Source organism: Cupressus sempervirens, chromosome 5 (genome assembly GCF_028749045.1).
Source record: "Cupressus sempervirens isolate cs-2001-9-10 chromosome 5, ASM2874904v1, whole genome shotgun sequence".
Lineage (NCBI taxonomy): Eukaryota > Viridiplantae > Streptophyta > Pinopsida > Cupressales > Cupressaceae > Cupressus > Cupressus sempervirens.
The window spans coordinates 54,537,120-54,609,208 of NC_143122.1; the positions used below are offsets into that span (position 1 = coordinate 54,537,120).

At 35.8% G+C, this 72,089-nt stretch overlaps 1 protein-coding gene and 1 long non-coding RNA gene across 5 annotated transcripts; one reads left to right on the plus strand and one right to left on the minus strand.

Annotated features, from left to right (window-relative positions):
• Window positions 1-17,547: 17,547 nt before the first annotated feature.
• Window positions 17,548-20,934, minus strand: LOC149554517 (uncharacterized). 4 transcript variants are annotated; one of them, XM_089828562.1, is made up of 2 exons: window positions 20,228-20,934; window positions 17,548-20,049 (listed from the first exon to the last, which is right to left on the minus strand). In XM_089828562.1, exon 2 carries the CDS (start codon window positions 19,969-19,971, stop codon window positions 18,022-18,024), a length of 1,950 nt encoding a protein of 649 aa, XP_089684688.1. In that variant the 5' UTR covers window positions 19,972-20,049; window positions 20,228-20,934; the 3' UTR covers window positions 17,548-18,021. The 4 variants fall into 4 exon arrangements, with proteins under 4 accessions (XP_089684688.1, XP_089684691.1, XP_089684692.1 ...); XM_089828565.1 differs by having other exon boundaries at window positions 17,548-20,095; window positions 20,228-20,911; XM_089828566.1 differs by having other exon boundaries at window positions 17,548-20,133; window positions 20,228-20,850.
• A 2,003-nt stretch (window positions 20,935-22,937) lies between these two features.
• On the plus strand, window positions 22,938-31,248 carry LOC149554518 (uncharacterized). The gene is made up of 2 exons (XR_016364381.1): window positions 22,938-23,146; window positions 30,958-31,248. It is a non-coding gene; the product is annotated as an uncharacterized LOC149554518 (long non-coding RNA).
• The last annotated feature ends 40,841 nt before the right edge of the window (window positions 31,249-72,089 follow it).

Here is a 72,089-nt window from a genome sequence, read left to right on the forward strand (position 1 = left end):
GTTTGCATAAGAAATGAAGAAAGAAATTGAAATGAGTATGATAAGAGAGATGAAATATTTCCTAGGATTGCAGATTGTACAAAATAAAGAAAGAATCTTTATTTCTCAGACTAAGTACTTGAAGGATTTACTAAAAATGTTTGGTTTGGAAACATGTAAACCCATTGGAACACCTATGGTAACTGGACACAAGTTATCTACTAAGGATGAGACACCTACTATTGAGTAGAAGAAGTACATATATATGATTGGAGGATTGTAATATCTAACTCACACAAGGCCAAATATAGCAAATGCATTTGGAATTGTTGCAAGATTATAGGTTGATCCCAGAGAAGCACACTATGCAATAGTGAAAAGGATATTTAGATATTTGAAGGTAACATTTAAGTTTGGATTATGGTATGACAGGTCTAATGATTTTACTCTAAGTGCTTATACTAATGCCAATTGGGCAGGCAGTATGGATGACAAAAAGAACACTAGTGGAAGAGTTTTCTTTCTTAGAGGAAGATTGGTTTCTTGGTTAAGCAAGAAGTAGGATTGTACATCTCAAAGTACAGTAGAAGCAGAGTATGTTGCAGCAGCAAATAATTGCAATCAAGTCATTTGGATGAAGTAGATGTTGAAAGATATAAGGATAGAAATTAGTGAACCTGTTGTTATACATTGTGACAACACAAACACGGTAAATATGTCTAAGAATCTAGTGTTGCATTTGAGAACTAAGCACATTACTATTAAGTATCATATGTTGAGAGAAAAAGTTGCAGAAAAGGAAAATAGATTGGAGTATGTGAGCATTAAAGAGAAGATTACAGATATATTCACCAAGCCTCTTCCCAAAGAGACTTTTGAGTATTTGCGAGGTATGCTTGGGGTTATGCCCCTTCCTACATCAGAGTAGAAGATGCAAGAGTGCATCAGTCCAAGTTAATAGAGCACCACTGTTTGTCTGGACTGGATGCTGATGATTCCTGTATGGGGGAGTATCTATGATGGACAAAGTCATCTAGGACTCTTATTGATGTTATTTTAAGCAGTGCCTTTTGACACTTGAGCTAATAGGTTGTTGCAGAATTTGATGCAGAGATGTTGGTTGCAAACACCTTTGACATTGATGTCAATGGGGGAGAAGTATTGCATGAAAAACATTATACTAAGTGGAGAAGTATGTTGAAGGAAAAGTTTGGCATGAATTTGTAATATCAGTTTGGTATAGAGCACATTGAGGTATATCAATGGAGGAGTATGATTGATAAAGAGGATTTGAAGACTGATAGTCTTTTGTTGGTATTCTTGGAACTAGATGTTTTTCATCTATGTTGTCATCAATGCCAAAGGGGGAGATTGTTGGAAGATTGGTTGGAAGCATGAATGCTGATGATGTGATGATATGTTACATTCATGAGTGAGTTTGTCATTGATGTCAACATAGCATGTTTGATGTCTTCTGTGGTATCTGACAGAAGAATAACAGAGAGATTAAGTTGGTACGGACGGCTAGTTGAGCATGATAACCACCCAAGGTTATGGGAGATACTTCTGTGTATTTGGTATATGTAATTAACTTCGAAAGCATAAAGGATAAGTCTAGAAGAAGTTATGTAAGTTTTAGTGATGTCTATTCTGAGATAGAGTTTACATAGGCATGTTCTGGTAAACTTGTTATATCTCTTAGCAGAGTTGATATCTTGAGGATCGAGGTTGAAGACATGGAGAAGACATGTTGAGGATGACGTGGCTAAGCTCGCTCATCATAATATTGTGTACATGGAAAGTTATTCAAGTTGCAAGGCAGAAGATTAAGGTTACTGTTAAGTGTAACATGTTCTTAATATGGTCCTATAATAATTAATTGAGAAGGACTAACAACTGACTTAGGGAATTGTTTTATGGACTCAATATAAAGGACATTTTCCTTCATCGTGGTAATTTGAAGACATATGTTGAAATGAGTGAATGTTCGGAAAGTAGCAGAGAGTGCGAAATGCGAAGTTGAATAGAGTAGTTCGGAAGTGAAGGAAACTTCATTATCGAGGTTTTGCTGAGTGATCTGACGTTTGGTATTTGGATTCAAGGTTCGTGACCTGGTCTACAAGGTCTGATAGTGAATGGTCTGGTTGACAAGACAGAGGAAAGAAGAAAATAATAGTAAATTACTTGTTGAGTAGTGAGCTCTTCTTGTAGTTGAAATTGCATGTTTAGGCAGTGGGCTCTTCTTGCATACATTATACCACAACTCCTAACAAGGTTGGAATCTCCTAACATGGATTCAAAGTCTCTTAACAAGGACTCATTGTACTAAATGTTGTAATAGACTCTTAACAGGGTCCATCCTCCAACAAGGAATATTTATATTAGTACATCATCTTGTGGGCATCATTCTCACCAAGGTTTTTCCTTTGATCAAGGGTTTCCCTAGTCAACATATCTAGTGTAATTGTCTATGTGCATCTTTTTATGGTTGTTGTTTACTTTGGTTGAATGGTTAAGTTTGTTTAAAGAAGATAAATGTTTTAATTGTTGGATAACTAATTCACCCCCCTCCCTGACACCCCCCTAGTTATCTTGGTGGACTATTGTTTCTAAGAAGACTTCTATAGAGTCATTAAATAGTCTTTTCATGAATTCAAGGATGTTTATCTCAAGCTCAAGGCTCTGGAGAGAAAAGTTGAAATTCAGGAGGTGACTACCACTGTCAAGGAGATGGTGGGTGAGGTAAACTCAAATGAGGGGGACAATACAAATGTGATTGGGAAAGAGAAGGGTTTTGTGGGTATCAAAGCCTTGGAGGACGGGGTGTTGGTGTTGGAAGGTAAGGTTAATAGCATTGATTATACCGCTAAAAGCATTTATGAGCACAATTATAAGATCATGAAGGCCTCAAATGATCATATTGAGATCCTCTTGAGCATGATAGAGAATACCAATATGGATAGGGCCATGATTCAAGTGGTTGATGATAAATACTCTCCACAAATTATTGGGTTGGGATTAGTAGAAGAACTAGAACAAATACTAAGAAGAAAGACTCCCACTCACTCAATGAAGTCAAAGAGTTAAAGATGGTTGTTGGGGAAATGGAGAAGTTGGAGCTCAAGGTGACAAAGCTACTAAAGCGCTTGGGTAGGTGTGTTGTGCATTGTCATTTTCTATCTTGGTTGGTTTTGGGGTGTTGGTTGTCTTCTTCTTGTCCCTATGTTTGGTTAGCTTTTGTTCGATGTCATGCTTGTTTTTTGTTTGTTATTGTTTTGTTTCTAGGCTTTAAAGGTTTCCATATGTTGTACTAAGTTGCAATGGGTTTTAGGGCCCCTTCAAAACTTGTTTTCACTTCACCAAAAACTATACTACTTCAACATAAAAAGAAATCTAATCCAAGTGAAAGATTGAGGAAACATGCAATACTTCAAAGGAATATTAAGTAATTCACCATAAAGAACCAATAGTGAATTTTTCTTTACTTCAAAAGCATCATAGCAACAATTTGATCAAGTCTCTCCCTTGGCTACCCTACTCTACTTCTACTACTAGATCTTCTAACTTCTACTTCCTCCACTACTCTAATGAATTACAAATGAGCTTTATATGTCCAAATACAACCATCCTAGCCTTAGTCAAAGAGTTGTTTAAAATGAAAGGGTCGGGAAACTCAAACTTATGGTCAAAAATGCCCAAAATAGGTTGGATTTTGACTTGCTTTGGACAATTCTAGCCCAACACGAAAATTTTTAAGTCCTCAAGCCCCTCTAAACTTTCATTCTACAAGTTGTTTTCTCACCAAATTGGCCAAGACTAAGGCAGGTTTCAAAAGGTATTAGAGTTTGAGCTAAAATAAGGGGTCGGAGATTTCATGATCTTGAGCATTAATGCTCAATGAAGGTTGGATTCTAACCTATTTTGGGCAATCTTAGTAAAAAAACTCAATCAAATCCACCCAAAAATTTCATTCCTTAAAGGCATTTTCTCTCCAAATTTACAAAGATTTCACAATTTAAAGCATGAAATCCAAGATTGGAGCTAAATAGAGTTAGAAATTTAGGAACTTTGGACAAAAATGTTAGATTCCAAAAAATTCACTCTCCACGCCACATTTCCATCAAATTTTGCCCAATTTCAAACACATTTTAAATGTACCAAAGTTTTGAGTTAAATAGCACGACATAAATCATCTAAGTTTGGGCAAAAATGCCCAAAGAGGATCGGATTCCAGCCAAACTCTCTACAAACTATGTCGGCAATTGCAACATTTATGGAGTTGATCCAAACAAGGAGGAAGGTCCATGTATGAATACATAATCTAAACACGTTACTAACCAGAAGGATCAGTCCTTATCGAGAGATGATCCATTAACACATGTATCATGTGAGTAGTTTGCAAACTCTGTTACTACTCTACAAGTTGCCAAGTACTCTATTTTTGTTTTGTTGGGTGAGTCTTCACAAGTTAAACTCGCATTTTTGTAGACGCAAATAAACATGGGTGAATATATTGACACATGTAAAACGCTGGTTAAAAATGTATTTTTTGCATGAATTTGCAATAAAACCATGTGTTTTCCCTGTTGAGATGTCAATCTTTGATTTAATGCATTTGTAATTGAATTTTACAAAAAATAATGTCTCTTTAAGAGATTTTAAATTTTAGTACTTTCTAAGTTGTCGAGTTTTTGCTGAATTTTTTGTGCTTGCTTAGTTCTCTCTTAGTCTGAGTTTGAAAACTATGGAAAATGTGATTGAAATTAGATGTTTTATGCATAGTTGAAAAACTCGATTCGGTAATATCTAAGCTAGCTGAAAAATTTTGAAAATCTTAGAATTGCCAAAAACTTGGCAAAACTTTTGACAATAGATCAACACTTTTATCGAGCATTTGAAAATATATAATTTCTATTAATACATATTTAATATGAAATTGTAAAAGAACACTCTAAATTAATATATTCGTTCTCAATATGAAAAAAATTATAATTTATAAACACTGCATAAAATTATAAATACTGTTAATAAACAATGCATATGCATATTAGCATTAAGAATAAAATCTACAATATTATAATTTATTGTATATACAATTATTAATTTATACTAATTTATAACTCAGTATAAATTTATTAATATACAATATTATATTACTTTAGTACTAATATACAGTATCATACATCTGTATTATACAGTTTTATAAATTTACAATACCATTTCTGAATAAATTAAAATCTGTATATTATAAACTCATCTATAAACTCACGATCATCTATTCATAACTTATAATTCTATAGATTCACAACATACAGCTCTATAAAGTTATACATAGTCACGTTGATGTGTATACAAGAGCATAACATATATGAAACAACATTAATCCTTGCTTGGGACATGGGAAGATTTGACTACTATGCGCTCACTTTCCCAGTGATTAATTGGGATGAAATTTGGCATACGCAGACAAATTTACATTAAATTTTCTAAAACGTTTTTTTACGATCTGTTGAAGAGCAAAATGGTTATGTGTGTATCCCACAATCAGCACTCCATGTAATGGCATCTTTGAGGCATATTGTCAAAATACCTCGTGTCTACATCTGTGCTTCTACGTTTTGTAATACACATTGATCATGGTGGTTAAAACAATAACTTCATCCATACATTGAAGGACATCCATACCCAATTCATTTGTGCAGTTCCCCACAGAGGCCACGGCATCGGTATAGACACATAAACTATGAACTTTACGGTTACAGTTTCTGAAGGATGAAGAATGGCGCAGCTGAATGATTCTGACTTCTAATTTTCCTCAGCAGCCATCACAGCCCTTTTCTTAGCCATCACAGCCCGCAAGAAAATGAAAAAACTCTAAACATTTTTTCTAAGTACTTTATTGTTTTTTAAGCTGACTTTAACCAGCGGTTTTTTGACCCAAATATCCTAAGAAACTGTGATTTTTTTATCCCAAATATGGTGCAATTTTTTCAAAATATAGTTGGTGATTTATTTGGCGATTATATTGCCTGGCAGTTCTGCTCATGATATCTCGTGATATTAGCAGTATATCGCCACTATTTTCAACTATGACTACCAACTTTCATGCATAGAAAGCTGAGATGAACCTTTATGTTAACACGTGCAGTTTGGGGTCCAGTGACTGTAATTGGATAAATTGAAAGGCTCAAGTCCAAATGGCTAGAGGAAACCTGCCAAAACAGACAGAGATAAAGAACATAAAAAAAGAATTTGATGACGCAGGATTGCAACTGAGTTAGAGCTGCTCCTACATCAGACACCTCCGGTAAGAAAAGAGCAAACCCCTAATCACAACACCTCGGTGAATTCTTCAATCTTATAGCCATTGCAGCACATGTAGGCTGGAATTAGCCATGTTGTCTACTTAGTGCTTCTTCCTTCCAATTTTAAAAGATATTCCATATGATCCTTATCATCAGTTTTCTCAGAGACTTTCATCCATAATATCTGTTCAATCTGCAGCTCAGACCACAAACAATGGATCTTCAATACCTTCTGTTCCCTTATGATACTCATGAAGATCCAGAGTGTTGAAAATGGGAGAGATACCCGAGTCATGTGATAATTCTAACACAAACACGAGGGTAAATCTTCTTCAGTATTTTGCAGGGCCCAATCTTCTTCAAATAGAGTTTGTTGTAGGTGCCTTTGGAAAATCCTTCCCTTTCAAGATGAGCAAGAATCAGATTACCAACTATACCTACTCATTCCTTTTTTTCTTATCAGCATGTACTTCGGTATTTATCTACCATAAGTCAAGAATTACCTAACTTCTTTGTGGAAATATTATATATATGCAAAGAACTCTAGTGCAGCAGTGCTCTGTTTTGGTTCCCTCTGTGATCTTTCAGTTCCACCATCATTGGGGAATTGCAGCCATATACCACTTGGAATGGAGTTTTTCTGATATTCAAAAAGCTGGTAAACTAATCAATTATACAAAAATTCTACCTGCACCACAACCAAGTCACACTGCTTAAGCTTGTCTCCCTAAACATTTCATCAAGTTGCCCATGTCAGTATAATTGCGTGTGTCTCTACATTGGTCAGGAGTGATAGGCACAGCTGAAAACTAGCTAAGGTCCCATTCTCTTTCACAAGGTCCATAAAAAATGAGCAATAGACGTTTTGTATCCTGGTCAGACACTATGCTATGGGGCAAACATGCAATCTGAGTACTTCGGACAAGTAAAGATTTACCACGAGTTGCATCTCTGTCCTCCAATATGGAATGAAATGTGTCATTTTGGACTCCCAGTCTACTACCACAAACACAAAATCCTGTTCATGATGAGCTGGGAGCTATCCAGAACAAAATTCACATTGATGTCTTCTTAGGTCTGCTGCAGTACCAGTAAGGTTCAGTATAATATTGTTTTCTGACTACCAACCTTAGCGATTCAACATACCAAAAATTTATGAACAAAAGTATGAACCTCAGTTCCCATGTGTTGTCAATAGAGCTTCCTTTAAGCAGTGTCATAGTCTTCAGAGCCAAAATGGCCTGCCGATACACCACTACGTTTTCTCCTGACCAATTGTTTTGTTTCCTAAACAACTACCCATTCTAAATGATGTAGTCCACCACCATATCCTATCACCTTATGTAGGATTTTGGCAAGTTCCCCTTGATTCACCAAAATTTCCATCCTCTAGATATAAATCTTTCCAGAAACTTCTAGTCTCATCTCAATGACTGTACTTCACCCACATAAGGCATCTGCAATGCACTTGGATAACTAACTTCTATGCTTTGGCACAAAGGGCTAACAAGAAAATCAACAAATTTGAATAGCCTCTAATTAAAATTATCCTGGTTGTCAATGAACTGAAGTCTTGATGGTCAATAAACAGTACAAATTCCTTCAGCAATAAATAGTGTTGCCACTTTTTCCATAAAATCTTGATCATACGTTGAATAATGCACTTTGAAGATTATTGTCTCAAAACACAAAAGGTGGTACCATTGGCATCATAATCCACTTGAGAGACTTTTCAGAAACCTCGTAGAGATAACACTAGTTGTTCCATTATGTCGTGCTTAAGTAGTTCACAAGTTTTTGTGCTGGTAGACAACCATTTCATCTTCTTATCCCTTTGCATTGTCTCAAGGATCGGCATACAATGTCACTGAAGTTGCAAATGAATTTCTGGTAGAAGCTTGCCAACCTATAAAAGTTTTGCGCCCAAACAAATTTGACTATCTTGACCAATCTACAATTGTCTTCACCTTTGTTAGGTTCACCATTAACCCATCTTTGGAGATTACAAATCCCAAGTACACCAACTCTTACATAACTTCACTTTTTCAAGTTTATGAGAAAATTTTCTTCCCCTAGTCTTTGCAGCAAAGACAAGTTCATCCTTTTGTTTTGCTAAATATGAGTAGATCATCTAAACACGCTATCATGAAGTTGCCAATAAAGGGCTTTAGCATTTCATTCGTGAGACACGATACACAAAGGTGCTTAGCGCTCTGGTCAAGCCAAATGGCATAACTTACAACTCATACAAACCTCCAACTCATTCAAAGTAAGGTGTAAGTTGGAGGAATTTATTTTCTTATCCAACTTCCTCATCTTCCCCCCCACCGTTTCAGTTATTCCACATGATTCTTTGTGTCCTATCCATCCCAATCTCCATTACCGATGTTGTATGGAGTAAAATATGGATAGGGTTTATTGGGCTATCCAAAATACATAGACCTACTAGAGCATGACTAGAACAAGAACTAGGACAAGAACCTATTATGTGGTATTCCATTCATCTCCTTCTTAGATGCATTGGTGATATTTTCTCTTTTAATCTATATTTCATGAAATACCAAATCCCATGTTGGCCATCCATCAAACCATCCATTGTAATAATGTAAAAAAGACACTTAATGGTGATCTTATTAAAAGCTCTGGAGTTTGTACACAACACCCATCACTATCCTCCTTGGGTATGAAGATGGCCAGTATTGCACAAGGACTAACACTTCATTGATTACCCATCTTTTCAAAAGTTTCTAATCTTTCAAATCATTTTCTCATGGACTTAATCGATATGCAGCATTATAATTTAAGCTAGCTTTTGGAATTAGGTCCACATGATGATTATTTTGCGTTGGCACCACAATTCTTCAAGCATATCACTAGGTACAATATCATAGTATTATTGATACAAACTTGATTTCTCCTAACAATTCTTGCACTATTACACTTTTGTCAATGGCTTCAGCAATCAAGATGTATCATATATTCCAGCTGAAATCCCCTTTGTATTTCATAGCAAGTTTAGAGTAGATCATAATCTGTGTTTTTACAAGCCTATAAGTATGCATTATAGCAAATAGGACATGACAAACATCCATGATCATGCCATTGGATGACACTCCATTCTGGTACCTAGCACTTTAATATAGTGTCCCTCTACTGCCATCTAGGTTCCTTGTACAAGTAAGACACCTTATATGAGTTGATGAATCCTCCTCAATTCCAACCTCCTCTACAATCTTAAAGCCTAGCTTCTCCATATAAAAAATATCAATAATAAACTTTCAACATTTTCTTTAGCTTTAGACATAATCCAAAATATACTTTTTCCTTAACCAATTATTAAGTGCCTTGAGGCAATTTAAGTAAAACCCTTCTCATCATAAGTGCTTCACCTTTTGTCTTAGATGATAGACAAAACCAAGATATTTACATCTTCTACCATAGTTCCTAAAATCAAACACTCAACAACTTGATGTCATTTTGCACCACTTAGAACAAAAAAACTCCTTAAATCCCTTTTAATGACTTGTGTTGAATAAGCACTTCCAATCTTATAGACAAGCAACTGAGGAGATCCAATTCCATTCTCTCCTTGAACCCACCACGTTCTTGGCATGCTAGCCCTATTTAGCTTCTCCTTAGTCTTTAACATATTGGTATGCTTCCCTAATGGTGTTGATCTACAACATACCCACTTCCTCTCGAATGGCAAGTCACAAGCCCTTGACATATTGTACCACCTTTTCTTGATTTGAATCATGATACCAAGATGTGATGGTTAACTTGTAGAGCACCATGGTGTGTTCTTTTACACTACCATAGGCTCTACAATTTCTTAATCAAATCCAATTACTATTCCCTAGGCAATAACTTACCCTTTAGGTTGAAGACCATTTCATCCCTAAAAACCTAATGGGTGATGATCTCCTTCCTACTATTCAATTTTTGAGATTGCATCCTCTTCCATCACGAGGTGTGCCCTTACAATTTATATTACACAATTCTAACACTTTGTGAATAATATGTATCCTCAAATTCAAAAAAATGTCTTTATGATCCAATTGACCAATCCTACTAGATTCGAGGATCTAATGAAACTCAGATTCTATCTATATTTTGTAGCCAATCCTCAATGTGTCATCTCTCTTTTCAAAATTAGTATCATGGAAAAACCCAACTTATCCCTATTTCCCACAGGTTAAAAGCAAAACAATAGAAATGACAATATTGATATTTTAGGTTGGGCTCGATATTCTATATTTAAAAAGGGCACCTTATGATAATATTATTATAATATTTTTAAACACTTAATGATTAAAAAATAGTTTAAATACTTTAGGAAAATTTGAATTCATAAGCTTAAATTGAGAAAAGCTATATAAATGGGGTGTTTGGATCCAAAGAGGAAATTAATCATTGTGTCTATCTTTCTGATGAAGGATGCTACCCTTAATACCTCAAACACACAAAGAGATAGAGATACCCTTGATACCTCAAACACACAAAGAGATAGAGAACCAAAATATCTTATTATCGCCGCAAATGCAAATTTATAGAATTACATTATGCAAACCTACATGGGTGCCTTCCTTAAAACAGTCTGCAAGACAAAGCTGCAACTATCACCTAGAACTCCCTTGACAACCTACGGGCCTTCCTTATATAGGCATTTTTCACTGCCCATAAAGGTTCTAGACACTAAGCCCTAACCCTTAAGACCGACCAACCTCATATTATATTATTTTATTACATAGAATCGGCTCAAGACAATTTACAAATTACATTTTCGAATGGCCCACTTCTGTAGACCATAACTAACCAACCGCTGACCCAATGGGCTATTATAACCCCATTCTGGAATCCTCGGCTAAAGTTTTACAGCAATGGATCACGCAAGTGTCAATCAGCCAAGGTTTGACCTTGTTTCGGAGCCATTTAGGCCTTCATCACTGGACCTAAAGTTTGGATAGCTAAAATTCATACCAAAAATCTGCAATAACTGCACTAATACATATGATATGGCAATGAAACTCATCTAACATGCCGATATGTCTCAGATGAACCTCCACATATGAGATTAGAACAATCTGAACACATAAGACCAACTTACTAAATTTAGCAAACTTCCACAAATAGCAACTCTGCACATGAATAGCCCTTATTGAAAACATAAAATTGGAAATAGAAATATTTTTGGGTGATGCAAGATTGCCCTTACACTCAAGATGCTCTTGTATCGCTTTCACATCTAAAGATGAAATGCCTTGGGACTTTGAAGATCATGGAAATCTAAAACACTTATCACTGAATTCAAGATGAAATCCTTCATCTCCTTTTAGGTGATTTTTGTTGAACAAATTTAGCTGCAAGATATATCTTTTGCCTAAGGTTCAACTTCTTCTTACCTTCTTCCCAGTTTATTATATCATGTTGGGTGTTGCTGTTATTTCTTTTGTGTTCTGCCCGTCAAGTTCTCCACTATCATATGTTTACTCTTCAGCATGTAAGTGTGTTGTGATTGCATGTGTTGCTGTGAAAGCCTGTCCTGTTCTGACAACATTCTTATCATCTAGTGTAGTATCACACTTTATGTCATTTGCAGCTCCTGACTCATTGTGGCACCGTCACTCGTTATGTGGCATTATCAATGGTTTGGCTCATTGTCTCTGCCATGGCATCCAACTAGGATCATCGTGTGCACTTGATCCTTGCTGACAGATATTAATGGTGATATGTGAGCTTTAATAACAACCGCACACTTCTAACTGTTGGTTCTTTCTCTCCCTGCGTAAAGTCTCCTTGGCTGTCAAGTTTGATCAGTTTTTGTGTAATCATTCTTAACAAAGAATGACAGTGATATTGTGAGCATTGTGATGAATGGAAAAACTGTATCGTGTGCTAGCAAAGACTATCATGTTCAATTTGTTATTTTGCAGAGAAATGAGTTCACATTAATTTGAGAAGACTTTGTTCTTAGCGGCCAAGATATTCAATCTACAGAAGTTGATCATAACATGTGTTTGAAATCATCGCTTTGTGCTTCTCTGATAACGCTGGAATATCTATCTTGTGATTGTAACTTGATGCGTGATGGTTTATGCATTAGTTTATTCTTGCATAGATTTCTAAGAATGTGTAGTTATCATATTTGTTACATTGTGAACTACTTAGAAATTCTTTATTTGAGAAGTTATCTGCAGATGCTTATTACTGTTTTGTTCAATACTGATACATGTTCATGTATCCTGGAGAATAGAAAGTGATATAAGCAGAAGTCTTATAATTTTTTATTTGAAGAAATTAATAAAGATCTAAATATTAGCAGGCCGGGTTGTTTCTCTCATTGAGGAGGGTCTTTCCTGTTGAAGTTGATGAACGATCAATCCCACAGCTCCCAAGAATCACATGCATGCAAACCCCTGTCACAGAAAAGAGAGGCAAAAAAGCTATGGAGGCAGGAATTGCCAAATCCATAGGCGAGACATTCTTGATGAGCAAAGAAGTAGATTGCTATAATCAAAAGTGAATTATCTCAAGTGAATGTTTACAATGAGAGATCATCCTTATAAAGGAGATCGAAACCTTAAAAAAGGTCTAACCTAGGTTGCATCAAAATAATTAATAAAAGAATTAATTATTAGATGCCTAAAGTTTAGCTTAAGCAACTAGAGTTAATTAGGAAATATCTAATTACTCTAACATTTCCCAGCATATCTCTTGTGTGTCTTGCATTATTCTCTCAAGCTCTTTTGTCTTCTGGTTCAAATTTCAACAATTTCATACAAGAATTGCATTCAAACTAATAATATAATAGCAATCATCCTTTGAGCTTCAGAAATGGAGTAATTAGTATTTACGGGAAAATCATTGATATTGCAAGATTTCCATATTTATCTACATATTTTGCTATTGTGTAGCAACATTTAAACTGTTCTCATTGTCATCTTGGAGCAATTGCATTTGGGAGGAATTATTGTTGCTACTCAACATCGTTTCCGTCACTTTCCAGCTGTCTCCCTTGTTGAACATGACCATACAGTTGCAAACATACCAGCCAGTCATATAACTGTTTCACTTGTGAGACAACCATCAGATAGCATTTATTATCATTTCCAATTATGCAAGTACTCAATAAATCAGACCAACTGTTTTGATACCCTGTGAGTGGAAATTTGTCATTAGTATTTGTGAAAGTGTGTTTCAGGCATATAATTTTATACACAGTTGTAATTTATATACCAACTTGATGTGAATAAAAATCAGTTATGGATGGTTTTCTAAAAGATGCTTTGATTTAAATGTTGCTGTGATTATCATTCCAAGTTCAAATTCAGATCTGAGCACATTTGACAACCTTCGGTTTTATATCCATTGTTCATGTGTAATCTATTACGATAATAAATAATCGTCTATTATTAGTTAATGGTAATCTATTGTAAATATCTAGTTAGCTTTAGCTTTTTTAGCTTTCTCTGCTAGAATAGAATGTTTCTATTCTTTACAATCGTCCTAAGGAAATATCATTTTATTTTTTTGTATATATTGACCTTTCAGTCTTTGATAATAACAAGCAAATATTTACCAATTACTTCATAATATAATCAGCCATAAATCAGCAATCATATTTAATATATTCTGATACATACTATTTAAATCAGTGATATATTCCAGTAGTACAAGTGTTCAATATGCAAATTCCGGTCACTTGTTGTGACCAGCGTTAAGTACAGTTCATTATATCAGTTTATCTTTGTTTCAAAACTTTAAAAAATCACAAAATTTTCATATTTTCTGTATCAATCCCAACTAGGGATATTACACAATAATGACTATGTTGACCAGAATTTGAAATGAGCTGTTCGCAATAACCACCTCAACATGCTCTTACACGCCCTTGCTGCCTCACTACTCTGGGTCACTATGGACATCTTCTTAGATGAATCCATCTGTCTCATACACTTCCATTGCCTCATTTTTTGTTGCATCCTCCTCCTTAATAATTCAATGATTTCATCTAACCTCCCTACAACATTGGTAACCCCAAGTTGGAACATATCAACTATTTGAAAGGGTATTATCTAAATATTATTATAACACCAATTCCTATAGGTGTGGATACAAGGGTCGCTACACATAGATCAGGTTCACTCAGATCTTATGAGAAAAATTTCATTACTTGGAGTGCACCTTGCCCCAATACCACCTCAGAGAGAGCAAGGTCTCAAAGGCCAATGAAAGACTGCCAAACCAAGCAGCTCAACTCAAATACACATACATAGAAGACAAAATGGAAATTAATATTGAGGATGATACATATAGATCCTAATATATGACTTATGATACAAATTGTAATTAAAAAATAGGGACTTCAATAGTAAATTGAATCCAAAAGAAGTGAATTTGAAACCCATAAAGAAGATAAAATAGGTAGGTCAAAAGATGGTACAAACAGGCAGCACTCCAGCCATAGTAGTGTCCATTTGATTATGGAAACAAAAATTTGAAATAAACAGAAGTTGTTTTGACGTCCAGAACCCACAGTAATTCTTCTAAAGCTCAGGGGAATGCTTCAGCATCAGTGGGCGTTGGGAGGTGTTTATGACACGTAACAATGAACAAAGATGGATTGAGTTAAGATTCTATTGTTCAGGTCTTTTGGAAGGGATGAAATAATAGAAATGGCTATTAAAGGATTGATGGACACCTTGCATCCCAAGTAATCTGTTATACTTGGAAATATAATAGTGTTCCTTTGACTATGTTGACCAGAATTTGAAATGAGCTGATGTCATTTTGACTTCCCACATCCCTGTATAAATAGAGGTGTTGTGAGGTGCTTGTGAAACATAGGACGATAAAGAATGTTGTATTGAGAAAAGGAAGGAAACTTTGACTGTTGATAGTGTTTTAGCAAGACTAAGACAATAGAAATTGCCATTGAAGGAGCATGGGGCAGTTAGCATCCCAAGTAATCTGCTGTAGTTATTGCTATATATTAACATAGGTAATAAAATGCTGGTTTTCCCTTTCCAGGGGGATTTCCAAGATAAAAACTTGAGTTCTTAGGAGAAACCATTTTGTTGCAGAAGATTTTCTTCTTAACCTGATCTTTAACGCTATCATTTGAATTTACAAATAGCATAGTATGTTAGCACAAATTTGGATTTTTATATTTTACTAATTTAGAGAGTTTACAGATAAAATAATCCCAATAATGATGCTTTATAGGCAGATTCATTACAACTTGGAGTACAGGCCTATTCCTGGAACAAAGGCCTACAACTTCATGCAAGGACAAATATCATAAATTGAAGACCTTTACAAACTATGTCAAAAAATACAGCTTCTTCAGAAAGATTGATAATCCAAACAAGAAGGCCAACCTGTTACCAGCCACAAGGATTGGCCCTTATCAGGAGTTAGTCTATTGCCACTAGGATCCAAGAGGAAGTGCCCCAGTTAGATATTTTGAACATTGAAAGGTGAGAAGAACCTTAGCATCAATGCATGTGCTATCCTAGGCCGAGTGAATGAAACTGGAGAAAGCAGAGGGCTCTTAGTCCAAATGGCCAGGTGGAAATCTGCCAAAACAACAATACATTAAAAAACAAAAATATTTCGGTATAATGTAGGATTGTCAGTGAACTAAGAATGCTCTTGTATCGGAAGTTAGAACACTGTCTATTAACCATATTATAATCCATGTTATTAGTAAATGATAATCTATGACAAATGCCCAAATTACAGATGTTGACTAGCTCTAACTACAACATCAGGCATATCTAACATTGAGGGCATACATAATCATCAGAAGAAAGCTAAGTGCCTTTAAATGATTGTACTGTTAAAACTCCGCCTGTCATGGACTTCGATTTCCATTTTATGTCAAATTGAAATGACTTCAATTACATGCATCCATCATCTTCAAGCTAGAGTAGTGTCTGAACAAATGACGGGCATAAATTTGTATTCATGAGCGAGATTCTAATAAATATAATTTTTCAAATCTAAAAGGAACAAGAAGTGTTCGACAGTTGTACCTATCCCACACATAAAAACTGTAAACAGTGGCACTATAAATTCTTCCAAACAACATGAGCAACAATTTGCATGAATAGGGAACAGGAGACAACCTTTTGCACCACAAATAAGAAATATTAAGAATGATAATACATGATGTGAAGGTCCATTCACTATTCAAGCATTGCTCAATTATAGAATAATACTTGTGTGCGGTATTGTAATTGAATTTCATGTGCCAGCAACACATATCATATTGTTAACAAAGTCCATGGTCCCAGTTTCATCTGAAGAGCTAAATTTGAGACACAAATTTGGAATCCGGCATTGGCAGTGTCAGACGTGAATACTACAACATCCATTCTAAAGTGAAATACAGCTCACGCAGCATTAAGAGTAAAATGTGAAAATGAGTTCCACTTGGGAACTGAAACCAGCTGGATCATACACATTGTAAATGGTTATCGATATAATCAAATGCCATTATGGTATATACCTGACAGATTTGTAATATCATAGGATTTGTAAATGATAATTGTCAATTTATGATAAATGCACCAGTTAAAAAATGGGATTAATTGTAACTGCAATAACAGACAAATCATCTATCAAGAACACATACTTGTCAAAAGAGAATCACTACCTTTATATCATTAGTATTTCACCATCACATGATCTCGAGTATCTCTCTCTGTCAACCTCAAAATAACCCGAAGGGAAACAAATGGAAGATAAATGCGTCTCATGAACATCCAATTATCACTTAAAATAGGAATGTAGATTACAACATCCATCCTCATTAGTTTGAAGTGACCACCGTAGAAGTTATCATTATGTGTGAAATTCTGATGAGTTAGTATTTAAGACAAGAAAGAACAAGAAGGATATCTGCAAGGCTACCTATTCTGCACCTACTGAGAGTATCTGGCAAAATCTACTCTCCCGAACAACAGGAAGAAGAATCGCATCAAATGGAAAGCCTGTCACTCAAATCACAAATACAACTGTTCAAAGCTTTCATCCATATAGAAATAAGGAGAATGATGAGATAGATATGGATGCACAGACAGGTAGACATTTGCTTTTAAACTTAAACTCATTGGTTCTAGGGCAATGATTAAGCATGCAACTGTTATTGAATTTCACATATCAGCAACAGTTACCACCAAGTCTTCAAAAAAACTGTGTAAATGGTTCTTGATCCTCTTTTATATCTCAAAAACAAAAGGGAGACGCAAGTCTGGAGTTTGACGTTAACAGCATTGAATGTGAATAAAATAACATCCATTCTAAAGTGAAACACAACTCATCCAACAACTTCATGTAGAATGTGAGCCCAGTATACAATCATTACTTTGCTCAGTTGAGAATAATTCATGGAGTAAATTCTACGACCATCAAGTTCTGTCAAAAAGGGTGATTTTGTAGCTATATCAATTATACGTAGAAATTTCCTCTTCCATTGCAAGGTGAATTGTGAAAACCACATTCCTAACAAAATAGAATCCTCCATAAATATTGCCAACATACAAATCCACATCTAACAAGTGAAAAACAAAAAAGGCAGCCCCATGCAGCAATAAACACAATAGAAAAAGGAACTTCTACAAGGTTGATTTACACCTTATTAGTGCATACAGAAAAAAAAGACCCCCTATAGTGCAACTTGTAATCAGGCCAAAATGGTTCCTGGTACGAGTCCAATAAAACCATCGTGATGCTATGAGTTTAACTCTAACATGTCAACTCCAAGCAGTGCATCGCTTCGTTTGTGAGATCTTGAACGAACCACACCAGTAGCATTGGATTTTGTAGTTGCTGGATTTATTGGCCGTTCATTCAAGTAAGGAAATACTTGTCTGCCCATTCCCTCCACACGTGTTGGGCCTAAATTCCCATTCATGCTCAGACCTAAAAAGTTTTGCATTCCAGAAAAATTTTGCATTGGCACTTGGCTTTGCATGCCCAGAAATGAAGGCACACTAGAAGTATTCAGGTTGTTCGACACAGTGGTTTGCATGCCCATTGGAATTTGCATTCCTGGAGTAGTATTAGCAGCATGCATTACTGTTGAATTCAGCATTCCTATATTGTTTTCATAGGCTGTGCTGGTATGAACCAAACCTCGGTATGCACCCAAAGTTCCATTTCCAAGCTTGGTGTGGGTATCATAGTTGAAGCCATGAACTGATGAATCAGAAATATTCTGGTTGAGCCCTCTTGGTGTCTGTCCAACATTGTTCCACATCATACTCAGAGCAACTGGGTTCTGCAAATTCTGGTTCTGCATTCCGATTAAATCGGGAGTCCTCTCTTCATCTGAAATATGTGCAGAATTAACCTTGAGGTTTCCTGCCGAGTTTGCTGAAGTACTTGACCTCCCCATAACTGTTGAGCTCCCATTTTTTATCATTCCCCCACCTCGTCTCCCATCCTGAATTCCAGTGCCATTCTCACTATTTTGTCCTCCAAATACCATTCTAGTTTCTCTAACCGTCTGATTTGCATAACTCATCCCTCCTGAACCACTTTGCTGTGTTGCCCCAAATGTCATTTCACTTGGTGCCGAATGCTGATTCCTAAAACTGAGAATGCCATCGCCAGCACTATTTTGCCTTTCAAAACCCATTACTTGCACTGACCCATTATGCAAGCTCATACCAACTCCTCCTCCGTGACCCCTACTTTGCATTCCAAAATTCATTCCTCCATTCCCATCAGTATTGTCCCTCACTCCAAACACCATATCTGCCTGTCTACCGTTCTTCTGATTATGGCCTCCAAACCGCATACCTGTTCCATCTGAACACTCGTTCAACCTTCCCAAGCTGTCTTCCCTTCCACTTACCCCGTTTTGAGTACCATAGTTTGAATCTCCACCATTCTGGACATTGTAACCAATTCCACCCCCTCCAACAGCGGGGCTGCTGGTATGCCCTGTGAAAAACTCAGTTCCACCACTCCCACTACCTTGAGCTCCAAAATCCATTCCGGTGCTTCCATTGCCCAAAGGAGTGGTGCCACTAATACCATTGTGCTCAGAGCCCTGCTGCTCTTCACATTCCATTTCACCCCGAACCGGTCCCCCTCCTCCTAGGCTTATCCTCCTGCCACCACTGGATCCCTCGTTGAAAAGACTCTGCATTTCGTGTCTCAACCAGATTAGCATATCCTCTCTGGCTTTCTTCAACTCCAGCATTATTGACTGCATACGAAGCCTCGTACCATTCGTGGTCAGAGGTTCATCCTCCGTTATCCTTTCATCCTCATCCCGTCTTCCGTTTGCCACATCTCCTACAATTTGCGCATTCATCTTGCTCTCCTTAATTGCTTCATGAGGCATCTTGGGCTTAGACTCTTGGATCTCCATGACCCCTTCTTTGTGTTCATCAAGCCCAGCCTGACCCATGATCCCATTGTCTAGCTCAATTCCTGTTGCATCAAAAATCTCCCTTCCCACAAGCTGAAGATCATCACTATCTCCCACCTCTTCGCTCCCATCAGCCCTCCAATCTGATTGAGATATAGCCTTCTTCACCTTGGGCGCAGTTGTGGAGCTGGATTCCCATTCATCATTGGGCATATCATTACTATCATTTTCAATTGGATCATGGTTTTTTCTCTTCTTCAATTCCCACTCCTTGTGACCTAATTCCAAGGCTTCAGGCATGCTTTCCCGAGCGGGGGCTATTTGAATTTCACAAATAGACGTGTGTCAAAATTTTATCAATATTCGAATCGTCCCAACCTGGAATTAACCATCCAGTGAATGCAGTGGTCTAAAATTAGTTGTTCTGCAACAAAACATGCGTTTCGTAATCATAAAATCCACCTATTGCACAACCCAAAACCCTGTTCTTGTTATTATAAAATGCCGAAATGGGATTTATCCATCCAAAAGACAAATGGTGAGGATAGACAAGTACCTTATCTTTTGCATGTCCAAGAGGATTGGTCGTCTCTTTTCATCTCAGTTTCGAGATATCATTCCCTCTGAACACCTTAACGGGCAATTGCAGAATTTTGGCAGACTGTTTCTGAAACTCACAAAGGCAACTGCACTGCCTAAAAACTAAGCCTACCCACATCGAGACTGGCAGAAGCACTACATCAAAAGGGATTATAGTCCACCTTAATAAAACTATAGATTATGAGTCAAATACATGAATTTGTCAGAAAAACTCAATGCCCACAAGAACAACACACTGCCCAAAACTAAATTGCTTTCAACCCCTCTAAAAACAAAAATTGAAGCATCCTCCCTGCCCACTCCATTCCCCATCCCCACAGCACCGATAAAGGTACTGATGCCCCTCTGGATTTTTAATGCACACCCATCTCCCCAGAAAGAAAATATCAAAATGCAAACACGCCACCCACAACCACCATCAGAAAAAAGAACCAAAAAATAATGGCAGTGATGAAAGAAATGTTAGACAAGGATAAAGTAGGGGGCAATAAAATTATGAGGTCATCAGAAAGCTACTGTATTATTGTCCTCGATCCCTTCCATGGACAACAATACAACGAACTCAATGTTTGAGTGTGTTTGTTTTTTCAAATACTTTGTTGTTGTTTACCTGTTTTTGGGCCTGCCTTGAAGGGCCCCTAAAAACAGGGGACTTAATGCTATAGTCCGTATTGTTTTTAAGACATTTTAATTTTAGTAGGGCAGGCAGCCAAGTGGTCCATGTTCCTTTGGATCTGCTACAGTTGAATTCAATATTTTGGAAGATTTTTAAATGACATATCACATGAATATGGTGTAGGATTTTATGGTCAAATAATTGTTGTGCATATGCAGTTTGTTCACCTAAAGCTTTATTGCTATGCTTGAAATCTTTCATGTTCGAATGATTCTGATATGGTTTTTGGGTGGGTACTCCACATCAATTTGTTGGGTTTTTATTTGTTTTTTCTGCTTTTACATTGGTACTCACACCAATTGGTGGTGCTTTGCACACAGAGCTTCCTGTCTCCAAATGTGTTTTAATAAATTGACATATATTCCAAGGACAAGATTTTGCCAATATTAAATAGTAAAGGATGTGTTGGAAATGACATGGATGATCACTATTAAATGAATGTTGGGAACTTGACATTGACTATACGGCAAACTTCAGCAATCTTCATGCTTTAAATGTTTATTGGTTGCATTATTTTGCTTTTTATTCAAATTTTTTCCCCTAAATACAAGCACAATACTGTCCATGATTGTCCATGATCCAAGCCAAGTATTTCTAGTGCTAAATAAATGAGATGTCTCAAATGATATGGATGTCCACTATTACATGAAGCATGTGAAGTGGCATTCACTATAACAATGCAACCTTCATCATATGATGTCCACTCCGCAATGAAGGATGGCAAGTGGCATTGACTATAGCAAAACAACCTTGGTGGATTCTTGGGGTTTATTTAAAATCTAAGATTTTAGATGTGAAAGTATATTATTATTAGTTTCTTTAGTTTTGTTAATTCATTTTTATTTTTATGTTTATAACGTGTATTTTTATCTAAGAGTTAATATTTGTCTTAAATTTGAATTAAATTTGAATTAAATTTGAATCTTTGCTCTTTAGTGATATTGTCTTTACTTTCAATTTTCTTATTCCAATACTTTTGAGGCGGTTTTAAATCTAGTTTAGGATTGTGATTGCAACCTTGACTACATATAACAAAGCTTGGATTTGGTTATAGGTTGAAGTTGATTTGATTTAAAGTAGTTGATACTTACCAACTCACACATAAAATATTCAAATGAGAATGCTAAAATGTTTGATTTAAGGATAAAACCCTAGTTCATTTCCACAATCATCATTCATTGATATAGTTATCATTGCATGCAAACATACCAAGATCAAGCATAAAACAAACATTTGTCACGTCTTGCCCTAGAATCATTTTCTTTTCTTGCTTATGTGGCAAATGTTGACTTGATAAAAAAGGATTAATTTTAATTTAAGATAATGAAAGTTAATATCTTAGAATATTATTAAAAATTAAAAGCATTATACATGATTTGTTATGTTAGGATGACGTTGCCATAAGATGTACTCTTAAATGTCGTGATTTAATAGCAATGTGATTATGTTAATGTTTTATTTCTTAATGATGATGTAATTAAGATGTGATGTTTTGATTATGATAGATACTAACTCGTTTTTGGTTGCAAGTGTCTGAGTGGATGTAGGGATCGTCACGACAAGAGTGTGGTTGAGGTAGAGAGGGCTAGCCTCTCAGAAGGGGATGTGTTAGATGTTGTGCTGCCACACACACATCACATAGAAGTTATGTTGTTTGTGGTGTTCTTCTATTTCATTACATATACTAAAAGTTTATTTTGAAAGTTGAAATGAAATTGATTTATAGATGATATATTTGAAGATGAGTTGATAGAATGTGAATATATAGAAACCCTAATGGATTAGCCTTTGATGTTTTTGAATTTGATATATATATATATATATATATATATATATATATATATATATATATATATATATATAAAGTTCTATTTTGTTGGAATAAGCGCTTAGAAGCTTTATTTTGTTACGTGTGTGTGTGTGTTTGTTTAAAAATGTTTTATTTTCCTTAAAACTTCCAAACAACAAAAATAAAAACCATGACATAACTATTTCAAAACGGAGGAGGCCATTGTGGAAGGACAATAGATTTAGGTCAGTTATTTGGATGTGGTTTTAAAAGAAGGGGGTTTCAGGAATCAAGGAAAGAGGGGAGCGACAAACTAAGATAGCGAAGGTTTGTGGAAGAGTCTTGCTCGACCTACGATTGGTATTCGATGCTCTCTCTTTCTTTCTCAAGGGTTCTTACCACCAACAGAGGTAGGTGTCATCCTTCCTATTAAGGCATATGCAATTAAAATTCTATGCTATCCTACAATATAATTAGGAAAAAGAGAGCAAGTCTGTAACCTCCATTAATACTATTTTTGTACATTTGCAAAAGCGTGTTTTCCTTTGAATCTGGCTAAAAATGTATTTTATTTCCTTATCCATGCCTGTTCTATTTTGAGATTGTGAGTTGTTCATCCTAACACTTCAATCGGAGAACCATTTTAAAGAACCGAAGTGTATTGGGAGGTAGACGGATTAAATTTGCTCGATTGGGTTTCACAAGCATCTTCTTGTTAAGTTTTTGTTGTGTTTGGGGGTTACTCTTTGTTTCAAAAAGAGATAAAATCATACCGTTGCTAGTTAATATAGAATCCAACATCGTTGAGAATGGAATAGAATTTTATCAAATTAGTGGTCTCCCAAGATTAGTCAAAATGTCTTGTTGGCTTGGTTTGACTGTAAAAATTGTGACCCTAGGCTCTAAAAGGGCTCATAGCTAGAAAGTGTTTAATGATAGCTTAAAATTGAAGTCTATGAAACTGATTCTCCAATTTCTTTTCTTGATTACCTACAACAATGAGCAGATCTCTATTTAATTCTAGATCCCACTGTACAAAGATGCACAAAAACCTGAATCTTCCTTTACATGTTGATTTGGTTACTACCGAAAGGTTGAACTGTTCAATGCTCTAGCTGTTTAGTATGTTGGTTGGTGTTATTATTTAATTTCTTAGGCTGTATGATGAGCTATTCTCCTAAAAACCATTTTAAGAAAAAGGTTTCCTTGCATATCAAAACTTTTCTTTTAATATAGAGAAAACTTAGTTCATTCATGATATTATAAAAAATGTTCTTAGATCTCCTTGAGGACATATGATAGGATTTTAGAGCACTACTAAGGTTGCAATAACCAGTAACCAGCAATGATGAATTACCATTAGCAAACTGAAGTCAATTTAGATGTACTTTTGAGATATTTGTTGACTATTTCCAAATAAATTCCAAATTTTAGTATGTACTACTGCCAGAGTTTCAGAGTACTTTATGGTTAATAAATTATGGTTCTATTCATTGATTTTCTTTCACTCTTAGAGTAATTAGATTGTTGTTAGTTGTAGAACATTATATGCAGCAATGAGGAGTTGGTTGTTTCTTAAGAACAAAATCATCATGAATATGTTTAAATCAATTGCAAAGTATTCATATCAGCATTTAAGTGTATGACTATACTGTAGGAATAGTACAAACCTATATGTATTAAAAATTAGTTGCATGAGTCCTCAATCAACATTTAAGTACTTTACTATACGTGTTAATTCAGTTTCAAAAGTATTCAAATAGCCTTGATATGATGACTGTACCCTACGGAAGGAATAATCATAAGTGTTCTCTTTAATAAAAATTAGATTTTGTTAAACATCTTGTTGTAAAGCAGCATTAATATGTGTATTTTCCTTCATGGCTGGGTGTAATGTAGAAATTATGGGAAAGATAGATGGATACTTTAGATTTAGTTTCTTCTATTTGTCAGTTCTGTAGAATGGATACATGATGTTCTTGTTTCTTCTACTGTTAAATCTAGCTTTATAAAGTGCTTGGCCAAGCCATTTGATTTTCCAGATAATGCATATGTGTGTATGTGGTTATGCTTATTTGGTTTTACTACATATGTGTAGATGTGTAATTTATTTTATTCCTTGCTACATTCTGTGATTAGGCTACTAGGCACATGGTTGCAATGTAGTGTGTTTCAAGGTCGCACTGGATCCATCCGATCCATCTTGCTCCTAGAAGCTAGGCTTCTCGTGTTAGGGTCGGGGTGTTCTTTGTGTCAGGAAGAATCTCGAGGGAGTAATCACTCTGTGGTTAGCGAGGTAAAAGCACCTAGGCCACACTCCTATCTTAGATTATAGGTGGACGATGTCCTGTGGCTTTGGAGACAGGTTATGCCGAAGAACACAATGAGAAAGGTTATCTTAGTTTTGATTGTAATTGTTCATCATTGAGATGTACTGATATATGTAATTGTAATTTGAGAGTTATGTAAATTCTAGAAAATATTTAAAATGTATATATCACTGCAATTGTTGTATGTTGGATCAGCAATTTGGTTATATGATATTAGTTACCGACAAAACATGAGATGTGTTAAGTTATTACCATTATGGATGTAATTTTAGATTAAGGTAGAAATAGGTTTTGAAGGGTACCTGAAACCCTTAATAGAAAAGCAAAAGATAAAATAAAAAGCACAACTAGGTTTTACAAGGATCTGAAACCTAGTTTTTAAACAAAATGAACAAAAACCAGATAAAAAACCTAGACCGAAGACCAATTACTGGGACCACCACCATAATAGAGACTAGTTACTAGGGACACCATTGGCTGCTACTGCAGCTCTTTGATCGTTTTCACCACCTCTTTGCCTGCCTCTGTAGTGCTTTGGATGGTATCAGCAACAAATCCCCTAGTTACCTTAGTCACCTTCTTGCTTGAACTATGTCTTGTTCTTTTACTTGGACCACCAGGAGACATGATTTCTTCATTATTTCTCTTCCCTAAGCTTGTAGCAACTGCACAAATGTTGGATGTAATTTTTGAACATCATTTTTTTTTTTAAAACATGTTAAAGATGTGATATTGCAAATCAACCTCTTGATGTTATGCCATGCTAATTAACTAGTTGTTAATGGTTAATTAGTTTGACTTTTCCACTATATTTTGATTGGTTCTCTTCCACTTTTTCTGCAATTGATGATGTGGAAAAATTTAAGTAGGACATGGATCTTACATATGGTATCATAGCATGATTTAAAACCTAGGCCCTTGGGCTACTCTACTAATTGTGCCTATGTTTAATAGGTGTTTGAATTATCACCATGGCCACAAGATCTAAACGAAAAGTGAGTCCAGTAGTGGTGCACAGGCTAAGGAACCTAATGAGAGGTTAGATTAGATAATGGCACTGCTAACTCAATAGGGGGCTTTGTTATAGCAACACGACCAGAGGATGGATAACCTAGAGCAAGGGGCTCAAGGTAGACATGTTGAAGAAGAGGCAAGGAAGCGTGATGGAGAGCAATGCTTTGAAGCCCTATACAAACAGGAAGAAGAATTGAGAAAGGAATGTAAGGATGAGTAGTTAGCTGAGGCTCTTAGGAGATTTGAGATGGAGCAGAAGGCACAAGTTGACCGTTGGAGTGCTCTCCTTAATTTTGATAGGATTCAAATAGTAGTTGACTTGAGCAAAGATCTCAAGAAGGTGACTCCACCCATGTTTCATGGTAGAGCTTCTAGGGAAGATGTTGAGGCATGGATCACTAGTATGGAGAAGTACTTCCTAGTTCAAAACTATATGGGGAAATCTAGAGTAGTTTGGGTCACCTGTCAGCTAATGGGTGAGGCAACTACTTGGTGGGAAAATGTCATGGCCGAAAAGAAGATCCAACATGGGGAGGTAACCTAGGAAGAATTCTTGCAACTTTTTTCGCAAACGATGGTTACCTCAGTTGTACTATGACAAGAAAACAACAAACTTATACAAACTAGTTCAAGGGAACATGAATGTTACATAATATCATGAGTGATTTTGTCATTTGGTGAAGTATGTTCCTTAGTATCAGCATGATGATCTATTTAGAACTCGAAAGTTTGTAATGGGCTTGTGACCAAAGATCTATAGTGAAGTTGAGATGCAGGAGCCTGAAACCATGGCCTTTGCACTGCATAAGGCCCTTAAGCAGGAACAGAGGTTGAAGGATGCTTCTTCATATAAATCCTCCAACAAAAACTATAAAAGGAAGTTCCAGGATAATAGGTCATATTAGGATAACAAGGGTTATCATGATGATAGGCCAAAGGGGAATGGAAAGAAGCAACAAATCATAAACATGAAGAATAAAAGATAAGAAAATTTTGACAGGAACAAGGAAAACTGGAACAACAACAAAAACCAAAATCCTAGAAATGGAAGTGGAAGGAATGGAAACAACCGAGGTGATCATAATAGGAACGAGGATAGAAGAGGACCTAGAGTGGGTTGTTATGTATGTGGTGGTCATCATTTTGCTGTTAAATGCCCACAACGAGCCGATAAGAGGGACTTTCCTCTACAACACCTCATTCATGCTATAGTTGATCATAGACAGGCAGATTATTAGGCCACTCATATACAAATGACTGGTACACTTTTTGGTCACCCTATTTCTATCCTTATAGATATTGATGCTACTGAATGTTTTGTAGATCCTAAGATTGTAGCCAAGATACTTGTTAGGGTTGGTTTTATGGTTGAACCTTGGTCTATAGAGTATGGTAATAGGGCTAAATGCAGGGCAGAGTAATGCTTATTTTGCAGTGAGTTGGAACTCCCTAGCTTCCGAATAGAGGTCAACTTGTATGTAGCCCCTTTGGGCTCATATGATGTCATCCTAGGCATCAATTCATCAAGTGAGCATAAGGCTTTGGTAGACTATCAGGATAAGGTGATTAAATGTCTCGATGACATAGGGTATTTAGTGACACTAAATGGTGTCAAATGACCTTTGAAGTTGAGGCAAATTTCAGCAATGAAGTTAAAGAAAACCAAGAGGAAAGGATGTCAGTTATACATTGCCCATGTTAAGAGTCTGGAAGAGACTACACCTCAATTGGAGGATCATCCCATTTTACAAAAAAATAGAGATGTGTTTCTATATGATTTTCTTGAACTACCCCCTAAGAGGGAGTTCAATTTCTCCATAGATCTCGTGCCTAGAGTAGAACCTCATTCAAAGGTTCCCTACCATATGACTTCTATAGAAATGTATGAGTTGAATATTCAGCTATAGGAACTCTTGGATAAATGTTTCATTCGACCTAGTGTGTCACCATGGGGAGCTCCTATAATCTTTGTCAAGAAGAACGATGGTACCTTAAGGCTATGCATTGATTATTGCATGTTGAATAAGGTGACCATAAAGAATTGGTATCCTCTCCCAAGGATTGAGGAACTTTTCGATCAAATGAAGGGAGCAACTGTATTCTCAAAAATTGATTTGAGATCAGGATGCCAGTAACTTCAGATTTAGGAGGAAGACATATCTAAGACAACATTCAAAACAAGATATGGCCATTATGAGTTTGCAGTCTTGCCTTTTGGACTGACAAACACACTTGTCGATTTCATGAACCTGATGAACAGTGTTTTTAGAGATTGTCTTGATAAATTCATGGAGATATTCATAGATGATATACTAATATACTCCAAGAATTTAGAAGAGCATGAAGAACATTTGTGTATAATGTTGCAGCATCTAAGAGATAGGAAACTATATGGAAAACTTTCTAAGTGCTCCTTTTATCAGATGGAGATCCACTACTTGGGACACATTTTGTCAGCAAAAGTCATAACAGTGGACCCCGCAAAGATCAAAGCGATCCTTGAATGGCCAAGTCTATAGAATGTAAGCAAAGTTAGGAGTTTCATGGGTCTTGATGGGTATTATAGAAAATTCATTGAGGGATTTTCCTGCATAGTAGCACTGGTTACATCTCTTCAGTGCAAGGGTAAAAGATTTGAGTGGATAGAAGCATGTGAGAAAGATTTCCAGTTACTTAAGAAAAAGCTTACTACAACTCCTAATTGATTATACCAGACCCAAATGGACATTTTGTTGTCACCACAGATGCATTCGAAGATGGGCTTGGGGGTGTATTGATGCATGATGGTAGGGTTGTTGCCTACGAGTCTAGGAAACTCAAATCACATGAAGTAAATTATGCTCCTCATGATTTAGAGTTGGTTGTGATAGTACATGCCTTGCAAATATGGCATCATTACTTATTAGGGAAGCCATTTGAACTCAAGATTGATCATATGGAGTTGAAGTACATTTTCACTCAACCTAATTTGAATGCCCGATAGAGATGGTGGCTCGAATTTCTCAGTGAATATGATTTCAACATAGAGTATATTAAAGGAAAAGAAAATAGAGTAGTAGATGCACTTAGTTGCAAGATACACATTGCTACTATCTCTTCATCTCGAACTTGTATGAGGGAGTATATCCTTCAGTACCTTCCTGGAGATGCCATTATGAATGGGTGAAGTCAGTATTGGATACTGATCTTCTAACTCATGGTTTGATGATTATTCTTTTTATGAGGATGGTCTGCTTAAATACCAAAATAGGATTTATGTTCCCAACCGTAAAGGATTGTGGAAAGTTTTACTTGAGGTAAACAAAATGATGGCTGATTTGAGGCCTTTATACTTTTGGCCAAGACTCAAGTGAGATGTGACAGATAATGTAGCCCAGTGTTTGTAATGTTAGCGTGTTAAGGCTAAGCATGCCCATTCGATAGGTCTTTTGTACCCCCATGAGATTTCACAATATAAATGGCAGGTTATCAGCATGGATTTTGTATAGGGTTTACCCATGACTCGACATAGGCATGATATCATCTTGGTCATAGTCGACAAGTTACCAAAGCTACCCATTTCATTCCTGGTAGTCTAAAGGACAGATCTCCAATGTTAGCAAGAAAGTTTGTTCATGAGATTTTTTGACTTCATGGTATTCTAGAGACCATTATTTTCGACAGGGCCACCTGAATGACTTCAAGGTTTTGGACAACCTTGAACTCCACTTTGGGCACACACCTGAATTTTAGTACAATATACCACCCTAAGAATGATGGACAGATAGAGAGGGTGAATCAGGTGCTAGAAGATTTGTTATGCATGTACTGCATGGATCAACAATACAAATGGGAGGAGTATCTTCCATTTGTAGAGTTTTCTTATAATAAATCCTACCATTCTTCCTTTGGTATGGCTCCATTTGAGGCTCTCTAAGGATGGAAATGTCAAACTGGACAAAGTTATTATGGGCCCTAAAATGCTAAGAGTGATGGAAGAGCAGGTGATCTTAATCCATAGTCAACTGAAAGAGGCATCAGATCAACATAAGAGTTATGCGGATAAGAAACATACTTTTCGCCAGTTCCAAGCTAGGGATAAAGTGTTTCTGAGGGTTTGGCTACAAATGAGTTCAATCTCATTCGGCAAGAGTTCAAAGCTTGCTCTGAGATTTATTGGTTCATTCAAGGTCTTAGAAGTTATCAACCCAGTTGCTTATCGGCTTGCTCTGTCGCCTACTTTAGCTCGCATTCATAATGTCTTCCATATGTCTTGCTTAAGCCTTATCATCTTGAGATATCACATGTTCTTGACTGGCGTGCATTGCAGGTACAAGATCTAGAGGTGATGGAAATTTAACCCACCCGAATCATTGAGCAGTGTACCCTTAGGGTATGAGATAGGGATGTTCTCCAGTATAAGGTCCAATGGGACCAATTTGGCATGGATAGTGCCATGTGGGAAGATGTGGAGGATTTACAGAAATATTTTCCCCATCTTTTTGTATAGTTGTTTTATTTCAGATTGGATAACAATTTTGGTATGTGTATACTAAATTTTGTTGTGAAAGACATCAAGACGATGCCTTTTCCTGGTGGGGAAGGATGTCACGTCTTGCCCTAGAATCATTTTCTTTTCTTGCTCATGTGGCAAATGTTGACTTGGTCAAAATGGATTCATTTTAATTTAAGATAATGAAAGTTAATATCTTAGAATATTATAAAAAATTAAATGCATTATTTATGATGAAATAAATGATTTGTTATGTTAGGATGATGTTACCATAAGATTTATTCTTAAATTTCACGATTTAAAAGTAATGTGATTATGTTAATGTTTTATTTCTTAATGATGGATATTGACTCATTCTTGGTTGCGAGTGTTTGAGTGGATGCAGGGATCGTCACGACGAGAGTGTGGTTGAGGTAGAGAGGGCTAGCCTCTTAGAAGGGGATGTGTTGGATGTCGTGCTACCACACACACACATCATGTAGAAGTTATGTTGTTTGTGATGTTCTATTTTTTTACATAAACTAAAAGTTTAATTAGAAAGTTGAAATGAAATTGATTTATAGATGATATATTTGAAGATGAGTTGATAGAACGTGAATATATTGAAACCCTAATGGATTAGCTTTGATGTTTTTGAATATATATATATATATAGAAGTTCTATTTTTTTGGAAAAGGCACTTAGAAGTTTTATTTTGTTACATATATATATGTGTGTGTTTATTTAAAAATATTTTATTTTCCTTAAAACTTCCAAACAACGAAAATAAAAACCAAGAGATAACTATTTCAAAATGGAGGAGGCCATCGTGGAAGGAAAAAAAATTAGATCATTTATTTGGATGTGGTTTTAAAAGAAGGGGGTTTCGAGAATCAAGGAAAGAGGGGAGCGGCGAATTGAGACAACGAAGGTTTGTGGAAGAGTCTTGCTCGACCTATGATTGGTATTTGGTGCTCTCTCTTTCTTTCTCAAGGGTTCTTACCACCAATAGAGGTAGGTGTTGTCCTTCCTATTAAGGCATATGCAATTAAAATTTTGTGCTATCTTGCAATATAATAAGGAAAAAGAGAGCAAGTCTATAACCTCCATTAATATTGTTTCTGCACATTTGCAAAAGCTTGTTTTCCTTTGAATCAGGCTAAAAATGTATTTTATTTCCTTATCCATGCTTGCTTTGTTTTGAGATTGTGAGTTGTTCATCATCATACTTCAACCTGAGAACCATTTTTAAGAACCAAAATGTATTCGGAGATAGACGGAATAAATTTGCCATATTGGGTTTCACAAACATCTTCTTGTTAAGTTTTTGCTATGTTTGGGGGTTACTCTTTGTTTCAAAAAGAGATAAAATCATACTGTTGCTACTTAATATAGAATCCAACATCAATGAGAATGGAACAAAATTTTATCAAATTAGAGGTCTCCCAAGATTAGTCAAAATGTCTTGTCGACTTGATTTGACTGTAAAACTATGACCCTAGGCTCTAAAAGGGCTCACAACTAGAAAGTGTTTGATGATAACTTAAAATTAAAGTCTATGAAGCTAATTCTCCAATTTCTTTTCTTGATTACCGACAATAATGAGCAGATCTCTATTTAATTCTAGATCCAAGTGTACAAAGACGCACAAAAACTTGAATCATTCCTTTATGTTGATTTGGTTACTACCTAAAGGTTGAACTATTCAATGCTCTGGTTGTTTAGTATGCTGGTTGGTATTATTATTTAATTTCTTAGGCTGTATGATGAGCTATTCTCCTAAAAACCATTTTAAGACAAATGTTTCCTTGCATATCAAAACTTTTCTTTTAATATAGAGTAAACTTAGTTCATTTAGGATATTATAAACAATGTTCTTAGATCTCCTTGAGGAAATATGACAGGATTTTAGAGCATTAGTAAGGTTTCAATAACCAGTAACTAGCAATGACGAATTATTATTAGCAAATTGAAGTCACTTTAGATGTACTTCTAAGATATCTGTTGACTATTTCTGAATAAATTCCAAACTTTAGTATGTGTTGCTACTAGAGTTTTAGAGTACTTTATGGTTAATAAATTTTGGTTCTGTTGGTGTTTTAAAAAGTACTAAAACTACTGAGCGACAAAAAGCTTAATACCAGAATGACAGTACATACACAATCTAAAGATTAGCCTATTCTTATCAACAATTGCATATGTAAGGTATTTGGACCCAACTTCAACAAAACCACAGATGGTTTTCTACTCTTTTGGCTCTGCAAAACCAGGGTGGGTATACCCAGGGATGGTTCAAATATGAAACGACTATATGAGGATTATTCTTAGTTTCATTCTGATTCTCATTTCAAAATCCTCAAATATATATATAATTCTTACTAATCTTGCCAAACACATCCCATAAACAGATATGGCCAAGAAGTCTTCTATAGATCTGCAGACATTTTCAACAACAATGGCTAACTGAAGCTAAAAAGATTTCATGCAGACAAGTGCTGGCCAACTTTGAAGATCTACAGGAAATAAAAGTAAAATTTGATTTGATGATGCATTTGAACAACCATTTGTAAGATACTTCTCTTTCAGCTAAAATAACTTGATCAGTGCCTAATCCATTGGGGTTTCAGAGTCTATAGCAAAATCTAAGATCTAATTTGTTGCCTTACAACAAATTGTATCAGCAATTCTTATCAAAATTTATCATTCAAAATCCTTTTCAATACTTAAGGAATCTTATCACATTCATCAAAGCTTTTACTTAATCCATTGAACTAACAACAATGATAGATGGATATACAACCTAACTAGATTGCATTCAATTGTACAGGCTTTTACTCATACAACATGAAGGTAGCTAAGTATTGAGCAGGAGACAAAATTCAGAAAGAACTGATATGGGGACAGTTCATAGTTTGTATTCATTTCCTTTGAAAATGGTACATCTTTTACAATAAACTCAGAATAGCCTTCAGAAATAAACACAGTTCATTCTATCTTCATGTATTTTCAGAAAATTTTGACAGAGAAACACATTACAAACTTGCCTTCAAAATTTGGACCAAAAACTAGACTAAGCACAATACTTAGAAGAAAAAGAATTCGGACCCTTATTTAGCCTTGGGATCTCTAGCTTAGGGCTAAAGAGAGTGGCACGTGTCCTTTAAAAGATACCGACGAGTGTCTATAGTAAAAGACAAAAATAAACAACAAAGAAGCTAACACATCAAAACATCCTAGGTGGGTCCCTTTCTGTTATACTTCTCATTTGTTTTAACAAGAAGATAGGACCTGATTCTCCAATTATTCTTCATCCTCAGAGTAAGTAGCCATGAGGTTTGAAAGTGATGTATTGTCTTCAGTTATCTGTAAATTTACTTCAGCCTGGGGAGTTTCTGTGTCCTCAGTATTAACGTCGGGGGTGATTGTTACTTTTTCACCTTCTTCCTCATCATCTTCTGATATTTGTTCTAGAAACTAATTTTTCCATTTATTAAAAGCATCATCATCTGGCCAATCAAAGCTCAGAACTTCTCTTTGTATCATTATTAAGGAATTTGCTTTTTCTTCTAAAACATCAAATTCTTTCCCCTTATCAGTATAAAATAACTGTACTTTTACTAGTTCCTCATTAGTCTTAGCCCAGAACCAGTGGCCAGTCTCACTCATGATGTTTATCATTCTTTCATTTAATAATTCATCCATCTCCCTTTTCCACTTTTCTTTTTCTTTTAGCATATCCACAGATTCTAAAGCACAAGGAAAAAGTGTGAAATTTTTAGCGATGTATTGGGAAAAGCAGAGTGTTAATCTTCTCTGTAAAGAATCCCTTTCATCATCAAAATTCTCTAGCTTATTTAATAAATCAAAAAATTTCTCAACTTGATGATAGGGCATTTGAACTGCAGATATACATATGATTGTAATATCATTATTTCTCTCTTTCCATTTCTGTGCAAGAAGAGTTAGCTTATCCTTATCCCTGTTCAACTCATCCATGAGGGCTGCAATTCTGGCCAACTGATCAAATAATTTTGACCATTTTATTTTATCCCTCAAATATATTATACCCTGTTTCAACTTTTCTTCATATTGATTTCTCAATTCTATCTGCAACTCGTGCAATTTTGTTTTTTCTGCTTCAAAGTCCTCTGCAGTATAGAATTGGGGCCTTTCAGGGGTGTCAGGTATTTCAATGATAGGGGTTGATCCAACAAATGACTGTGAAGGGTATGCAATTATAAGTGTACTAGATTCTCCCACCTTTCTTTTCCTAAGTACCTTCTCCAATTGAGATACCCTGTTTTCCAGCTTAATTCTCTTTTTTACTTCTTGATTGTAGGCATCCACCACTATTTCATACTTATTCTGCAAATCAGTCATTTCCTTTTCTTCTCTTTCTGCAGTGGCCAAGGAAAACTTAGAATAGTCCACATTCATGTAGGCTGCCTGTACATTTGAAGTATCAACGACCCTCCTCACAATGATATTCCCTGTTAGTCCTGAATCATCAGGCTGTAATGGAGTAGTCCTGGATCCTCTTCTTAGTGACCACATAACAAGGGTAGCTTGATCATTACTGAATGTTGTTCCTAAGAATTCCTTTTTATCTGGATCCTGTAATCCTAAATTATTTGACACAGAATTAAAAATTAAGGCATCAACAATATCCCAATTGGGCAACAATAAAATATTTGCATTTTTTACCATCTGTCTACCCTCGTTAGGGGTTATATTTCGGAATTCTTGTATCATTTGTTCTTTTATTTGATTTTGAATGGAGGCTTCATCCATTTCTAGATGCTCTGCTTTCATATTCCTACACCTTTGTTCAAAAATGTGCATGTTTGCCCTAAATGCAAACTGATGGAAAGCCCTAGATTTTACAAAACTGTTATCAGACAAAAATTGCTGACTGGCCTGCTCCAAAACAGGGTCTAATTCCCTTCCTCTGAAATTTGCTACAGTCAATTCAAAACTTGGCACAAGAGGTTCCTGGGGGTTCCCTTCATCAATTTCTGCTTGAGTAACAAAAACTCCTCCTTGCGACCCCATTTGTTCAATTTTCTCATTGGTGAGCTGCTCTTCCTCAATTCTCATTGGAGTTTGGGAAGGTGAGTAACCTTCATCATGGGATTCCTCTTCTCTTATTTTTTTTCTTCTTTTGGGAGAAGGTTCAGGGGGTCTTTCTTCAAGGATAGTACTAGTAGATTCAATTACCTATTTTTCTTTGCTTACAATGGGCATCTGCTCCCGAATAACAGTATATCCTGTCCTCTTTCGGACAACCAGTGGACCTACTCCTATGTTAGGGGTGAAACCCAATTTCCTCATAAATTCTTTGGCTTTATCTGGAAAAGAATCAATAAAATGTTGTTTCTTTTCATTCATTACCTCCATTATTTCTAAAAATGTATTCATGAGCTTATTTATCCTATCTGCATTATTTGCAGCATTACTAAGAGGACTGTAATCTTTGTCAAAACAATTAATGAATTCCAAAACTTTTGAATAGACTCTCCATTTTTCTTTCTTTGTTTCTTGCTCCTGGAGAGAATATTCATTCCTTATTATATCTTCAGGGAAATAAAATTCATGCTGACTTGGACGAAGCTTGATTCTATGTCTAAGAGCAGAATTAAAGAATTCTTCTGTGTCACAAAAACGAGCATGAGATACTGCCATCTTATACCGATCCAAAAATTTGTAGAGGAAGATCCACCCTTCTTTAGTTATTACAAACTGGTGAGCTATAGTGCAAGTAGGAAAAATTGATCCTGTTCCCCTTTTGTGCAAAAAGGTCTCCTCCACTCCTCCCAATTGCCATAAAAATTCAGCTACCCCTACCTTTAAAGGTACCTGATAGGGTAGTACATGGGGTGTCCCTTTGAAACCATAGACCGTAATGACAGTTGAGACTGGATATGGGATGATATCTCCCCAATTATGTGACACTTTTAAACTGTGGGGTCTGTCCATAGGCCTAACAAGATGCATTAGTGCCTTAGGAATTCTAGGATTGTCACTTAATATGAGGCATCTTAGTTTAGAAGCAAAATGCCTATCAAATCTGACAAAACTAGCATTTTCTGCCTCCCAAGTCATGTCTGCACTCCATAATTGAACTGGTAGTGCCTCCCCCTCTTGTTCCCTATTTAAAACCATTTCTTTAGCGAAATATGTAGCCCCTTTAAAAAGAAACATATGCATCAATAGGGAGTACTGAACCCAAACCTTTTCCACCTTGCCCTTTTCAATCCCCACTAATCCATTGTGAATCTCATTAGCCATGTAGGATGAAAAATCAAAAAATATTTCTACACCGAAAGAAGAGATTTGGGTGATCATATACATGAAGCTCACTGGAATAAAGTCTTCTTCACCCTCTCCGAAGACTCTGCACAGGGTCCTGTATATTTCTACTGCCCTGTCATTAAAGCATGATTTCTTGAAAGGTTCTTTAGAAGATGATGTTATTGTTGGTAGGTTTCCAATCTTGCCTATGTGGGCTTTCAATGCACCTTGTCTAACTATATCCCTTTTGGACATATATTCTTTTTCTAACTCTATCAAATTAATGGGCACATGATACATGGTGAGAGGTCCCAGACTGAAAACCTTCCTAATTTCTTCTGGACTGATGGTAATTAAAACCTCACCATCCATTCTTCTCACTACCTTAGTGGTTGGATTATAGCTTTTCGCTATAGTTTCAAGCAGGTCATAATCCATAAACACATTGGGAACAACAAGCTTCCCAAGATCAAAATTCCATATATTGGCATGAGGGGCATATAATTTCCTTTCTGCAAACCATTTTTTGAATAGACTCAAACCAGTTTGAGAAGTCTGAGCATCCTGAACCCAATTACCCTTATCATACAGTCCATCAGCTATCCTTAGCCTAGGGTTCAATGAGGTTAACCTCTTAACTTGTGCTGTCTCTATAGTAGACTCAGGAAGCAACTCAAGCAAATCATCATGCACATTCCTATCCAAATAATTTACTGCACCTGAAAATCCCTTCTTCGGAGGCATCTTGGACTTATTTTTCACAGAACTGAAAAGCCTACGAGGATTATGGTAGTATTACTTACTTGAATTTTGTCTTTGTTTTCCTCTGTATTTCCGCAAACTTTTCGCGAACAGACAACTTCACAATTTCTACCAGTCTTTGGCACACTTTCCTTCAGTAATTGCTTCTGCACAAGAATGGCTTCAAATATTTGCTTGCGTAAGATGAAACTGATGAAATCTCTCTGTATTATACTCTATTTTTTCTCACAGACGATGCTTTCATGTCTAATTAATACCAGGAGTGGCACTACATTTTGTGTTTAAAACTGCGCCGTCGATCGTTAAAGATCCTACGATCATGTGATACGGAGAGAACAACTAGGAGTTGTATTTGACATGTTAGTCACTTTACCCAATGAGAACTTACCACGTATATCATTCTTTCCTTGATGGCGCTTGTATCTGGACCCATTGACATCTGAGGACATGTGTCAGCATGTCGCTACTTTGTTATGCATAAAAAACAAGCATCTTGCCATAGCGAAGCAGCGACAATCGTCGATCTGATTCGGAATCAATCAAATGATATGCTACTGGGTTTGCTCAGAAAGAAGGCGGTGGGCCCTATTCGCTATGTCGCTATAATTATCTCCCTCGCAACTCTTCATAGCGAGAAGGCGACAACCGTTGATCACATACTCAATCAAGGGTGAGGAAACTGCGCGGGGTCTTCTGATTCATACTCGTTATGTTGCGTGGCTTAAAAAACATGCAATTTTGCATAGCGAGGTAGCGAGGACCATTGATTCTGTTCCAAGCTGACGTTCAGGATCTCTTTGCACATTCGGTCAGAAAGGCATTAATGAAAACAAAGATCTTTGCATAGTTGGCGCCTGTCAAAAATTTACTGTAGTCCTAATTATCATTCCATGTCACCAAAGGTCACCGCCGATCTTTCTTTTTTACGGGGCCTCGCTACTTCGTTAACGATGAAGTATCTAATTTTTCCAATAGCAAGGTATCGAGCTCTGACATTTTAATGAATTCCGTACCGAAAAATGCAAGGGGCAGAAGATAATAATTTCTGTTACTTAAACTGCTTCTGACAACGGCATTTATGACTTGTCACGCCACCTGGTGAAGTCGAGGCACCAAAAAAATGCAACATCACTGCCCCTTTAGACTTTACGGGGCCTCGCTACGAGGTGGCGAAGCGTCAGAAAAATCATCATTCCGGCTCTTATTTCAGATATCCTGTTGGGTCCCCTTTCCTGTTTGGATGGTAGTTGCAACGTGTACCTGCACAATAAATCATTCAAAAAACAAAGCTCCAACCGCCGTATCTTCATTTTGCGGTCCCGCCTTGTAAAATACTCAGCATTCGCTACCTCGCATGGCTTAAAAAGCATGCAATTCTTCATAGCAAGGTAACGACAGTGGTAGATCTACTTGGATCTGAGGGTTGGAAAGATTGAGAAAAAAGGGGATCTCAGGGAAACAGAAAATAAAAGGGATAGAATATTCGTCTCACTTGAAAATTCAAAAGTTTCGTGCCCGACAGTTTATGAACAAATAGAACATAGGGTTTTCATGAGTTTTTTCTTATGGATGGATTATCCAGAAACCCTATGTTTCACTTAGAAATAAAATTTTTGACTTTTCTATAATTTAACAAAAACCTCTGTTGCACAAAAAGTCAGACCAATAGGTTCTACTCATTGATTTTCTTTCACTTTGAGAGTAATTAGATTGTTGTTAGTTGTAGAACATTATATGTAGCAATGAGAAGTTGGTTGTTTCTTAGGAACAAAATCATCATGAATATGTTTAAAACAATTGCAAAATATTCATATCAGCATTTAAGTGTATGACTATACTGTAGGAATAGTACAAACCTATATGTATTAAAAATTAGTTACATGAGTACTCAATCAGAATTTAAGTACTTCACTGTATGTGTTAATTCAGTTTCAAATTTATTCAAACAACCTTGATACAATGATTGTACCCTATGAAAGGAATAATCATAAGTGTTCTCTTTAATAAAAATCAGATTTTGTTAAACATCTTGTTGTAGAGCAACATTGAGATGTGTATTTTCCTTAATGGCTGGGTGTAATGTAGCAATTATGGGAAAGATAGATGGATACTTCACATTTAGTTTCTTCTATCTGCTAGTTTTGTAGAATGGATACATGTTGTTCTTGTTTCTTCTACTGTTAAATTTGGCTTTATAAAGTGCTTGGCCAAGCCATTTGATTTTATAGATAATGCATATGTGTGTATGTGGCTATCCTTATTTAGTTTTACTACATATGTGTAAATGTGTAATTTATTTTATTTCGTACTACATTCCATGATTAGGCTACCAGGCACATGGTTGTAATGTAGTGTGTTTCATAGTCGCACTGGATCCATCTGATCCATCTTGTTTTGGGAAGCTAGGCTTCTCGTGCTAGGGTCGAGGTATTCTTAGTATCAGGAAGAATCCCAGGGGAGTAATCACTCTATGGTTGGTGAAATAAAAGAATATGGGCCACACTCCCATCTCAAATAGCAGGTGGATGACGTCCTACGACTTTGGAGACAGGTTATGCTAAAGAACACAATGGGAAAGGTTATCTTAGTTTTGATTGTAATTGTTCATCATTGAGATGTACTAATATATGTAATTGTAATTTGAGAGTTATGTAAATTCTGGAAAAAATTTATAATGTATATATCATTGCAATTGCTATATGTTGGATCAACAATCCAAAACATGAGATGTGTTAAGTTATTGCCATTATGGATGTAATTTCTGAACATCATTTAAAAAAACCAAACATGTTAAAGATGTGATATTATAGATCAGCCTCTTGATATTATGCCATGCTAATTAACTAGTTGTTAATGGTTAATGATTAATTAGTTTGACTTTTCCACTATGTTTTGATTGGTTCTTTTCTGCTTCTTCTACAATTGATGATGTGGCAAAAGTTAAGTAGGACATGGTTCTTACAACATTGGATTAGTGTCTAGAGACATTGGATTATGCTTAATGTGTTGAACTTATTCAAACATCATTGAATCAATACACAATGCTTAGCCATAATCAAGACAAGTCATTAATTTTTCTACTTGATAATAAGTCCTACTAATTCTTTTAAGCACCACCCAATCAAATTTGTTTACAAGTGGGTAGGTTTTTAAGTAGTAAAAGTCCAAGGGTTATGCTAAAGTATAGGGTCTACCAAAGATTTTATTGATAATAGAATGTTTTATCATTCTACACTTTATTCTATAAGTATTCATCATTCTTTGTCAATTGAACATCTACTTCAATGTTTGTTTAAAATTAACTACTATATCTAGGTTAATTATGACATCTAATTATCGTAACTAGTTGTTTAGCCTAGATGGTTGTAGAGGTAAATTTCACCCTTTTCATTTTAGAGTGTGTGTATGTGTATACACACAATTATATACACATATGAATTCAAATCTAGTCTCATATATATTCTATATTTCATATCAAATCTAGTCTCATATATTCTATAAATTTCATATCAAATCTAGTCTCGTATATTTTTTGAATTTCATATCAAATATAACAATTGTCTTGGATTATAATGCATTCATTTATCGTTATATATTTTCTGACATCCTAACATACAAGAAAATATATAACTCCCCCCATGCTGAGGAGATAATCTCAAGTCCCAAACACATAACTATCCAAAAGTCGAACAAGAATAATCCTGAAAGCAATCTATCTCAAAATTACCAAGTACACAAGTAACATCTAATTCCAGAGGCAACAAAGACATATAGGAAACCTAATATGCATTTGGGCAGGTGTCATCATGTGAATCAACTCTAAGGTTACCTTGGCAATCTCTCTGAACTAGTGACTCTATGCGGCATCAATATCCTTTCTTATAGACAAGGCATACTAACGAGGAAAGTGATGGTGTTTTAAGACTACCATGCTGCTCTAAACCCAATATTAGGATGCAAAAGATAAAAACAAGCCTAAGGACTACTTAGATCCCATATTCAGCAGGATTAATCTTAGATCTAGACCAACTTCAACAGAATACAAAGACTCTCTACACTTTAGGCTCTATAGGGCTAAGGTGGGTGCACCTTAGGGATGGAAATGACTGCTTATTTGACCTTCTTCAAAACTCATTCAGTCAAATTCTTCTCTTTAGATCTATCCCCTATAGCAAAAAATGGTCATCAATCTTCTTGGATTTGTAATTAACTCCTTGATTACAGTAGCTAACTATAATTTAGAGGAAAACTATTACAAACAAGTAACGACTAACAATTTGATTCTTCATTACAAAAAGTAACTATTGATTTGATTTAAATGTTCTTTGTGCAACCACATGAACTTGTCAATTTGCATTTGAATTAATGATTAGTGCATTATCCATTGTTATACAGAGTCACACCAGTAAATAATTGACCTATTTAATTGACTTGTAATTAAATTCATTAGTTATTAACCCTACACTCTATTCTTATGATATCCCTCTCCTATGACTAGAAACCCTATCAATCTATGGAAGTATTTACTTAATTCTTTGAATTAAAAGCAACAATAAATTGACATACAACCTATCCTAGTTGCATTAATTGCATGAACTTTGCTCATTCAATCCCAAAATAACAAGCATATGAAAATGGAGATAGAATTTAGAGACACGAATATTCATAACTCCCTCTTTGTGTTAATATTCTTTAAAAATAATACATCACTAGCATAAACTCAAGAATAACTCAAGAAATGACAAATCTGTCATTCAAGATTCATTGTATTCTTAGACAGCAAATTTGAAGCAACATACGATTTACACAAAAACTAGACCGGCTGCAAAATAACATAAAAATTAAAAAATATCCAAACTTCAGACCCTCACTCAACATCTTGGAAATTCTTTAATAGGAATGATTGCAACAAGCTTTAGATGGGAGGACATATGTCAAAAATCTAATGGAAATAAAATACAAAGATATTTCTATGTTGTTACATTACAAACATTCTTTGTACTTTGATAAAAATTAGGATGCGGTTGCAAAATTGGTTGGTGGCAATTTCTATAGGTGTCTTCAACATATTTTTGTTTCTCTTCAACTGCCTATTGATTTATTTTCCTTTTCTTTATCTTTCTTGTCCCTTCTGCATTTAACTGCTCCCTTAAACTGCCTAGTCAATTTCAGCAGATGGTATGGCCTTTATATCTACTATAACTTCCCAAAATATAGCAATATTAGTATCCACATTAGGCTAGGTGGCATTTCATATGGTGTTTAACTCATTTAGGCATTTGTTCCATTTAGATCAGTGATTTTTTTTTACTTCTCCAGTAAATTTGCTCATATATGATTCGATCCTAAATAGAAAATCAATCATATCATAAACAACTGTTACATCTATTTCATTATTACAGTAAGCAAAAAACTGTGGATGCCTCAAAATATCCTCAAAAGAGGAAGAACACTCCTATCAATCTTTTATGATTCCATTAATATGTAAGATACTAGGAATAAAATGGGGAATCCCCGTGGCAGTTGTCCTCATTTTACCCTGGATCTATTGCATTTTGCCTGAGAAAAATCTATTTAATTCCTTTACCATGTTTATCATCTTCCTGACAGGGATAATTACCCCCTTGGGCAATTCTTTCTTTTGAGTTAGTAGAGAGACCAAGCTATTAAAAAATTGTGTGTAGAGCCCCCATGTTGTGAATAGAGGGGATAGCAAAGTTAATGCTTCTAAGCATTGAAACTCAACTCCTTGCATATAGATATAGCTGATGTGTACATTTTGTAAAATATTTTGCAAGGCACCTAACTTGTGCATCATCAGGCTTTGAATTGTCCTGAATCATTAGGCTCAAAATTGTCCTAATTTCTACCTCCTTTGCACCATCTCACTCATCAATATCTATTTTTTGGCTTTCTCCCACATTTGTTATATCAACTTCTGTCTGGGCTTCTTGATCTTTCACTTATGTGATGGGCCTAGCCACATTTCTCATGCTTCTTACCTCTTCATCCAAGGTGGTGCAAGGCACCAAGGAAAATAGGTTCAATAGGTCCATAGTGTAGTCAATCCAATAAGGTTTTTGTAACAAGACCAAATGTAAGGTCAATTGGATCCTTGGTATCATTATAAGCCAAGATACCAATTGAACCAAAGGTCAAATTTTACGAAAATTGAGTGGTTTTGAGTGTAACAAGGAATTTTTAAGTCCTTAGATGGATTTAGGTGTCTTTAGGATCATTGGGCAAGAATCTAGGTGTCTAGGAGGTCATTAGTGCAATAATATCAATGTTGTCATGCAAAATGCAAAGTTGATGACAACATTTTTTGCTAAATAATTGAAAAGGTAGTTGAATGTTGGCTTAACCATTTGAATGATGATTATGAACATTGGAGGAAAGGAATATATGTTTTAAAAGGTTGTACATGGAAACAACGATGCAGTTGTATAGATTGGTGAAAATTTACAGCAATAAAACTTTGATTTTTTGCCATTTTCTCTATTTTTCTGAGTTGTACAGACTTGTATGGATTGGTGAAGGTGATCAATTATCATTGTTGGATAGCCTAATGAACTAGATCTCATTTAATTTTGGTTTTAAGGTTAGATATTTTCATTTGTTCAAGTTATTACAGATTTTGTAAAGGTTGCTAGTTTTGGTCTAAATTCAAGGGTTTTGGCAAACATGTGCCTCTAACTTGCAACCCCACAGTTGGAATTCGATGCCTTTTTGGGGAATGCAATTTAGGGGTGTATACTTTAATATGACAGAGTTTCAAACCTGGAGGAGTTGGTTTTCTATTTTTACCAGCAGGCCCTAGGCTGAACATCTCTATGTGTTCAGCCTAGAATTTAAGAAGAAGTGGCATTCAGACTTCCAAATTGATTGTTTGAACCTAGGTGAAGGGTGAAATGGATTTTTAGGAAGGAGAGGAAAATATCCATGGGGTTGAGTTGATTTTATGAATCCATTTTCAAGAACTTGCTTTGGAAACCCAACCTAATTAGGCCTATTAGGTTTGCAGACTAAGGTAGAATTTGGACATGCTAGAATAGAGTCAGCCATTGATCCTATGAAGTCTTCAAGAACTAGGTAAAGGGTATCTAAAAAGGTGATTATTTTGTCACATCCTTTGGAAAGTTTGGAAGTTTGCTAAGTAAAATTGAATTTTGATCTACTAGGATTTCTAGGCTTGATTTTGGGAAATTGACCATTTGAAGGTGTTGAAGCCCTAAAAGTGCATGAATCCTAGTGGTATAGGCCTAGTGATGCTAATCCTAGCCTAAGTTGAAGTCTTGAAACCATGTTACTTGTTTTGCCTTATTTGGCCTAGTTGAGGGCAAGTGTCCCTAAAGCCTTGATTTGGTCCAAGTTTGCCAAGAGCCCTAGGGAAGGGAAAAGACCTTAGGAAAATGAAGTCCAATTGGAGAGGTAGAGGTCATCATTTGGCAAAGGCTAGTAACCAAAATATCATCTTGTAGTGGGTTTGAGAGCCATTAGAGACCTAGAAGGCAAGTGGTAGAAGTGGGTTGTGTGTTTTGCATCAAGTGGTATCAGACCCACTAAGAACCTGTTGAGGCAGCAAGATGTCTAAAAATGAAGGAGAGAGGCAGATAACTCTTAGAATCACAAATGTGGAGTTGGCCAAATTGGTCAAGGAGCAGATGGCAAAAAGTAGGGTAGTAAAAGAGGAGAATAGAAGTATGAAGAGGGAACTAGACAAATTAAAGGGCAAGATGGCTAGAGGAGTCTTAGAAGACTCTAAAGGAGAAGAAGAAGGGACTAAAGAAAGAGAACCTAGGCATGATAGAGAAACAATGCTTGCAGATCTGAGAGCCATGTTGGAGGCCCTAGAAAGGGTAGGAAGAAAGGATTAGAGGTCTGACCTACCTATGTTCAGTGGGAAACTAAATCTAGAGGAGTGCATAGACTGATTGAAGCCCTTGAGAATCACTTTGAGTGTGATAATGTGCTTGAGAATCAAAGGGTAAAAGTTGCTAAGTCTAAGATGAAAGGATCTGCCCTTAGTTGGTGGAATTTTCTTCAAAATGAGAGGATAGAAGAAGAGAAGGAACCCATAGCAACATGGAAATGAATGAAATCAAAGATTAAGAGGTAGTTTATACCGGAGGACTATGAGGTCCCAATGCATTAAAAGTTGCAAAGTCTGAGGCAAAAAGACTTGGATGTGGGGGCATATACAAAGGAGTTTCATAAACTCACTCTAAAGGCTCAAGTTCCTAAAAATGAGAAGCAAAAGTTAGCAAGATACTTGAATGGGCTCAAGTATTCCATTAAGGATGAATTGATTTTGTTCAATCCTAAGACTGTACATCAATGCTATCAGATGGCCCTCAAGGTTGAGGATAAACAAAAGAGGAAAAATGATTCCCTAGGTAGAGGGAAAGGAGAAAATTCTAGAGGTGGAGGAAGATTTGGGGGTGTTGGGACTAAAAATTGCATAGTCAATTTTCAGTACCATTGAGAATTTGAGCCCTATAAATGCCTTTTGATGCCTATGTACCCAGTTGTACTGTTGAGCCCCAAGAGGTGTTCAATGTTTTTGACACCTTTCATTCAACCTATCTAAGTGTTTCATGAAGTTAATTTGTGATTCTGAGCCATTTCGTGGTTCTGTTTTGAGTAAATTCCAAATCTACATTTTCACCCGTGTCAAACAGTGACATGAAGCCATGTTTTTCAGTAAATGTCTTGCACCTAGAAATGTTTCTTGACTTACTACTTTGGGAGTGTCTAGTGTCCATACTCGAGAACCTATGTTTCAAGTTTTGAGTCGTATCGAGACTAGGTTTAGAATTCCTCAAAGTTGGTAGTTTACTGTTTGCATGCTTTTGCACATTGCACATGATTCTGGGAAGCCCTGTTTGATGAGTTATAATTTTGACCTAGTTGACCAAAATGTTGAAATTCCTATTGCATTGCATTGTAGATGTCAGAGACTTGTTATGTTTCAAGTTTCAGATCATGACGAATCCATTTGATCAATTTTCAGATGTGATTCCAAATGGAATTTCTAACTTTTTACTGATGTCAACATTTGCAGATTTGTTGGAACCCCTGTTTGGGATGTTATAATTCCTAATCTGTGACCGGTAAGAATCGAATGGATTGTACCATTGTGTTGTAATCTGAAAATACTTTAAGTGTGCCAATTTGCAAGTCATGACGAATCCATTTGCGCACTTTCACAGGTCAATTCCATTTGTAAAAAATGTTTTCTGTTAGTGTTTCTTGTTTACAAATTCTGAGTAGCTCACTTTGACCGCTTGCCATTTACGTCCTGTTATTCGTCATGAGCCCAAATCTCAAATCCATATTCTTCTCATGACAGTAAACTAATGCTCTAGTTTTTGTCCTCCCAAGTATCTGTTTGCCCAGTTTTCAAAGCCAAATTCGAACCCAGTTTATTGTTTTCTGACATGTTTACTTGCAAGTAATTCTGAGAAGGCAACTTTGACAGTGAATATCTTTTGACCTTGAATTATTCATGAAATGAGATTTGACAGGGTGCAAGAGTGTGGAGTAAAGAATCAGTGTACCAATTTTTAGAGCCCAGTCAGATGTTCGAGTCAATTTTTAAGTCCGGTCAACATACGTCTTGGCAAAAATTTGACAGTTGGCAGAAAGTGATAAATTGATTTTTTAGCGATCAATCTGTGATCAAAATTGATTCTAATCAGTTTAAGGTGACTAGTGGATCAATTTGATGGTTCAAGTGTTTGAAAATGAAAAGTTTTTAGCCAGACCCACCTTGGGGCTCGACTAAATTCATCAAAGATTCAGGCTTAGAGAAGGTAAACTGGATGATGATGTTCATCAAGAGGAGACAATTCACAAAGGGATGCAAAAGGCAATCTTCAATCAATTTCTTACAAGAGCACCTCTACATGAATTTTGATAAAGCAACAAATACACTTGCACTTGGTACAAGTCCTATGGTTCATGCACTTATCGATCCAAATGGTGCCATGGATGATATACACAAACTAGATAGTGTGAGTTTCTCTGAATGGTTTATATCACATGGAGGCAGAATGTGGGAGCCTGTTGCTTATGCACTAGGGTTTATTGATTGTAATAGTATCTAGTGCCCATTGTATGCTTACAATATTTGTTCTATTTGCCTTTAAGAGATAAGCATTATTAGTGCGCATGCTTAAGGGATCTCTTGACTTGTATTTAAGTGCTCCTATTAAGAAGAGTCAACGCCATCAGCAAAAGGATACAAGAAGAAAGTAAAGCATGCAACAAGGGGCCATATGAACAAGTTGCAACAGAACATCATATGAGGGCTCTCATGATAAAAAGGAAGATGTAAATTTTATTGTACGTTTTGCACAAATAGGAGTTTGACTCATGCAGGAAAAGACAACCCACACTAATAAAAATGCAGTCAAAGATAATAGCAGGAGCAATCACACACATTAAAAGAAGATTCTCCATGCACATAAATGAGATATGTGCAATCAAAAGGAAGAACTCAGTCAAGAATACTGTAAATATTTCAAAGAAAGCCTCCATCAAAGAAAATCCATGCAGAGCAGGGACAAAAGCCGCCTAGCAGCAGGAAAGCCTATGCACACATATGCAAGAGTAAGTTTGCAAAAAGCCACAGTCAAGAGAGAAGCACACCCAGCCTCAGAAAAAAGCCACAACAATTAAAAAGGAAAGACACGCAGACAAAGCAAGAAGCCGTGAGCAAGAAAAGTTTAAAAGAATGGCTAAAAGGAGCAGTTGGCAAATCAAGGAAGGAGAACTTCACGCCAATCAAAGGAAAAGAAGAGTCGGCTAAAAAGAGGTAGTAGTGATAAGAAAGAATCCACGCCCTATAAGCAAGCAGTCACATTTTAAATGAACACTCCTGTGCATATATTGGAAGTTGCAGTCTGCATGGCAGGAGGCAAAGAAAATGTGGAAACACAAGTAAGACCAATATCCCACATTGGTGCCATTGGTATTTTTTTATCTTTTTAATACTCAAACACACAAACCTTATGGTGTCTAAAAGACAACGCATTATGAAAGGCTGCAGGCTAGAAGGTGGACCCTGTGCACCAGTGGATGCCAGCTTGGTGATGACATTAGTTAAATTTTGAACAAAAATGTGAGATCGATGACATGGCACCCAAAATCTAGATGCAACAAGATGATGCCACGTGTTTCGATCATGCAGGGGATGCAAGCCCGCAAGATGAAGTTGCGTAGAGGATAAAAAGTTTGAGAATGCAAGCACGTGACATGTGGCAAGTGGGTCCCGTGTGCGATGAGGTGGTGCCAGTTAAGCATTTTTAGATGGAGGTCACAGGATCGTGACATGTGTCATGATCCAACAACTTGTGCAATTCCGCAAAACGAAGATGCACACTGGTTAAGAAATGTGGGATTGCAGGTGTGTGCCACGTGACAATGAGCCCTAGTGGTGTTGACATGGTGGATGCATGTTCGAGTAGCCAATCAGAGGCTGCCATGTGGCACTTGGTCAAACCTAGGTTGACCCCCGAGTTTCAAGGAGAGGAAAGAAGTTAAGTCATAAAACTTTTAATATTTTAAACTCCTCCTCAAATGTGTGTTGAGATTGTTTTTTTTAAATTCAAAGGGAGATTAATTCTAAAGTATGAACTTTAGAACATTTTAAATGTTTTGAAAATTTTAATTTTAGAGTTGTAGACTTGAGTTTCTTAGTAGAGAGGAGCATTTTTCAAATTGAGATTTAATGGGTTTCTGGAAGGCTAATATAGCGATGTTATATATCGCCGGAATCATGAGAAGATGAACTTTTCGATTATGGAGTTCATTTTTGCATAGGTACTCACTGGTTTGAGTTATAGTTAGAAATGTGAAATTTGGGGCCTTTTCAGTGGAATTGGTAAAAATTGAAAATCTAGTTAGAAGATCAGTAAAACTTGGTAAGAATGCAGTTGGAGTTCACTTTGCTCACATTCACTCAGTAAAAACTTGAATTTTGCCAAGCATTTCAGTGGGTTTTCAAATTTTGATGACTCAAAAGGTTTTCATCATTGAACAAAAGATATTTTCAAATCAGTTACATAAATGGTGAAACCAAATCAGATCAAAATGGGAGAACAAAGAAAGAGGTTATTCAATTGTAGAAGATTGAATTCCAAATGGACACATGTCAGGCAAAGATCAGATCTGGGAATCCATCTTCTTCTATATCTTTCTTTCTTTCTTTCATTATAGGGGTTGGTAGTTTTCTCTGGGTAATACCAGCAAGATTCTAGTGTTTTACTGTGAAACAATTTTCTTCAGCATATTCTCTCTTGTATGAACAGCATTAGGAAGGATAATATAGATAGTTTAGATCTATTAGGTGTTTTCTATGTTTTCATTTCATGCATATGAATGTATAATTTCAAGGAAATTAATACAAAGAACAATAGATGGTTGAGTTTCATCTTGAATCCTATCTCCTTCATCAGTGATCTTCAATGTTTTATAATCTTTGAAATAGAGCTTAGGTTGTAGTTGCAGTCCCTTAAGGTTGTATGTTATTTCATTGTTGCTTGTGACTCAAAGGGTTACGTAAGTGCTTCAGGGAAATCAACAGGGTTGTGAGGTTACTGATGGGGATATCATGTAAGAATGAGGTTTAAATTGAACATTGATGTCTATTTACAAGTTGAATAGATAGATCAGATATTTGAAGATACACATATGTCTCAGATATTCATATGTATGTTTGTGATTCATGGATTTGCCCAATGGTTAAGGCATTGATCAGTTACAGGATCATTAGGTCTTATTGTTGCATATGAGGGGTCTGCTAAAATCAACATTATTAATTAAACGTATGTTACCCTTTTATGTTGAAGAGCTATCAAAGTTTAACCCTCACTCAGCTTGTGCATTTCGTAGAATTGTAATTAGCTACTGCACTTCTTTGTTAATGCATAAGGCTTTAGGAGATATAAAGGGTTTTCATCTGCTTAATAGATTCAGGGATATGTATTTGCATTGGTATGGTATCAATTGAATCTAAGGTCCACCCGCCTAGGTCTTGCAGAGCCTGAAGTAGAAGAAGGGTCTAGCCTTATAGTTGGCCCAGTGTCTGAAATGGCATGTTGAAAATGGGAGTTAGCTGCCCCTAGATATGTCATATTCTCATTGGGATAATTGAAAACCCTCCAACATTTTCAAACACCAACAGGGGGCAAAGGTTCATCTAATAAATCCCAAGGAGAGAAAAGCAGCCAAGAGAAATCAGAAGGAGATGCAAATCCTAGAGGAGGATTTAGAAGAAGAAGGCCTAATGGAAGAGGCAGATTTGGAGGGAGGACTCCAGGGGTCTTCACTGGAAGGTGTTTTACTTGCAATTAGACAGGGCATAGATCTTCTAGATGTCCTGAGAAAATGGGAAGCAACAACCAAGAAGGGGAAAGGAGAATCCATTTGGTTCAAGAAGAGGATGCACAAAGTGACCAAGGGGCAAGAGGAAATGTTGATCCAGAGAGAGGAGAGTCTTTAATGTTCAATAGGACCCTGCTAAAGACTATTATAGAGAAAGAACCTCCCCAAAGGAAGACATTGTTTAGAACTCTTTGCAAAGTGAAAGGTCAGGTCTGCAAAGTTATTGTTGATTTTGGTTCAACTGATAATATAGCATCAATAGAAATGGTTGAAAAGCTTGGATTGAAGAAATTGCCTCATCCTAACCCTTATAAGGTTTCATGTCTAAATAAGGAGCATCAAGTCATAGTAAATGAACAAGTTCATGTTGAATTTCAAATAGGGGAGTACAGAGACAAGATTATCTGTGATGTTGCATAGATGGATGCTTGTCACTTATTGTTAGGAAGGCCCTGGAAATATGATGTAAATTCCAAGCATGATGGAAGGAACAATGCTTACATTATCTCCAAAAATGGGAAGGAATACTCTATGAGACCCTTATCAAAAGCTGGGGAGAGCCAACATGCATCTAGTGTGATGATGGTTGGAGAGAAGGAGTTTTTGAAGACCCTCAAAGTGAAGAACACCCCTTGCTTTTCCATATTAGTGAAGCCAAAACTTGGAGAAAAGGGAAAGGAAGGCAGATCAGATGAGAAGATTGTCGAACCCAAGGAAATGAGACAATTATTGGACAAGTACAAGGAGGTGATTTCAGACTATACCACAGACACCTTGCCACCTTTTAGAGAGGCAAGCCATTGTATTGATTTCATACCTGGTTCTACATTGCCAAATAAACCTGCATATAGGTTGAGACCAGAGAAAAATAAGGAATTGGCTAGACAAGTAGAAGAATTACTTGCAAATGAGTTCATAAGAAGAAGCATCAACCCTTGTGTAGTCCCTGCATTGTTGGCCCCTAAGAAGGAAGGTACATGGAGGTTGTGTACTAACTCCAAATCCATAAAAAAGATAACTATCAGATATAAGTTTCCCATGCCTAGGATGGAAGACTTAATGGATCACCTAGGAGGAGCAAAGTACTATTCTAAGATTGATTTGAAAAGTGGATACCACCAAATCATAATAAGGGAAGGAGATGAATGGAAAACTACCTTCAAAACCAATGATGGACTTTCTGAGTGGATGGTGATGCCTTTTGGCCTCTCAAATGCCACAAGTACATTCATGAGGCTTATGAATGAGGTATTAAAGCTTTTCATTAATCATTTTGTTGTTGTTTATCTTGATGATATACTGATTTTCAATTATTCTAGGGAAGAACATCTAAAACATTTGGAAATGGTTTTGAGGAAACTCAAGGAGAAGGTACTAAGAATCAACTTGGACAAATGTGACTTCATGAAGGAGGAATTGGTGTTTCTAGGCTTTGTCATCTCCAAAGGGAACCTCAAGATGGATCCATCAAAAGTGGAAGCCATTCTCAACTGGCCTACCCTAAGGAATGCAAGTGAGGTAAAAAGTCTTCATGGCTTAGCAAGTTTTTATAAGAAATTCATTAATGGTTTTAGTACTGTGTGTGCCCCTATGATTGATACAATCAAGGGAGGAAGAAAATGTAAATTTGCATGGACTAGGGATGCAAATCAATCCTTTGAATACTTGAAGAAGAAGGTTGCAGAGAAACCTATCCTTGTTTTTCCTAATTTTAATAAGGTGTTCACCATTGAGTGTGATGCAAGCAATAGGGCCATATGAGGAGTCCTAATCCAAGAAGGTAAACTAGTAGCCTTTTTTAGTGAGAAGTTAAATGAGGCAAAGCAAATATATTCAACATATGATTTGGATATGTATGCATTGGTTCAATCTTTAAGAAAATGGAGGCATTATTTGTTGCCTAAAGAATTTGTGCTTTATATTGATAATCATTCTTTGAGCTTTCTAAACAAGCAAGACAAACTGAACCATAGACATGCTAAGTGGGTGGAGTACATCCAAGCATACAATTTCATCATCAAGCATAAAAAGGGGTTGCTAACAAAGTAGTAGATGCCCTTATTAGAAGGAATTTGACCATTCAAGAGACTAGATTCGAGAGCATGGGAATCAATGCAATTAAGGACATGCATGAAGGAGATGAAAACTTCTCTGAGGCATACCATGTGTGCAAGGAGATGAATGATAGGTACCATACTAAATTTGCAGATTTTATGTTGTAGGAAGGATTTATTTTCAAAGGCACTCAATTATGTATTCCAAAAGGCTCTATAAGGAAGAATATAACAAAGGAGAAGCACTATGGGGGATTAGGAGGACACTTTGGTCTAGATAAGACACTAGAACTAAGCAAAAGGTTCTATTTCTGGCCCAAAATGCAGACAAAGGTAAGAAGTTTGTAGAGAAATGTATGGTGTGCCAAAAGGATAAGGGAACAACATTAAATTTAGGTTTATATACATCATTTCCTATTCCAAGAAAACCATGGGATTCCATCAGCATGGATTTTGTACTTGGTCTTCCCAAAACTAGACAAGGTTATGACTGCATATATGTTGTAGTGGACAGATTTTCCAAAATGGCCCATTTTATTCCTTGTAAAAGAAGTCATGATGCTTCACATATTGAAGGGATATTCTTCAAGGAAATTGTAAGATTACATGGGCTACCCTTGTCTATAATATCAAATAGAGATCCTAAATTTTTAGGACATTTTTGGAGGACCTTGTGGAGAAAGTTGGGAACAAATTCGGCCTATTCTTCTGCATACCACCCATAGTCACATGGCCAGATAGAGGTCATAAATAGGTCCTTAGGGAACCTATTAAGATGTCTCATAAAGGACTATGGAGTCACATGGGATTCAGTCCTAGCATAGGCAAAGTTTGCCTATAATGATTTAGTGAACAAAAGTACTAGATTTAGTCCCTTTCAAATTGTTTATGGAACTCATCCTAGAGGAGTAATGGAGTTGAGGGATGTCATCCAAATAGCAAGGAAGAGTGCACAAGCAAAGGAGTTTGTAAAAGTCATGAAGGAGTTACACCAAGAGGTCAAGGATAGATTGGAAAAGACCTCTGAAAAATATAAGGAAAGAGTAAACAAAACTAGGAGAGATCTTCAATTTAAAATGGGAGATATGGTGATGGTCCACCTAAAAACTGAGAGATTACCCAAAGGAAAATACACAAAGTTGATGATGAGGAAGATGGGACCTTCCAAAATTTTGCAAAAATATGGCACAAATGCATATAAAGTGGAACTTCTTGCTAACATTGGTTTATCTGCCATTTTTAATGTTTCTAATTTGTATCCTTATAAGGGATCTATTGCTTGTGATACATGTCAAATGCATGGAGTGAAGGTACCTACAGAACTTCCCAAGTAGCCACCACCAGAGGTTTAATGCCTCTTAGATATCAAAGTGCTGAAAGAAACTAGGAGGAAGACTTATTATCAGTACCTTGTCAAGTGGAAGAACAAGCTTGTGGAGGATGCAACCTAGTTGACTGAAATAGATCTAATCAAGATAGGCCTTAAAGTAGAGGATTTTCCAATTCAAGAGACTTGATTTTTTTAGGCCCTAGGAGCATGGTGCAGGGTACCAAGGAAAATAGGTTCAATAGGTCCATAGTGTAGTCAATCCAATAAGGTTTTTGTAACAAGACCAAATGTAAGGTCAGTTGGATCCTTGCAGTCATTATAAGCCAAGATACCAATTGAACCAAAGGTCAAATTTTAGGAAAATTGAGTTGTTTTGAGTGAAACAAGGAATTTGTAAGTCCTTATATGGATTTAGGTGTCTTTAGGATCATTGGGCAAGAATCTAGGTGTCTAGGAGGTCATTAGTACAATAATGTCAATGTTGTCATGCAAAATACAAAGTTGATGACAAAATTTTTTGCTAAATAATTGAAAAGGTAGTTGAACATTGGCTTAACCATTTGAATGATGGTTATGAAAATTGAGACAAGGAATATATGTTTTAAAAGGTTGTACATGGAAACAACAATGTAGTTGTATGGACTGGTGAATATTTACAACAATAAAACTTTGATTTTTTGCCCATTTCTCCATTTTTCTGAGTTGTACAGACTTGTATGGATTGGTGAAGGTGATCAATTATCATGGTTGGATAGCCTGATGAACTAGGTCTCATTTACTTTTGGTTTAAAGGTTAGATCTTTTCATTTGTTCAAGTTATTATAGATTTTGTAAAGGTTGCCAGTTTTGGTCTAAATTCAAGGGTTTTGGCAAACATGTGCCTCTAACTTACAACCCCATAGTTGGAATTTGATACATTTTTGGGGAATGCAAGTTAGGGGTGTGTACTTTGATATGGCAGAGTTTCAGACTTAGAGGAGTTGGTTTGCTACTTTTACCAGCAGGCCCTAGGCTGAACATCTTTATCTGTTTAGCTTGGAATTGAAGAAGAAGTGGCATTCAGACTTCCAAACTAATTGTTTGAACCCAAGTGAAGGGTGAAATGGAGTTTTTGGAAGGAGAGGAAGAGATCCATGGGGTTTTGTTGATTTTGTGAACCCATTTTCAAGCACTTGCTTTGGAAACCCAACATAATTAGGCTTATTAGGTTTGCAGACTAAGGTAGAGTTTGGACATGCTGGAATAGAGTCAGCCATTGATCCTTTGGAGTCCTCAAGAACTAGGTAAAAGGTATCTAAAAAGGTGATGATTTTGTCACATCCTTTGGAAAGTTTAGAAGTTCACCAAGGAAAACTGAATTTTGACCTACTAGGATTTTTAGGCCTAATTTTGGGAAATTGACCCTTTGAAGGTGTTGGAGCCCTAAAAGTGCATGAATCCTAGTGGTATAGGCCTAGTGATTCTAATCCTAGCCGAAGTTAAAGTCTTGAAACCTTGTTACTTGTTTTTCCTTATTTGGCCTAGTTGAGTGCAAGTGTTCCTAAAGCCTTAATTTGGTCCAAGTTTGCCCAAAGCTCTAGGGAAGGGAAAATACCTTAGGAAAGTGGAGTCCACTTGGAGAGGTAGAGTTCATCATTTGGAAAATACTGGTAACCAAAATATCATCTTGCAGTGGGTTTGGGAGCCACTAGAGACCTAGAAGGCAAGTGGTAGAAGTGGACTATGTGCTTTACATCACAAGGAAACTAATCTTTGTTCCAAGAAATAAGTTCTCTTTAGCTCCTCTTCATACTTATTTTTGGCATCAATGGATATGATGTATGTTTGATACAATTGTTCTTCCAAAATATCCATTTTGCTCTTCCCCATGAGCGATGTTGTAATGCCTCTCTAGGTGACCCAAAATAAATTAACCTATTCACTAAGTTTGGCAAACATTTTTTTTAAAGATAAGGATATAAAAATAGTTATAGAATTGTGGAAGTAATTAACTACACTCATACATCAACAACACATAAACAAGTTATAACTCTTAAGGGTCCCATGATGATGAATCACATTCAATTTTAATTAACCCTAAATCCAATATATAATAAATCCACATCAAATAATAATATACAAGTATGAATCTATTTAGATAATATACAGTCATCTTGAATGCCACTTGGCAATAATCATAATGCACCATCATCCACTGTATAGGTCATAGGGTATGAAGGGTTGAAATAATATACAACATAAAAACAAATTACAACAACATCTTAGAAGATTCATGAAATCAAATACAATAAAAAAAGTATAACCATCCATCATATTACACAAGAATAGAATGAAAGGAATACAAAATAGGGAACTCCAACCATGACATTGAATTGTTGGATCCCAATGGTAAAAGTAAATAGCACTACCAACCGACCTTGTGGTAACCCAAAAAGGTACACTCCCACCATGTTGAGGAGATAGTCTCAAGTCCCAAATAGGATAATAGACTCAAAAGTCAAATCTAACATCTAAGTCAAGGAAAACCTAAAAGAAATCTAACTTAGAGGTACCAAGATACAAATGACATCTAAACCTAGAGGTAACAATGACACATAGGGAATCTATTATGCATGTGGGCAAGTTTCATCATGTGAGCCAACTCTAAGGTTACTCGATTAATCTTTTAATCCTCTGGCACCCTAGTGACTCTATGCGGCACTAGAATCCTTTCATACTGACAAGACATACTAATGAGTCTGCTCTAAGGTTAATCGACTAGTCTTTTAATCCTCCAACCCCCTAGTGACCTTTTGTAGTACCAATATCTTGTTAATTCATTTTAAACCAATATAACAAAATGTTATCACTTATTAACATAACCTACAATAGGTTCCATCAGCCTCTTTAGGGCCTTGGCCTCTATTGCAAGCCACTTCCCAACATGACATACAAATAACCTACCCTAAGCTCAGTAAAGAAAAAAATATCTCAAAAGACCACATACCATACATAATTTCTTAAACAAGTAACTAATCAGTATTGAAAACACTAGTCAAAATACAAGCATCACTAAAATGATCATCCTAACAGGATTGATCCAAGAAAGTACACATAAACCAATCCACGTCATAACATGACATCACCAAGAACAAATCATACAAACACCTCAATCCTATACAAGTGACTGAAAAGCAATCCAAATACAATTGATTGAAGGCTCAAAGGTTATATCAGATAGGTCACACCATTCACCTCAGTTTCACACAAGAACACTGGAAAGCAATAACAATCAATAGATCAAAACGCCTCACAAAGCATACAAGACACATTACCATGGTTGAGTATAAATATTATGATCAAAACATCATCATGACATCACAAAATAAAACTCATGAGCCTTTGGTAAACATCTTGATTTGGTCAAAGTATTAAGTCAACCTGACACTTAACAGTAAAATCACACATGATAAAAATGGTACATACAAAAGTAACTTTCACAAAATATTAGGTTTAGAAAATACAATAGTTTAATTTTCATTAAAGGTTTTCAAGTTTTCGTTGTCATTTTTCAAATATTACAATTCATAGTGTTTGCAATCTCAAATAGGGTTTCAATTTCCATTTCTCTAGTTACTAGATCTACTAAGGTTTTCCCAAGTTCACTAGAATCTCAGACAGTTCAAAAATACTTATAATGTTGTTTAAACATAGTTTCATAGTTCAATTCATTATAAAAAATACACAAGATTTGATGTTGAAAACTATGGTTTCAGTTTTCATTTCCAAGTATTACTATTGCTAAAGTTTTCAATCTCAAATAGGGTTCATGTTTCCATTTCCAAATATTACAGATTCACTAAAGTTTTCAAATCCACACAAGTTGCAACACTCAACAAAACATAACAAGTTGTTTAAACATAATTTTCATAGTTCAATTCATTTCTAAATAAAAGATTCAACAAACAACTAGTTAACAGTTTTCATCTTTTCAGAGTGTTACATTTTGATTGGGTTTTCAAGTTTGCAAGCATAACAAAAGAGTCTCTACAAACCAATAAAAACACCTTGGTAGAAAACCCATTTCAGAAAAAAGAGAGATACCTTTATAAAACCAAAATCTTATTTTTTTATAAACAATTTCTCTTGATTAAAATTCAGATATTCCAATCTCAAATCTATTATTTTTATATTTCAATAATAATCGAGATAAAATCCTTAATTTAAAAATTATACAACTCCAATAATAATTACAAAATTATTATTCAATTTTTTTATTATTGGTAAACGGTCGAAGCCTTATATTATATTAATGAAATAATAAATAATTACAAGATTCTCCATTTTGATGGGCACTGGTAGGAAAGAATGGAGAAAGAAAACCTCTGATCTAGCTTGGGACTGACGTCCTTTATTATACAAAAAATAAAAGGGGCATACCCTAGTAAGAAAATTGATCAAATAATTTTCATAAGATTATGCATACAATTATACTTTAGTAATTTTAGTATTGATAATCCACCAGCACTCTGAGGAATGCAACCTTGTGTTTGGAGTAAGAGCCCTGATTACATAAGAAACACCACAAGCTAAGAAATAAACAAAGTTAATTGTTAATGCAAAATTAGAACATAATCAAAGACTATAATAGTATAATCCAAGAAGGGAATAAACTAAAAAAGAGCCAAAGTGATCTGATGTGTAATCCTCAATTGTAAATAAGAGTGACTGAATCTGGAGCAAAAAACCGCACTCCTAAGTTTGATAATAATTGGATAAATTTAAGTTTGATTCTAGATTGATTAGTAGGTTAAATTGCAAAGAAATAATAGTGAAAGTACTCTTTTACAGATTTTGAGGAGTTTTCTTACTAATAATGGTTGTACTATTGTTAGCTTTATTATAATGTTACCCGTATTCCATTTTAACTCTGAGATCTTAGTGTATAATTAAAAAGTGTTGTCTGCCCATAACAAATTTTAACCTTGTAATTTGGATTAAGGGTAAAAGTGTGAATACTATCAAGATATGAAAATAGATGACATAATGTAGACTAATAGAGGACATACTGGTCGAGAGCCAAACTAGAGCTAATAAAATTTGAATCAAGATAAACTAAATAAGGATTTCATATTAATATTGTTAGAATTAAACAGAACAACCTATCCAACCCTGATTACCTAAAAAAACTATCTTGGCTGCCTATGTAGAGTGCAACAAGACAACATCTACTAACTTTATACATTATATATGCTGCCAAAGGAAAATGTAGCCACATCATATCTGAAACTTTATACATTACGTTGTCAAGGAAAAATACATCCAAACCATACCTAGAAAACTATAGACTAACTACAATTATATCAACTTCAAAGCTATAGTGATGGAAGAGAGAAAAAACCAGAGTGAAGACGTAGGTTTTTCCCGCAGTCTTGGTTAAGCTTCCTGGTTCCATTTCTTGAAGACCATGATAATTCCAGTGGCTTCTTGGAGGTTTTTTTCCCTTAAACTTAGAGGAAATTCGTAAGTGTTCCTAGTCCTACTTGACCTATCATAGTTGGGTAGGTACAATTCAATTGCATCCAAGTCAAAAAAATTCACCTCCAGGTGAATGTAGGCATCAAAAGCCTATAGGTAGTTCGTGAGCCAATCCCTTGCTAGGTCCTCTATGATAGCTCACCAATGCAATAAAAATTGCACACTTGCCTTCATTCTCAGCTAGTCTCTGTAAAAGAGGATGTTGTCTTAGATAACCAAGCTAGGGCATTTAGGGCTTCTTGCTAGTTTAGGGCTGCCTAACTGATACTCCATATAAGCCTTCGGCAAAGGGATTTTTAGTTTATCGTCAATGTTGAAAACTACTTCCTCCAAACCTATCAGCCAACTCAGGTCAATAAGATTGAGGCTTAATGTGATAATGTCCCATTTTGCTACTCTGGCCCTCGCTAGGCATCCTATCCATAACCCTAGTTTATCACTATTGGTTCGCCATGAGTATTCATAGTTGAAAACCTCTTCCCCCAGGACCTTGCTGACAACCACTCTACTCATGTCTTCGATGGGTCAAAACAACTGGTTCCATCTTTCTGAGTTAACAGGACCACAAATGCCATTATTCTACTTTCAAAGGCATGGTATAAGAATATGCTAGTTTCCATAATGGAGAAGCTATACAGTGCCTAATACTAGAAAGGAGGGGTAAAAACATGGAAACCAAATTCCAGAAAGGTTTAATATAATATCTAGAGGGAAGGATCTAGAACTACGAAAGGTGACGCCATTCATATGTTCTTTGGATGATGATTTCCTTCTCAAAGTCATAATTGAAGTGTCACCTTGAATCATTTTATTTCTATAAGGCTGATTTTATGCAATCATAGATACATGAGCCAATATATGTGCCGATTAGGAAAATCATAAGGCCAAGTGCCAAGGGGAATGATTTTAGGAAAGTCTTAGAATAATGCATGAACTAGCTATGATTAAATCTTAAGATGTGTCCTCCATCTGTACCTTTGTTAACTAGATGATCTACTTCAGTGTTGCCTTCTCTAAATATATGGGAGAATCTAACTTCTTCAAATCCTTCCAATAATTTTAAAGTTGCTTCCAATCAAGAGTTTATAATCCAGTTTGGAGTTTTTCCTTTCTTGAGTACATTTATGACTATTTGTGAATCTCCTTCAATTATAATTTTCTTAATTCTTAGCTTGATACAAATTTTTAGTCCTTCCTCTAATGCTTCTAGTTTTGCCAGGTTATTTGGTGCAACTGCTAGAGGTTTTGCTCTTTTTGCTATCTAGTTCCCCGTTTCTTTTCTAACTATACATCCTATTCCTACCTTGCCAGGATTGCCTTTGGAGGCCCCATCAAAATTCAATTTCTTCCAGCCTTTCAGGGGTGGTTCCCATTTACATTCTTTTCTGGCCATTTTATTGTTCTTCATGTATGTTAGGAGTGGATTGATTAGAAGTTTCTAGTGTTTTTTGATTTTAGCACCCCACTTTGTAAATGAGCCTTCTTCTATCATTTTTCTTTCTTAAGTTACTATTTATTACTTTCACTATATTTGCTTCAATTTTATTGCAGAGTGATAGTGTATTTAGCTCTTTGTCTTGAAAGATCCATCTATTTCTCTCTTTCCATATCTCCCATACTAAAATTGTTGGGGTGATGTTCTAGAGTTTTCCATATACTTTCTTGTTTGTGTGTTTTGTCCACCCAATTATATGATCTTGCCATTTTTTTGGTAGGGGGTTGACCAATTTAGTTTTGATTTGAGCCAGATCTAGCACTCCTTCGCAAATTTACATTGATATAGGAGGTGCTCTATAGTTTCTGTTTCTTCTTTGTATAAAATACATCTTGATGGGCCTTCTAATTCCATTTTTCTAATTTTGTCCACTATGAGGATTCATTTTTGTATGACTGCTCAAAGGAAGATACCAACTTTGGGAAGCCCTGCTGAATCCCAACATAGATTCATTGGGATGTTTAATGTTTCCCATCTCCGTGAATTAGTAATTTGTTTATATCCTTCTTTGACTTTATAGTTTCTGTCTTTAGATGCTGCCCATATAAGCCTATCCTCCCTATTTTTAACTTTGATCGACCGATATTTCAAAATGTTTTCTAGGGTCTCCTGATCTGTCTGATTTAGGCCACAATCAGCTAAGGATTTCCATTCCCAAGAAGTTTCTTCACGGGTTTGAGTTACTCAAATTTAATCTTTAACTTTAGAGCCCCATCTATTTTTAAAATGAATTATGACATTATGGGTCAGACCTAATTTTTCAAGGGGGGATATCCATTCCAGGAGTCTTCCCAAAATAACGCTTTATCACCTTTCTCAATATCCCAAGTCATATATTTAGTTATGAGGGGATGACATTTCATTAAGAAATTCCAAGCTGCCGAACCTCTGGGGGGATTTTGATGCAGAGCCACACCTTGGAAAACTCAGGAGGAATCAGTCACTCAACTGAGTTGCTTCAAGGGGCATCTACAACCTTCAAGATCACACACTAAAATCAGATTCAATAAACAAAACTTTGAAAATAAATCCCCCAAAATATCTTCTTGCTGCCTTCGGATAGACCCGCACTCAGACATGAATAACTTTCGAACCAAAAAAGATTTACTCAATCCAACCATTGATATTTGGCATAACTAAGTTTCAAAAAACATATAAAATTTTTAAAGAAATCCAACGGTTCAAATATGAGATATTGACCCCACATCAGAGTACATTTTTTTTGAAAATAAATCCCCCAAAATATCTTCTTGCTGCCTTCGGATAGACCCGCACTCAGACATGAATAAATTTTGAACCAAAAAAGATTTACTCAATCCAACCGTTGATATTTGGCATAACTAGGTTTCAAAAAACATATAAAAATTTGAGAGAAGTCCAACAGTTCAAACCTAAGATATTGACCCCACATCAGAGTACATTTTTTCTACAATTGTTATTCCCTAAACTGATTGCCATGAGAAATATATGAAGCATAACAGTAGAACCATAATCTTGAAAAAAATGCAGGAAACCAAAGGAGACATAAAACTTCCATTCCTCCCCAAGTTCGAATCATTTTTTACATAAAAGATTGGCTTTTTAATAACCAAAGTCTGACTAGCCTTGTTGTCCAGTAGTAATAAAAACGTTTTCTTTTCCATCTAAGAATAGGAATTTGAAAGACGTTTTACCATCAATACCATGCAACAATCATGGATATTCTTGTAACTGCTAAGAATAGGAATCTGAAAGATGTTTTACCATCAATACCATGCAGCAATCATGGATATTCTTGTAACTGCTAAGAATAGGAATCTGAAAGACGTTTTACCATCAATACCATGTAGCAATCATGGGTATTCTTGTAACTGCCTATTATCTGTCACCAGTATTTGATGGAATTCTCTTTAATTATTTAGCACAACTATGAATTAAAACAACTATTCTAATTTTAAAATCCACACACCTGGTCCTAGGTGGCTATATCTGGAGAGCTCATCGAATTGCTACTCCAGGTAGGCCACCACATGTAGGACATTATTGAAAACATTTAAATTTAAAACACACACAAAACGTAAAACATTACTTATCATATTTTTCACTCTGCTACTGCAGCATACTCCCTTGTAGAAAGAATCTCAAGTCCACTTGAGATGAGATCTTGAACAGATGAACCATACTTGTTGATTTGTTTCTCATCCATCCAGATAGCCTCTGTCACTGGTTTGTTCTTCCATTTGACTAAATACTGAGTGTATTCTCGTCTGCGAGTCTTCTTTATTTTTGTATCTAAGATTTTCTCCAATTGAGGTGGTGCTGGTTTAGGTACTTGTTGCAGATCTTCTGTTACTAAATCTTCATGTACAGCTTGTGTTTCAGAACCTTTGTATTGTGTGAGATCACAAACATTGAATATGGGTGAAATACCAATGTCTGTAGGTAACTGAATTTTGTATGCATTATGTCCATATTTTCCAAAATTTGACAAGGACCAACCTTCTTAGGTAGTAACTTTGTATTCTTCATTTGGGGTAACCTTTCTTTTTTCAAATATGCCCATACTAAATCACCAACTTCGAATTGCACTTCTCTTCTTTTCTGATCAGCAACTTCTTTGTACTTCTGATTTGAATTCTGTAGCTGCAACTTGACTTGATCTTGGACCTCTTTAATAGCTTCAGCAAATTCTTTAGCATGTGAACTACTTGGAAAAGTATTTGGAAGTTCCCTCAACTCAAGAATTCCTCTTGGATGTGTACCATACACAATCTGAAATGGAGATTTCCATGTACTTCTATTCACTGTATCACTATATGAGAATTCAGCTTGAGCAAGTATGTAATCCCACTTTTATCCATGTTGTTTTGTAAGGCATCTTAATAGATTTCCCAAAGATTTGTTGACAACTTCTGTTTGACCACCAGTCTGTGGATGATATGCAGATGAAAATGATAAATTTGTGCCAAGTTTCTTCCAAAGAGTCCTCCAAAAATGACCCACAAATCTGCCATGTCTATCTGAAACAATATTCAGTGGTAGTCCATGAATTCACACTATCTCCTTGAAAAATAAATCTGCAATGTATGATGCATCTTTGGTGGATTTACATGGTAAGAAATGTGACATTTTACTAAATCTATCCACAACAACAAAAATGCTATCATAACCCTTATGAGTTCTTGGTAATCCCATAACAAAATCCATACTAATACTTTCCCATGGTCTTGAAGGAATAGGCAAGGGCTGATAAAATCTTGCATTGGTACTTTTACCTTTACCTTTCTGACAAATGGTGCACTCTTCCACAAATTTCCTCACATCCTTTTGTAACTTTGGCCAAAAATAGTGTCTACGAACCAGCTCTAAAGTCTTATCCAGTCCAAAATGACCAGATAATGCCCCACTATGTTTCTCCTGTATGATATTATCTCTCATTGAACACTTTGGGATGCAAAGTTGTCCTCCCTTGAACAATAATCCTTCTTGAACCAGAAAATCAGAATATTCACTATTGTACCTCTCATCCAAATTAATACATGCCTGATAAATGTCTTTGAAATTAGCATCATCAACATACATACCTTTCAGATTTGAAATGCCTATAGTTTCTAACTGAATTTGTGACATAGTTAAAGTTCTCCTGCTTAACGCATCAACAACCTTATTTGTTACTCCCTTCTTGTGCTTAATAGAAAACGTGAATGCTTGCAATGTCTCCACCCATTTCATGTGCCTATGATTCAATTTCTCTTGACTTTTTATGAAACTAAGTGCCTGGTTATCTGTGTATACAATGAATTCTTTGGGTAGTAAATAGTGTCTCCATTTCTTTAGGGATTGAACAAGGGCGTACATTTCTAAATTGTATGATGAATATCTCTATTTGGCTTCATTGAGCTTCTCACTGAAAAAGGCTACAGGTCTGTCCTCTTGACTAAGAACACCTCCTATAGCTATGTTGCTTGCATCACATTCTATCTGAAAGACTTTATTGAAATCAGGAAATGCAAGGACTGGTTGTTGGGCCACTTTTTGCTTAAGAAGTTCAAAGGCTTTATTGGCTTCTTCTGTCCAAACAAATTTACACTTTTGCCCTCCTTTTATGGTGTTCAAAATAGGTGCACAAATTAAACTAAAATTTCTGATAAACTTTATGTAAAAAGTGGCTAAACCATGAAAAATTCTAACTGCTACAATAGTTCTAGGAGTTGGCCATGAAAGAATTGCACTTACCTTATCTTGATCCATCTTGAGTGTTCCTTTTGAGATCACAAAGCCAAGGTATGTTAGTTCCTCTCACATAAAACTACATTTCTCCATATTGATCATTAACTTTTCCTCTTGTAACCTTCTCAACACCAAATCTATGTGTTTCAGATGCTCCTCTTTTGTTTCGCTGAAAACCAAAATGTCATCTAGATACACTATCACAAACTTTCCTGTAAAATCTTTCAAAACTTCATTCATCAGCCTCATAAACATACTAGGAGCGTTAGACAATCCAAATGGTATTACCTTCCATTCATTTAATCCCTCATTTATCTTAAATGTTGTTTTCCATTCATCTCCTGGCCTAATTCTTATCTGGTGATACCCACTTTTTAAATCAATCTGTGAAAAATATCTTGCTTTCCCTAAACAATCTAGTAAATATTCTATTCTAGGCATTGGAAATCTGTACCTTATAGTGATCTTGTTCAGTGCTCTTGAATCTGTGCATAGTCTCCATGTTCCTTCTTTCTTTGGTGCTAAGACTGCAGGTACTGCACATGGGCTTAAACTTTTACCAATCAAACCAGCCTTGAGCAACTCTCCAATTTTTCTTGCCATTTCTTCATTTTGTTGTGGTGTTAGCTTATACGTCGCTTTGTTGGGTAATGTTGATCCTGGTATGAGATCAATACAATGACTGATTTCTCGTACTGGTGGAAGACTTCTTGGTATTCCTTTAGCTATAATTTCTTTGTACTTGTTCAGAATTGGTTCCACTTCTTCAGGCACCTTTTCCTTCTTCTTTTTTGTCACTTCCACCTTCAAGTTTGAAGACTCCATCTCTGAATTTTCTTCCTCAGTCTGATTTTCAGCATCATTCTGTAATTTATCTTTGAGTACAAGAACTAGTGCAAAGAGTGGACACTTCTTTCCTTTCACTTCTTTCAGAAATTCTTTCTTACCCATCACCATAACTTTGGCTTCTGTGGCTTTGGATTCTTCTTGACTTGGCTCAACTAAAGGTATCAATTCAATGACCTTTCCATTTTTTGTAATGGTATACGTATTCTTCACTCCATCGTGATGTGCCTTGAGATCATATTGCCATGGTCTGCCAAAAAGTAAATGGCATGCATCCATATTAACAATATCAAACAATAATCTATCTTTATAGGCTCCAATCTGAAATTCCACCCAAGCTTGCTCTTCTACTATAGTCTGTTGTCCTTTATTTAACCAAGATACTTTGTAAGGATATGGGTGTTGTATTCTTGGTAGCTTTAACTTTTCCACCATTTCAAGAGACACAAATTTTTTTGTAGAACCAGAGTCTACCAGTACCTTACAAACTTTTCCTCCAGATTTACAGGTAGTTCTGAAAATGGACTTCCTTTGTGGTGGTTCTTCTTTGACAGGCATTTTCAACAGTGTTCTTCTCATCATAAGTGCTTCCCCCTTTTCTGGATAACCATAACTTTCTGAATCTTCTTGTAAATTTGCTTCTTGTGCCAGGTGTATTCTCTTTTTGCCATGAGTACTAGAGCTTGCTTTTGCTGGAAATTTGTGTGCCATATGACCTTCCTGATTATAGTTGTAGCATCTTATTGGTCCATTCGTCCTTCCTGGTGATCTTCCTCTGAAATTTGGCCTTCTACCTCTGAAACTTCCTCTGAAATTATCAAACTTGTTAACTTCATTATGCAGCTTTGTTTGTGGTTGAAAATTTGGACTTCTTCCTCTAAATGTACCTCTTCCTCTGAATGGCTACCTTCCTCTGCCTCTGTTGTTATTTTCTTGTCTCCTTTTGATTTTCTCTTCCACCTTCAAAGCTAGCTGATAGCACTTAGCTACGGTGTTAGGAATCAGCAACTGCAACTCTTCTTGTATGTTCATCCTCAAACCATTCAGGTATCTTGCTACCTTGATACTCTTAGGTTCTGCAAATTTTGACCTTAGACTTAACTTCTGAAATTCTTTTGTATAAGTACAGATATCCATATCCCTTTGTCTGAGATTCTGCCTCTTCTGATGCAACTGTACCTCAAAGTCTTCAGGGAGATACGTCTCTCTTATCATTGACACCATCTTCTTCCATGAATAAATCTTCCTTTTATCCTCTTTTACCCTTTCTTCTTGCACAAAATTCCACCATGTAAGGGCTGCTCCTTTCATTCTGGATTTAGCCAACTTAACTTGCTACGACTCTGAAACTTTCTCACATTCAAAATGATTCTCTAGAGCTTCAATCCATTCCAATACTAATTCAGCATCCATCTTTCCTATAAACATCAGTAACTCAAAAGTTTTTCCTCCCAAAGCCTTTAAAGCTTTAAAAAATGGCTTCTCATTCTCAGATATTTCATCTTCTTCACTGTCGGGTACGTCTTCCTCTTCTTCCATTTCTTCTTTCATTTCTTTCTTCTCAACGACATTCTTCATGTATTCCAACTTACTAGCTAGTTCTGCCACTATCCCCTTCAACTCTCTATTCTCTTTTTGGATAAGTTCTTCTTGCTCCTCAACCTTCTTTGCTAAATCTGCATTGGTCACCATCTCGCTTGACCCTATTGAAAAATCTTGATCAGGGAAACTCAACATATAATTTCGCAACCTGCCACTCTTTAGCTCTGATACCAAAAATGATGCAGAGCCACACCTTGAAAAACTCAGGAGGAATTAGTCACTCAACTGAGTTGCTTCAAGGGGCATCTACAACCTTCAGGATCACACACTAAAATCAGATTCAATAAACAAAACTTTGAAAATAAATCCCCCAAAATATCTTCTTGCTGCCTTCGGATAGACCCGCACTCAGACATGAATAACTTTCAAACTAAAAAATATTTACTCAATCTAACCATTGATATTTGGCATAACTAGGTTTCAAACAACATATAAAAATTTGAGAGAAATCTAACAGTTAAAACCGAAAATATTGACCCTGCATCAGAGTACATTTTTTTTGAAAATAAATCCCCCAAAATATCTTCTTGTTGCCTTCGGATAGACCTGCACTTAGACATGAATAACTTTCGAACCAGAAAATATTTACTCAATGCAATCGTTGATATTTGGTATAACTAGGTTTTAAACAACATATAAAAATTTGAGAGAAATCCAACAGTTCAAACCCGAGATATTGACCCCGCATCAGAGTACATTTTTTCTGCAATTGTTATTCCCTAAACTGATTGTCATGAGAAATATATGAAGCATAACAGTAGAACCATAATCTTGAAAAAAATGAAGGAAACCAAAGGAGACATAAAACTTCCATTCCTCCCCTTCAAATCATTTTTTACATAAAAGATTGGCTTTTTAATAACCAAAGTCTGACTGGCCTTGCTATCCAGTAGTAATAAAAATGTTTTCTTTTCCATCTAAGAATAGGAATCTGAAAGACGTTTTACCATCAATACCATGCAGCAATCATGGATATTCTTGTAACTGCTAAGAATAGGAATCTAAAAGATGTTTTACCATCAATACCATGCAACAATCATGGATATTCTTGTAACTGCTAAATATAGGAATCTGAAAGACGTTTTACCATCAATACCATGCAACAATCATGGGTATTCTTGTAACTTCCTATTATCTGTCACCAGTATTTGATGGAATTCTCTTTAATTATTTAGCACAACTACGAATTAAAACAACTATTCTAATTTTAAAATCCACACACCTGATCCTAGGTGGCTATATCTGGAGAGCTCATCGAATTGCTACTCCAGGTATGCCACCACATGTAGGACATTATTGAAAACATTTAAATTTAAAACACACACAAAACATAAAACATTACTTATCATATTTTCTGCTCTGCTACTGCAGCAGATTCCTTGTTCTAAATAATGAGGTGGTTTCAAATGCATTGAGGTATTTATTGTATAGAATTCTATCCCATTTACTATCTCTTTCTTGATACATTCTCCAACTTGTTTTTCTCCTAAATCTTTATTTTACCATTCTAGGTTTTTAATTCCTAGACCTCTTGCTTCATTAGGTCTACATATTTTCTTCCATTTGATTAATTCTACTTTCTTTTTGTCTTCTAAGCCATTCTAAAAGAAATCTCTAAACTTCTTTTTGATTTTTTGATTTATGTTCTTGGGTACTTGTAAACATGAGAGTTGATAGATAGGTAGGGTTGATTGATAACACAACTTTGATTTTTGTAGCTTTTCCTGCCTTAGTCAACCATTTTCCTTTCCAAGCTTCTGTCTATTTGTTTAGTCAACCATTTTCCTTTCCAAGCTTCTGTCTATTTGTTTATTCTTCCCAAAGTTTGTTCCTAGCGTTGGTTCTTTTTGTTTTCTTTTTCTAGATATATTCCTAGATACTTGAAGGGGAAAATACCTTTTTTGAAACCTACTTTATTGCAAATATAATCTTCTCTTTCTGCTGTAGTGTTTAAGAAAAAGATTTTTGATTTTTTTGCGTTGATTTTTTGACCATAAGCTTTAGTGTAATTGTTGAGGATATTTTTGAAATGGTTTGTTTGTTTCTTAGTACTTACTCCGGCAAGAATTGTGTCATCAACAAATTGCTAGTGAGTGGTATTTTCCACATTTTTGGTAACCTTTACTCCTAATATTTTCCTTTGAAGTTGTGCTGTTTTGATTGCTCTTCCAAAGGATTCAACCATAATGATAAACAAGAAAGGGGAAATAGGGTCACCTTGTTTGAGCCCCCTAGATATACTAAAGAATCCTTCTGGGGTCCCATTGATGAGGATTGATATTTTAGGGGTGGATATACATTGAAAGATGATATTTATCCATTATTTTGAAAACCAAAAGATTCAAGAGATTTACATGGGAATCTCCAGTTGAATTTATCATAAGCTTTTTGTATGTCTAATTTTAATAACATACATGCTTCATTATTTTTGATAGCTAAATGGATAGTTTCTTGGATGATTGAGATACCATCCAGGATAGATCTCTCAGGTACAAATCCTATTTGTTCTGTTGATATTTAACTTAAGTAGAATTTTTTTGAGATGATTAGCTAAGGTTTTGGAGAATACTTTGTATATAGTGTTGCAAAGAGCTATTGATCTATAGTCTCCTAGTTCTTCACTCTTGTTTTTCATGGGTATAAGATTCAAGAAGGTGTGATTGATTTCTGCTAGAAGTGTTCCTCCATTCCTGGATGCTTCCAATGCTTTCCATAAATCTTCTACTATTATCTCCCAACATTGTTGAAAGAGGAAAGCTTGAAATCCATTAGGTCCTGATGATTTTTCTGGATTTATATTAAAGAGAGTTGTTTTGATTTCCTGCAACATGAATGGTTTATTGAGAATTTTGTTATCATTAGGTGAAATTACTTTAGGTATAGTTTTCAACATTTCTTCTTATTTTAATCTATTAGAAGTTTCATAATTATTGAGAATATCTTTAAAGTATTCCACAAATTTTTTTGCTATGTTGTCTGGATTTTTAGTAAGTACATCTTGCTTGTTTTTGATTTTTGATATATTATTACAATCCCTATGGTGTAAGGTGCTGTTATGAAAGAAATTTGTGTTATGATCTCCTTCTGCCAGCCATTTTTCTCTAGGATTTTGCTTCCAGTACACTTCTTCTTTAGCCAATATTTCTTCTTGTTTTAATAAGTATTCTTTTTCTAGTTGGTAGGTTTCATTATTCATTCCTTTTTTAATGACTTCTTTGTTTAATTTTTCCAGTTTCTCTTCTATATCTAACTTTTCTTTAAATATGTTTTTGAATTGTGTATTATTCCATTATAGTATCCTTTCTTTTATACTCTTAAGTTTGGATACAAAGTAGAACATTTTAGAACCCTGAAATTGTTCTTCTTTGTTAGAAATGCTTTAGAATAACTGTGAGGACGAGTGAATCAGTTATTCAAGGTCCAAATTTCCAACTCAAACTTTTCATCAAGTAAAGTGTGCCCATTAAACTATTCATTCATCCAGTCTTAAAATTTTCTACTTAGCAAGTTACTGTAAATCAACATGCAAACATAACACATGAAAAGATCAACACATAACATAGTGATTTACATGGAAACCCAATTTGGGAAAAACCACCAGTAACATGCTACTCGATTCTCACTCTTCTAAAGTGATGCCTTGTGAAAGGCCTGCACTGTTAAAGGCTACAAAATACTATTAAATGTGGCCTGGTTGAAGGATTTAACCACCCTATTAGAAGTGGGCCTAGTTAGAGGACTTTAGAACATTCACTTGGAATGTCACCCTATTAAAGGATTTACAAATGGCTGTTAAACCAACCTAAGTCCATAGGATTTTTACCCTAACTGATACAATTGCTAGAGAGTAACAATAAGGGGTTTTGACTTGATCACAACATACAACTTATCTTGCAGATTTCAGATCACCATTCAACTCATAACATTACTTGGCTTTCTATCTCTGCAGCTCTGACAACTTGCCCTCCTTTCAAGCATTGTCTCCATGCTCAATGTACCAGTTCAATCCTCTCTTTTTGACCACTAATCAAAGAAAAGTCTC

Bases quoted from the DNA above. Each gene is read 5' to 3' on its own strand.
- LOC149554517 (XM_089828562.1), bottom strand. From the start codon at position 19,971: ATGCCTGAAGCCTTGGAATTAGGTCACAAGGAGTGGGAATTGAAGAAG.